Source organism: Caretta caretta, chromosome 1 (assembly GCF_965140235.1).
Source record: "Caretta caretta isolate rCarCar2 chromosome 1, rCarCar1.hap1, whole genome shotgun sequence".
NCBI classification, from domain to species: Eukaryota; Metazoa; Chordata; order Testudines; family Cheloniidae; genus Caretta; species Caretta caretta.
Window position 1 is genome coordinate 85,036,916 of NC_134206.1, and position 72,089 is coordinate 85,109,004.

The window sequence follows — 72,089 nt, forward strand, 5'->3', positions numbered from 1 at the left end:
TTATGAATATGTTGAATAGGACTGTCCCAGTACAGACTCCTGGGGGACACCACTATGTAGCTCGCTCCGTTCTGAAAACTAACTATTTATTCTTACCCTTTGTTTCCTATCTTTTAACCAGTTACCAATCCATGAGAGGACCTTCCCGCTTACCTCATCACTGCTTACTTTGCTTAAGAAGCTTTGGTGAGGGACCTTGTCAAAGGCTTTCTGAAAATCTAAATACATTATATCCACTGGATCCCCCTTGTCCACCTGCTTGTTGACCCCTCAAAGAATTCTAGTAGATTAGTGAGGCATGATTTCTGTTTACAGAAACCATGTTAACTCTTCCCCAACAAATTCTGTTCATCTATATGTCTGACAATATTGTTCTTTATTATAGTTTCAACCAGTTTGCCCAATACTGAAGTCAGGCTTACTAGCCTGTAATTGACGGGGTCACCTCTTGAAGCTACTCAAAGAAGTAGTCATTTAAGGTGTCAAGAAACTTTATCTCCGCATCCTCTCCTGAGGCGATATGTATTCAGTCAATATGGGGATAGTTGAAATCCCCCATTATTGTTAAGGTTTTTTTTATTTTAATAGCCTCTCTAGTCTCCCTGAGCATTTCATAGTCATTGTCACCAACCTTGTCAGGTGGTCAGTAATATATCCCTATTGTTATATTCTTATTATTCAAGCATGTTATATTAAGAAGGGACTAACTATAGATTAATATCTAATAAAGTTTCCTTTCCTGTGCCAACTCAGCACCCAGTTAACACTTGGGTTCTATTCCTAACTCTATAATTCACAGACTATTTTTATTAAGTCCAGCAGTATGTTTTCCTTCTGGGTATTTTTCCTCCCCTAAAATTCATGCTTTCCAAGAATCCTAGAGACTGCAGTCACGTCAGCTGTGGGTGAAATTCACCCCTGGGCAGTGACATGCACCCTCTAAAGTCCACTTAGACCACATTTGTGACTGAAAGTAAAACTTAAATGTTTATAAGCCTTCTGCTCACTCTCTGTCCAAGGGTAAATTTAATTTACCCTGTTGTTGCAATAACTACCAACTAAATATGGCTGAGAAAAGGAAAAAAGAAATTAAAAGAAATTGAATGACTTACTGGCTATATTAGATTAACATATTTGAGGAAAGATGACCCAAGTTGGATGAAATAACATCTAGATCTTCTATACTAATTTTCATTCATAGATCTAATCTCCCCGCCACTGATATAACTTTTATAATACGTATAATACATATTTATGCTGTTCTAAGTTTGATGCATTCCTTATTTTGTACATTTGACATTCTTTCTAATACTCTTGTAACAAAAACTATCTTGTACTATCAATAATTTATTTTTATCCATAATAAAAATAAGAGTTTAATATTAGCATAGAGAAAAATTGGTAGACAGACAGAAATGTATATTTAACCTAGAGAATTCCCTAACATATGACACCTGAAAGGCTTAGATTATCATATTTTAATGTATTTTTTGGATTTACATGCAGTTACATCATACCCTCCAGATTCCCTTGACATTAAAGAATACAGTAAAAAAACCCAGCAGGACATTGCACTTCCTCCCTTCTCCTGAAACCAATCACTTCTCAGTCTTCAGTTGTCTCAGTCATGCCTAAATACCACTTACTAATGCTATCCATATAAATGGATAATGAAAACCTCTGCAGTTACATTATACTGGATAATTCTATTTCTCCTAAGGGATGTTGTAACTTGGGTACCTCTTGGCACTGACTGACATAGGGCACAGGGTTACATAAAGGTAGAGCCCTGTGTGTATACAAAATTTGTATGTGCATCCGATTCGTGATCTGCAAAAATGGTCTGAGGATATGTGCATCTGCATCTTCATCAGATAAAATTATTCTATATATTATTCCCAAAGTCTGTGACTTGGGACTGGTCAACAGAAGGTGATAAACATCTCTTGCCTGAAAATCTTGTTTATCTACTTGTCTGGCTACATGTAAGTTATGTATTGCATGGCTTCCAATGGCTGTCCATTTACAGTCTGAGCCAAATGCAAATGAAGGGACTGTGAAATCTTCAGGAGAGGAAATTTACAGGAAGAAATAAAACAGCAGGAGGGAGTCCAATTTTCACGTGAAGACAATGTATGTTTTGGACTATAACTGTGGGGATACAGACACAGTAAAAAACCTTCACCTAGGAAGAAAGCTGACAGTGGGTTTGCTTCCTAAAAAAAGGATAACAGCAAAGTCTGAAAAATGCTGGAAAGACTTTGGGGGTGAGCTAAACTTTGTTTGAGAAGAGGGTATTTTGTTAATTAAGTCTAAGTTCTAGAATGCACATTTGACTTTGAAAATGGGCATTTTAAGCAACCAGACAGATGTCCAGGCCACTGCAGATTCTTGAGATGGACTATCAATTATTCTGCTTGTTTCATTTAGCCATTTAATAGGCCTTTTCAGGAACTTAGCATAACTAAGACAAGCTGAGAAGGGTAGGCAACTATCATAAGAAATGCACTTGACTCAAAGCCCTCTCTGATATGCTGGGGTAAACATCTTTGGAAAAAAAGGAAGTCTGGCTATATCTTAGGATTGTCATTATGGGGAAATACAACTGCCAGACTAATGGCTCAAACCTCTTGCTTAACAATGTGTTTTTTTAGTGACATGTTTTTTTGTAATTCCTGCTTTTGCCTAATGGTTGATTTTGTTTGGTCAGCTATGTAACAGTTTTGATTGACCTGTCTTTGTACCTTCTGGGTTGTAAGAGGGGAATTGTCGGTCTGGGTCAAGTGGATCACTTTGTGGACACATTGGAAAGATCTCCAGCCACAGATCGAAGGCTGGCCATCAGAAATCTGCTGCTGAATCACCTGAAGACTGCTCCAGACTTGTGGTATAACTAATTGTTTGAGGTACTCTGTAACCGATTGTGTTTGAATGTGCTTGAGACTAAATAAAACAGAGACTTTGAGTAAAGGCATTCTGATGAGAGTGCTGGAGACTAATAAAGTGCTGGCTTTACGTGAAAGCACTTGGTTTTGATGTGTTTTTCTCAGCTATATAGAAGACAGAGGCATTAGCCTAAAATATGCAGATCGAGTCTAGGAAGAAAATTCCCCTATGGACAGTTTTTATCTATAGTTGTCTTTTATGGCATTTCTTGCACCTTCCACTGAAGCAAGTGCTTGAGTCAGACACAGGATGCTGGCCTAGTCTGATCTGGGATGGCAAAAAAAAAAAAAAAGTATCAGGCCCTAGATGGGTAGGTGCAAAATTCAGCCCCAAGCCTAGGACCCAAGTGTAGGGCTGCTTATTAGCACGCCTTCCCCCTGTTTTTAGCTGCTATTTCTGGATATGTAAAAATATGATTCCCGTGGCCCACATCTAATGCAGCTTTCTTTCTAGCTTATACGGACCAGTGTGGATAACCCTTTCCTCAAGCAGCCCCTAAATGGTCATTCCACCTACAATCTCCCTACACTGCATTTGTATTGGATTCTCTGAATGATTAAATGAATTTCACCCCAAAAAGGCAGGGGTTCTGCAGAAATAATAATTGGTGGTTATGTTATTAAAGGCAATCATAATGCATATGAACATTAGTGAACATGCAACTTTAGCACTGATGTTTCTTCACTTTTCAGAGCTTCATTTTGAAGTCTTAATGCTCTCTTTTGTATCGAATATATTATCCAAGTCAGTGAGGTAAATCCACTGTGAACTAAAGTCCCTGCACACATCTGCCCCCACGTTTTTTCTTCTCTTATTTCTTAACATGCATCTCCTCTCTTGCACAACAAATCCAGACTCACCTCTCCCTTCATGTTTTCTTTCAGCTTACATTTTATGCCTCCAACTCCCCCTATCCCCATGTACAAAGTCTCCTCCCTATTTCCTCTAAAATCTCACATCTAAATTCACTGCTACCATACTTCCACAAAAGCTGACCCACATCACTAAAAATACTGTTACTCAACCATTAACAAATAAAGCAAGTCTCTAAAATGGGATCTCCAGGTCTTCTTTTTACATTTTGTGTTGTTCCTTTCTATGTAGCTGGCTGTGAGAGGGTCAGTGCTTTCTTGTGGGTCTTGTTAAACCCCAGTTGCCCACTGGAGCTGGGCAAATAACTGATGTTTCTAGTTTGCTGGCAGTTCTGAAAAATTTAAAAATAATGGTTCAGCTCAAACCAAAACTGAATTTTTTGGTGAAGCAAGAAATGTCAGAAAATTTCATTTTGAGTATGTTTAACCTTTTTGATGAAAGCAAGAAAATGAAGTTAATGAAAAAAGGTAGTTCTGGTGCCCCCTCCCCACCTCTAACCAATGGCCACATGGTTAGGGCACCTGAGTTTCAGGTTTGAACGCCTATTCTAGAGTAGGAGCTTGAACCTAGGGGAGTGCCCTGATCACCAGGCTCCTAGCTATTCTGCTGTACATCTCTTTCAGTCTCACCTATTGAAGCTATTCCACTTTGTATAAAATATTTGGATAGTCACTGGGCCAGAAAGACAGTATGAGAGTTAATCTATAACCTGGGGGTTAGGGCACTCATGTGGAATGGGGTGGATACCCGGGTTTCACTCCCTGCTTCAATAACATTTGTAACCCTTTTGGAGATGATGTTCCTGAAATACCACACTATGCCTCTAGGGGATTCGCCCCTGGATTACAGCAGCAACGATGGCACAGTTATAACCTTTATTTCACTGCCCTTCTCCAGTGCCTAAAAACCCAAACTCCCATAGAAAAGCACATATACACTCAGAATTCAATCACTGAGGATTTTCAGCAAAGACTGCACAGGGTCAGCCTTCCCACAGCCACATCCAAAAAGAACAAAAGGAATGAACTTAAGAATTAAGTACCAATTTATAGAATATGATGATTAAACATAACGAACAACTTTTTTACAACATAACCTAGATACTTTATAATCCGCATGTATTATCTTCAGTTATACATAGGCATAAATGAAGAAAAAATATATATCTAAACAGGTCACTCCCACAGAAACACAGTGAGATGTAACTCAGAGTTCCCAAAAGCTTAGGCTGAGTTACAGTCTTCTATCACCAAAAGCTATATAGTCTGCTGAGTCAAAAGCACTGTAACAATATCTTCTTTCCTCTTGCTTGTAGAAACCTCCAACTGGAATCCATGCAGACTCTTCCTCCTCCTCTGCTGAAATCACTCACTTAGCTAGTCAGCTAACTAATTAACCAACCACTCAGTTTAAAAAAGAAACCTGTTACAAGAAAAATACAAAAATGAGAATAGCCAATTATAAATGACTCTTTCCTTATCACCACATTCAAATAAGAGAAAAAATTGATTAATGTTAGTAGTTGAGACAATGTTGCTTAAACATTTTCGTTAAAATCAAACATTCAAAGTATACAATTAAAATAAAAGAAATGAGTTTTCCCTACCAATTTCCCCTTTCTGTAATTAACACTGCCAGGGCTTCCCTACTTGAAAGTTAACAATATCACTAATGTGCTGCAAAATGCTTCAGTTAGGAAAAAACAACCTGCTGACTGCTCCTGTGGTTCAGCTTCTCCCAACCCACACAGGTCACATGGCCTTTTGCAAAGCAGCTTTTCTGACTACTTGCCCTCATGGAGTATGAATCGAGCTACAGGAAACCTGGCTCAGCACTCAGTTTCCCAGGCTGGCTAGGGTCCTGGGTAAAGGTAGAACTGGCTAGCAATACTACAAGAATCAATCATAAGCAGTGCACTCAGAGACAAACGGTTTGGTGTTGGCTGTGTTTTGGAGTATATCAGGGAGAGAAACATTGCAGCCGGGCAGGACCCTTCAACCCTCCACATTCTTACCCAAGGGGAGACTGAGTTCTTTTTGAATTTCTGGGACATTGAACAGTGTCAGCTCAGCACAGACCAGAAACTCAGAAGCTCAGGAGAGTCAAAGTCACGCTACCAAGAGCCAGCCTAACTGCGCATTGGGATTCAGACCAAACAGCCACATGGACCATCTTACCATCCTTGGTGTGGATACTTTGTAAGATCACCCTGGTATATTGATTTTGTTTTAAGCCATCCACTGACATCAGTCATGCACAACCCATCAAAGACTGAGCCTAAAACTCACTAATTGCATAGGCAGGTGCTGGGAGAGAGCACAGAATGGTTTGTATGGACTGTACTTTTAGGAGGGGTAGAGTTTATGAATTGTTGTTTTTGCCTTTTATTATCCTGATCCCTTTTTCCATTGTCCCCAGAGCTCTCTATACGTGTCAAAGCCATAGTTACTGTTTTATTACTCTGGGAATTGTGAGAACTATTTTATTATTTGTATTCTGAGTGGTACTTCTCTGTAACAGATTGTTTGTGAAATGTTTTCCCAAGAGACAGGCCCTTTGTTTTCTCTTAAATGCGGGGGGAGGGGAGGCTTCCTTTGGGATGAGGGGGAGGTTCCGCGGGGGGGGGGGGGGGGAGGCTGGCTTCCTTGGGTGGAGGCACCAGGTGTCAGGTGCCGTTATAAAATGTACCCAGGACCCATAACCCTGAAGAGAGAAGGCTGAAGACACACCTCAGGGCTGAGTTACACATTGAATAAGTTATACAAAATAGAATAGTTTCTACAAGAGAGACTGAGAGACCCACAGCATCATACCCAATAGGCTGGCAGTTAGGGCACTTATCTTGGAGGGGGATTCAATTAGATTCAAGTCCCTGCACCAGAATGGGGAGTCAAACAAGGTAAGCATCCTAACCACTCAGCTATAGGGTAGAAGGGTGAGCTCCTCCTCCCCGTCAGTTTCATGAATGGCACTTAAAGTCTGTGTAAATCTAGCCTGAAAAATCTACAAATATTTTGTTTTGGTAATGTCAATTATTCCTTTTGACCTTGTTTGTTTGTTTTCAGTTGAAGCAATTCACCAAAATCAACATTTTTCAGTGGGATAAAAAATGTTCTGGGCAAAACACTTCACCCAGCTCTACTCAGCACTGAACAAATGATGACATAATATACCATAATAAGACATACAAAATATAGACAGGCATCAGGAGCCTTTATGCTTCTTTGAATGGCTCATTCTATTATTCTAAATCTTTCAGGAAAATGAACATCCCCATTATTGTCAATGAGAAGATGGTTCAGCTTGAAAGAGAAGCTGCAATACCAGAATGACTCATGTTTAAATTCCGCAATCTTTTCTTAAAGAATTTTTGTAAGTTTTTTTTTTTTTTTTAATCTTAAAACATGTGTCTTTTTGTCTAATGGAGAAATCTTATTTTTATCAAGAGACAGTTTATAATTCCATTTCCAGCCTCCTAATAAAATGTCTGTCTCGTGAAGAAACAAAATGAAAATATTTCCTGGTGTTTTTGTCTAAGTAAATTTACATTGAACAATGGGTTTTTGATTGAGGTGTGTATATTTCCCTGGAGAGGTGGTTGAAAAAATTAATTTCCCCCTATAATGAAGGTGCTAAAGGCTATTTATAGTCCTTCCTAAAGCACTCATCACTATAGTGCAGGCCTGATCCAAACTCATTTAAGTCAATGAGTGTCTTGTCAACTCATAAGTGGTAGTATGCTTCTCCCTACTGCTCCCTTATGAGGTAGGAACAATTTACTACCCACTTTTCAGACAGGAAACTAAATCACACGGATGTTTAGTGATTTGGCTGAGGTCACATGAGATAGGAGACTAATTGTGTTCCATGACCAGTCCTGATTCCCTTTCCTGTGCCTTGTCAATGAGACCATGTTCTGTCTCAAATCAGATCTAATTAAAACTTTTCACTGTCTCTAAGTTTGATTTCTCTTTTAACCATGAAAATCTTCTATACTCATCAAATTTTCTGATGTTTACTATTTTCACAGTTCTATTTAATCTTTTTATATATTTATATTTATATTATATATATATATATAAGCAGAGACAGGGTAGGCTCCACCCTGACATCTGGTGGTGAGGTGTGGCAAGTTGTGGAAAAGAACTTCAGGGGCTGATCTCATTTGCATAGGCACACCCACCCCACCTAGAATGAGGCCATAACTGCCCAAATGGTCACTTTGGCTGCTGTGGGATCCCCAGTGTCTCTGTTATTGGGGCGGGAAGAATAAAGTGTTAGTACCCTGATTATGGGAACTGTGCTTGGAACTGTACTTGGCCTTTTTGTTATGATGGAGGACTCACCATCAACTGAGTAGCACTCACTAGGCAAGGGACATGGGTTCCAAAACTCTGTGAATTGAGAGAGACTTGAGACAGGTATTAGTGCCTGGTGGTGTAGGCCCCTTTGTGAGGGCCTGAAGCACCAATTGCACCTCTGTCTCTCTCCACTGTGGAATGTCAGAGCTAATTTTGGGTCTATTAAGAGTTTTGTTACTGGTACTGTGCTGAATTCACTTCAGCCTCATGGTGCACCAGCTAAGGCTCCTACTACTATGAGCTGAAATCACTGAGAGCTGAAATCACTGAGAGCTGAAATCACTGAGCACTGTGTCAAGTAGTGGGGAGCCGGAAGATCTAGTGTGCAGCGGAGCTATTTGTGAGACGGCAGGGTGAGCAGAGCTGTTTGTGAGACAGCGGTTTGTTCGTGAGACGGCGAGCTGAGCGGAGCCGGTCGTGAGACAGCGGTGTGTTCGTGAGACGGCGAGCTGAGCGGAGCCGGTCGTGAGACGGCGGTGTTTTCGTGGACGGCGAGCTGAGCGGAGCCGGTCGTGAGACAGTGGTGTGTTCGTGAGACGGCGAGCTGAGCGGAGCCGGTCGTGAGACGGCGGTGTGTTCGTGAGACGGCGAGCTGAGCGGAGCCGGTCGTGAGACGGCGGTGTGTTCGTGAGACGGCGAGCTGAGCGGAGCCGGTCGTGAGACGGCGGTGTGTTCGTGAGACGGCGAGCTGAGCGGAGCCGGTCATGAGACGGCGGTGTTTTCGTGGACGGTGAGCTGAGCGGAGCCGGTCGTGAGACGGCGGTGTGTTCGTGAGACGGCGAGCTGAGCGGAGCCGGTCGTGAGACGGCAAGCTGTGCAGAGCGAAACCGGTCGTGGTGGAGCGGAGCAGAGCCCTGTGAGGCAGTCAGCTTCAGGACACGTAAGGTGCCCCTTACCTCTTTCCCCCACACCCAGGCACATTTTAGCCAGACTGGGGAGTAACACTCTGCAGATGAACTTTTGAACTCCGGGGCTGGACTTTTTTTTGGACTTTGGGAGATTTGTGGATTGCTGGACTCAAGAGACGTTTGGGTTCTGGGACTCAAGAGCCTGAGGGAAAGGATGTGGCCCAATTTTTCTGGGGTGGGTCGGTGTTCATGGTTTGGTTAATGAACACTAGTTGTGGTGTTTCCCCAATTTAATGCTGATGTTGTTTACCTCATGTTATTAAAGATTCTCTACTACACCGAGACGCCGTGCTTGCGAGAGGGGAAGTATTGCCTCCTTGAGGCGCCCAGGGGGTGTGTAAGATTTTCCCAGGTCACTGGGTGGGGGCTCGAGCCAGTTTTGCATTTGCTTTAATGAGAGGGAACCCCTGTGTACTGAACCCGGCCCTTGCTGCTATCAACTTGGCCTGGCAGAAGGGTTACATATATATATATATATATAGTTATAGAAGTCCACATAAGATAGTAAGTTCTAGTGTGAGGGGGAAAATCCACTAGTGCTATAGCTGCACTACTGCTTGTGGTTTTAACAGTGTCATCAAATTTGAGTTCAAAAATATCTTACAAAAGCTAAAGTGTTTTGAGCTGATAATATGCTACATAATCTTCCTTCAAAGAGCTACATTATTTATAATGTAAAACTAGAAACGGGGTTCCTGTTTCAATATTTATAACCAGAGATCAATGAGACATACAATGCGGTACTATTACTTGCTGAAACCTCTACTACGTGTAAATCCTGATTAGACTAATTTTAACCAAAGAAAAAAACCTCAGAAATTACTTTACAAATAAATAATTGCCATAAATGCCCAGTCTTCTCAAGATTCCATAGAATATCCAGGAGATGCCAAAGATTTGTAATCCCTAAAATGATCATCTCAATCCTTTTAAAAGTAATTTTAAAACAATACTCAGCCCCGCCTTATCAGAAATAATATTTCAATGCTATATTTGCAGGTCCAATCCTACAGTGCATTTGTTGTCCTCAGCCCACATTGATGTCAGCAGGAGTGAAGGGCTCAGCACCTCGCAGAACAACGGCTCTGGTTTGCAAGCAATAGAGCACGATAGGCAAAATAATCAAGATCCTAGACATTGAGGTGTCTAGCTGGAGAATTAGTGTGTGGCAAGCTGGGGTGTACGTCTACAGCACATGAACGTGTTGTTCATCGTCTGGTTGGATGCCGTTACCATACATTAAAAGTTTTATAATGCTGTGCTAAAGAATGCTCATCTTCAAAATGGATTCAAATAAGTAAATGTTTCATTTTCATCATCTTCTGGTGTGGTCTTCTGAGAGGTCTCTGTTTCTCCTGATTGGACCTCCTAAGTTTGTTCTCAGTCAGGTCAGTTCCTGGATTCTCACTGCCAATTAAGTCTATCAGCCCTTCCATTTTAAAACTTGCAATTTCCTCCTCAGCTGTTTTCTTCGTGGTATCCTGGTGCAGGGTTCTCACTCCTTTGCTATCCCAGGCCCTTCTACCTCCCCTTCCATCTCTGTACTGTCCCCTTCACAGCAGACCTTGTTCTTGTTACGTTGCAGCTGTGGGTGTCTGCCTCCATAATTGGCAGCTGAGTGGGGGGTGGTGATCAAGCTGTTTGCTCATAAACAGGCGAGACTCTGCTCCCACCTCTGTCTCTGCTCAGCCTGGGGTTTGTAGACCCCATTACACTCATGCTTTTATAAATAAAATATTCTAGAGTTCAGAAATGTCTGACTTTTAAAACTGAAGTTAAGAGCACACAGGAAATCTAAGAAACCATTAAAAACCATTTGCTATTTGAATGTATGAACTAAAAAACATACAAAAATCACCTTTGAATCTCAGGAAGCTGATAAAAACATTTGTGTTATACAATTAAATTCTGTATTATTCAAAAACTCTGTCACTGAACTATGTCAATATCAGACATTAAAATTGCTATGCTCTTGCAGAATGAAATGAAATTTGACTTAATAAACCAGGTATTCTATAGTGCTTGACAACAGTTAAAAAGAAATTGGTGGCTCAGGAGGGAGTAGGTTCCTGATGAGTTAATGCATTCACCTCTGGAAACTTGAGTGCATGTTCTTACCTTATTCCTGTTGTGCATAATTTCTGAACATCAGATTTCAGCATATAATCAGTTGCTAATCAAAAGAGATCCAAAAACCCTTGGTGCTGAGCAGCAGGTCAAGGCTGAGTAGCATTTCTAGGGCTCTGTAGGATAGAGTAGTTTGATCAGCACCCGCACCTGCCCAAGAAAACTCAGTTCTATTCCCACATCTTTCAGACTCTTTCCTCAGGGCATGTTTATTGATTCAGACACAAACTCAGAAAACAGGCTACATAGGCCTTTCCCTTTGCAATTCTCTCTCCTCCACTGGAAGAGGGACACATCCATCCCTTTAACTCCTTGCTGAATCACATGACAGGCAGGTAACTGATCCCTTTCCAGGCTGTTCTAACCTGTCATAGGTAGTTTCAATATTACTTGCATTATTCCAGTTTTTAACTTGTTCTATGAGTTCTTAACTAACATGAGAGCTAAATTCAGCTAAGGGTCCAACTGAGAATTTTTTATACATCCCAAACTCTTAGACTTCAGTAGAAATCAACCTTTATGATTTCAGTCAGAAATCATCTGCAAAAGGTTTGTTCTCATGGCAGTAAAACCCCCATTGGGCCAACCGTGAGGAATCATTATCTGCATTGTCACTGAAGTCTTTCAAGACAGTACACTTGGATGAGTCCCACAGCTGAGTTGTCACATATTCAGTTCATTGAGAAAGTTTGAGGTGTAGCAGAGTGGGCTATGAATTATGACCGTTCTCACTTTACTCCTGTCACAAGTTATGCAGGAAGTGAACACAGTCAAAGGAATCAGCTAAGAGACAAACTGAATTTGTCACGTTTCAGAGTAACAGCCGTGTTAGTCTGTATCGCAAAAAGAAAAGGAGTACTTGTGGCACCTTAGAGACTAACCAATTTATTTGAGCATAAGCTTTCGTGAGCTACAGCTCACTTCATCGGATGCTCAAATAAATTGGTTAGTCTCTAAGGTGCCATATGAATTTGACATCTCTTTGATCCTCCTGTGGCCTATGGAGGTCCAAGTGCACTGACATATGATTATTGTGCAAAGGAAGCTCCTGGTGTATCAGTTGCAATCCCAGAATTTCTATCCATGGTCAAATTATAAATGATAACTTTATTAGCAACTGACCTTGAATTCAGCTTCAGGAACTGAAGAACAGTTTCCTTGTTGCATAATGCCCTATGGAGGAATGGCTCCAATGTTTCCTTTGTGTTGGATGACAGTATGCTGGAAAGGGAATACATATTATCCAAGGAAGAATGAGGAAATTAATGTTAGGTTTCAGAGTAACAGCCATGTTAGTCTGTATTCGCAAAAAGAAAAGGAGTACTTGTGGCACCTTAGAGACTAACCAATTTATTTGAGCATGAGCTTTCATGAGCTACAGCTCACTTATATTCTGTCTTGGCCGGGGATAGACCAGGAATGGAGTCTTAGAACTTTTAGTAAGTAATCTAGCTAGGTATGTGTTAGATTATGATTTCTTTAAATGGCTGAGAAAAGAACTGTGCTGAATAGAATAACTATTTCTGTCTGTGTACCTTTTTTGTAACTTAAGGTTTTGCCTAGAGGGGTTCTCTATGTTTTGAATCTAATTACCCTGTAAGGTATCTACCATCCTGATTTTACAGGGGGGATTTCTTTATTTCTATTTACTTCTCTTTTTTTTAAAAGTCTTCTTGTAAGAAAACTGAATGCTTTTTCATTGTTCTCAGATCCAAGGGTTTGGGTCTGTGGTCACCTATGCAAATTGGTGAGGCTTTTTATCCAACATTTCCCAGGAAAGGGGGGGTGCAAGTTTTGGGAGGATTGTTCATTGTTCTAGTGAGCTGTAGCTCACAAAAGCTCATGCTCAAATAAATTGGTTAGTCTCTAAGGTGCCACAAGTACTACTTTTCTTTTTGCGAAATTAATGTTTATTCTTCTCAAAGAAGATGTCTTCAGTTACTACATTATACTCTATAGGTTCACAAAGAGAAGATTTAATCCCATATATTCAGGTAGCTCCATCTCCTCCAGGACTTTTCTGCAAAAGTTGATTATCATGTAGTGAAAACAATGCATCATAAGAATTAATATCACTCCTCTACAGGAAATTGGGCAGACGCTGTGCTTAGAAACTGGCAAGCTTATATTTTTTGATTAAATATGAACTTGTTTCCTTCCCTATAAAATCAATACAGTAACAATCCCCATTTCTTTTCATTTTCTTCAATGAAAACCGTCTCAAAGGAAGACTGCCTCAGAGGAAGACCAGGAACTAATGAGCAGCAAGCCTTTTTCTTAATCACTGTGTCTTTAGGGTCCTATTTAGTCTTTGGAGGCTCTTAAGCTGTTTTGTTCTTTAAATTAAAGTTATTTTCTTGTACAGCATTTTGATTTTTGCTCTCCCTGTAGGAGGTTTCTATAGGGATAAGTTGCTTTATTTGTTAATGACCTTTACTCTTTTGCTTTTGAAGTCTCAATTTGTTAGAGGACCTATTTCTTGTCATTATTTATGATTTTTTTTTTTTTTTTTACTGTTTGACACCTGGAGGATAAATCAATGTCAAATACTGACACTGTTGATTGTTTATGAGCAATTGGAAAGGCTTGGAAAAACACACACATTGGGGGCCTCATCCTGTTCCCTTGGAAGTCATTGGTAAACTTCCTTTAACTTCAGTTGGGGGAGGGGATAGAGCGACTGCATTCTGCCCCCAGTCAGGCCTGGGAGAAAATGTGTGTGGAGAGAAACCCAGCCGACACTACCAGTCAGGCTTTGGTGAAGGTAAAAAGACTCACTCGCTCTCAGTTGCCTGTGCCAGGCCAGTTAGTAGTGAAGAAACCTCTAGCTCCCCCACCCCCTATGTCATGCCTGGCATAAAGACTTCCACCTAGCCTCCCTCCCCAAGATTTGGGGGTGAAAGAGCTGAAGTAATTGCTGACTGGTACTTCCTGCAGGCCTGGGGGGAAGATATGAAGAACTTCCATATCCTTCCCCGCAACCCTTCTCAATCTAAACAAGCAGTTGCAGGAAAATAAAGTGGCAGAGCAGTAGGATTACGCCTTCTTTTACAGGAGGGGAAAGAGAGTAAAAAGAGCTTGGCTGGAGATGCCAGCTTCTCTTAAAGATGCAGTTGTACAGCTGCCTGGGAAATAGTTTCCCCATCCTGTGAAAATTTTTCCAGACCAGAAAAAAAAAAAAAAGAATATCTGTCCCAAATTAGGATTAAAAAGTCAATCTCAAACTTTCATGAACCAAAAATCTGAAAAAAAAAAATCATCAATTGATTCAATCAAAACATTTTGGTTCAGTAATTTCTAAATTTTTCATTTAGATTTCAACCATCTTTTATTCTTTTAAATGTGTAACTATAATTAGCTTACAATTCAAACCAAAAAGTCATTTTGTACTAGGAAATTAGGTTGTTGGTTTTTTTTTCATTTTGAAAATGTCTAAGTGAACTGTTTAGGCAATTCTGACATTTTTTCAAGTAAAAAAAAAAATCAAAATCAACCATTTCATGTAAAAAGTTCAGTTTTGACAATTTAGCATTTTCTGATTGGGGAGGGAGAAGCTTCGTAAAAATTTCCTGATCTGTTCTAAACAATTAATAAACCCTTGCTAAAGAGTTTCCTCATTATACTTCAAATCTCTTTTCACCTTCCCTCAAATCTTCCTTTTTCAGGGTAGTGTTATTAAGAAGCTCATGGTGAAGCAATTCCAGAAATATCTGCAGTCCTCAGATCTCTTTAACCCAAGATAATTTGCTTTTAGGACTGGATATTTAATGTACACTGTGTTAGTTATTTTGAGTGATTTTCTTCTTTGAGTGATGGATTAAATTCAGTTGTCCATGCTGACTGTCATCTAATAAATTTTGATAAAGTTCACCATAAATAGTTGACCTATCTGCAGACACTAGCAGGACAGTTGTGCTAGATCTTGAATTATTCACCGTTTTTTCTTTCTTTCTGATGGATGCCAGAGGGCAATATTCAATTATTGTCCATCTGAAGTATGTTTCCTCATGGTATACTTCTGTTACTCCTGTTCAAAATGTGTACAGGACCATTAAGAATGTTAGTGAGTTGGTATGGTCTGAAGTATTCTTGATAGGTGGATCACACCAAGCTCACTACATCCATTTTATCTGACCAGTCTACTATTTATGTGAAACTACCTAATGCTGGAGAGATTGGGCACTGTGGAGAACTATTTGATTGACACTCACCATAGATAAATCTGGGAGAGGCTGTATAGCTGCTGTTCGCTACTTAGGTTTGCATCCTAGGGTCTTTGTGCATTCCTATCTTGCCGTGTTTGCTAAATGTGGATTGTTTTAACATAATTATTTTGTTGGGAGGACAGGGAAGCTTGCACCTTTTCATTCAGCTGAAGACTGGACCACAGCTATATATGTAATATTACTGGGAGTTACCAACTGAGACCATTACAGATAACCTTATAAGTTCTGAACGGTTGAATATATAGACAGATCTTGGAGAATGTTATCTTAGTTGTGATCCAGTTCTTTTGGGAACCTGAACATGTTAGCAATGCAAGTTTGATTACTGCCTAAATCTGTCTGACTGAAATCCTTTTTTCAAATGCAGAACTGCTGCTTACACATAGAGCAAATCAGGAATTGCATCTAGTGCAGAATAAGTTTTAATGAAGTATCTGTGTTCCATTATCTGCACTGGTGATTAAGTGATTTACAGATGGACTTCAAGGTATTGGCTTTGTTTTATTATACAAAACCCAAAGTGGTTTGGTCCCATTCTCCATCTCAGTTATGAATAGCTGAAGCTGATCACATATCTCTTAACAGAAATTAGACATGAAGTGAGAGGAAATAGACTCTTTCATGAACTACTAAAAGTAAAACTTCAGACCAAACACTATTCAATACGATGCAATCAACAGCAGTTTTGCAAACAGATAATATAAAGGCACACTGTCATAAATTTGAGAGTTCTAAATTGTTGATTTGTTTCATTTGATAGAATCCTGTTAATTTCCTTCATACCATTTTAATAGTAGTCCCCTCCTCCCCAAACACTTACATGATTTTTGCAGTCCTGATTGACATGAACCTTTCAGAACCCATAATAACTACATAATTGTGCAAAAAGAACAGGAGTACTTGTGGCACCTTAGCGACTAACAAATGTATTTGAGCATAAGCTTTCATGGGCTACAGCCCACTTCATTGGATGCATGCAGTGGAAAAAACAGTAGGACAATTTTATATACACAGAGAACATGAAGCAATGGGTGTTACTGTGCACACTGTGAGGAAAGTGATCAGTTAAGGTGAGCTATTACCAGCAGGAGAGAAAAAAACACACACAAAAAAACCCCTTTTGTAATGATAATCAAGATGGGCCATTGCTAGCAGTTGACAAGAATGTGTGAGGAACAGTGGGGGGGGGGAAATAAACATGGGGAAATAGTTTTACCTTTTGTAATGACACATCCACTCCCAGTCTTTATTCAAGCCTAATTTAATGGTGTCCAGTTTGCAAATTAATTCCAATTCAGCAGTCTCTCGTTGGAGTCTGTTTTTGAAGTTTTTTTTGTTGTAATATTGTGACTTTTAGGTCTGTAATCAAGTGACCAAACAGATTGAAGTGTTCTCAAACTGGTTTTTGAATGTTATAATTCTTGACTTCTGATTTGGGTCCATTTATTCTTTTACGTAGAGACTGTCTGGTTTGGCCAATGTACATGGCAGAGGGGCATTGCTGGCACATGATGGCATATATCACATTGGTAGATGTGCAGGTGAACGAGCCTCTGATAGTGTGGACACAGTTGGCAACGGGCTTTGTTGCAAGGATAGGTTCCTGGGTTAAGGGTTCTGTTGTGTGGTGTGTGGTTGCTGGTGAGTATTTGCTTCAGGTTGGGGGGCTGTCTGTAAGCAAGGACTGGCCTGTCTCCCAAGATCTGTGAGAGTGATGGGTCGTCCTTCAGGATAGGTTGTAGATCCTTGATGATGTGCTGGAGAGGTTTTAGTTGGGGGCTGAAAGTGACAGCTACTGGCGTTCTGCTACTTTCTTTGTTAGGCCTGTCTTGTAGTCGATGACTTCTGGGTACTCTTCTGGCTCTGTCAATCTGTTTCTTCACTTCAGCAGGTGGGTATTGTAGCTGTAAGAATGCTTGATAGAGATCTTGTAGGTGTTTGTCTCTGTCTGAGGGGTTGGAGCAAATACAGTTGTGTCTTAGAGCTTGGCTGTAGACAATGCATCGTGTGGTGTGGTCTGGATGAAAGCTGGAGGCATGTAGGTAAGTATAGCATTCAGTAGGTTTCCGGTATAGGGTGGTGTTTATGTGACCATCGCTTATTAGCACTCTAGTGTCCAGGAAGTGGATCTCTTGTGAGGACTGGTCCAGGATGAGGTTGATGGTGGGATGGAAGTTGTTGAAATCATGGTGGAATTCCCCCCTACTGTTCCTCACACATTCTTGTCAACTGCTGGAAATGGCCCATCCTGATTATCACTACAAAAGGTTTTTGTTTTTGTTTTATTTTGTTTTTCTCTCCTGCTGGTAATAGCTCACCTTAACTGATCACTCTCATTATAGTGTGTGTGGTAACATGTTTCATGTTCTTTGTGCATATAAAATTGTCCTAATGTATTTTCCACTGCATGCATCCGATGAAGTGGGCTGTAGCCCACGAAATCTTATGCTCAAATAAATTTGTTAGTCTCAAAGGTGCCACAAGTACTCCTGTTCTTTTTGCAGATACAGACTAACAAGGCTGCTACTCTGAAACCTGTCATTATAATAATTATGAAAACCTGTTCTGTGTGTCCTTAAATAGTGCTCTTGAATTCTCCCACATTGCTGCTGCCTCAGGGGTGGTTGGGTTGCTCATTGATGCACAGAGGAGAGTCTCTGGATTCAAAAGGTAATTGGGTAGGTTGTCAGACACAAAAATCAACCACCTGCAAATACAGTCATGCTAGAACAGGAACAAGCAGCAGGTATTGTAGTTGTAGAGCTTGTTTTTGTAAGATAAATTTTAGAACTTGTGAAAGGTACCTGGTTACAGTTACTATTGCTGTCTGTCTTGTATTAAAAACCAAACCAAACTACAGTAGCAGCATTGCAAGCTTACCAGCCAGCTTACCTTGCTAGTGGACTTTTTCTTTGACCAGGAAAGATCATTGGGGAATGTTACTGGGGAATGTAATTTGATCTCTGTGTACAAGCAGCAGTTCAATTAACACCAACTGTTGTACGGGCACAGATGCATTAAGTAATGGACTAGAGCAGCAGCTCCTGTCACAGAGACACCAACATGCCAGGAAGTATAATAAGTTTGGGTCATGCATCCAATTACCAGTTCATTAAACAATCCAGCCCCCTTAACAAAAGAGTGGTTTTTCATTCTATAGAAGTAAACCTCTTCCTACATTCATCGAGAGCCACATTGTGCCTGGGTCTACCCAAAAATGCAGACAGAATATTGAGAATAAGGAAACTTCCTTACTCTTGCTAAGGGCTGGTAGTGGTGCAGTCATGTGCTCAAGGGAGGACTGGACACAGGCACATATCACCACAAAGTGAGAAGGCGGAAGAGGAGGAGGCATGGCTGTGTCCAGTGTCTTCTTGGCTGTGTCTTCTTATCTCCTGGCAGGATGGGGACTCTATCCTGGAAATCAGGGACTCTGAAAAAGATTTTGGGGATTGTGGTGAATAATCAGCTTAACAGGAGCTTCTAGTGTGACGCTGTGGCCAAAAGAGCTAATGCAATCCTTGGTTCCATAAATACGGGAATCTCAAGTAGGAGTAGAGAGGGTACTTTACCTCTGTGTTTGGCACTGGTGCGATCACTGCTGGAATACTGTGTCCAGTTCTGGTGTCCACAATTCAAGAAGGGTGTTGGTAAATTGGAGAGGATTCTGAGAACAGTCATGAAAATCATTAAAGGATTAAAAAAACTGGCCTTATAGTGAAAGACTCAAGGAGCTCAATCTATTGTGCATTACAAAGAGAAGGTTAGATGGCGACTTGATTATGGACTAAGTACCTACATGGGGAAGAAATATTTAATAATGGGCTATTCAATCTAGCAGAGAAAGTTATAACATGATCCAATAGCTGGATGTTGAAGCTAGACAAATTCAAAACTACAGCTAGCTCACGAAAGCTTATGCTCAAATAAATTGGTTAGTCTCTAAGGTGCCACAAGTACTCCTTTTCTTTTTGCGAATACAGACTAACACGGCTGTTACTCTGAAACCTGTCATTTTTAAGAGTGAGTTATTAACCTTTGGACTATTTACCAAGGATCATGGTGGATTCTCCATTACTGACAATTTTAAAATCAAGAAAGGATTTTTTTTCTAAAAACTGTGCTCTAGGAATTATTTCAAGAAAGTCCTCTTGCCTGTGTTATACAGGCGGTCAGGCTAGATGATCAGAATTATCCCTTTCTGGCCTTGGAATCTAGGAATCATACCAACCAGCTCACAAAGCTCAGTGGACATGCAGGAGGGGAGGGAAGGCTGCCTCATCTCAAAGGATGTACCTTTTGAATTTCTCCTTAAGCTCTCCTTAGGAAGGTGCAGCTTCCTGCCAGTCCCAGTGTGGGTCTGTGCCTTTTAAGGCACAGTTTGTCCCTTTAGAGTAAATACATAGGGTTAATTCTGTTTCAATGTTCCTTCTTCAACATTAGTCCCCTTCCAATTGAGCATACATTGTTTTCTATGTGGACAGTAGAATTCAATGCTAAGCACTTCCCAATTAAAACAAACCAACCAACTGACCCATAGAACTTAAATTTGACTGTTTTCTTCACTCTGAATGACTGTCCAGTTGTCTTAGGTATTATAGGAGTGATTCATAATGTAGTGGGAGAAATGCTTCTTGACTGCTGCACAACCCTTTAAACTTACAAAATCTACATATTATAAAGATACTTGACCTTCTCTGAAGGCTTGCTCTTTAATATTTGAAAATCCAGACATCACAATTACTGAAAGCATGACTCTCACTTAACAGTGTTATCTCTTTCCTGTCACACGGCCGCACACACTACACAGGAACTAAACATTTATTCAGCAATGATTTTTTAAAAGACTTGCAGCACAGTAGCAATGACAGAAGGGCTATAGTTTTACAAGGTAGTAATAATTCAGCTCCCTAACTAAGATTATGGCCTGTGGCCTCATAATTTGTCCTCTCAGGTGAGAGATTGCAGGCTTTCAGAACAGTGTAATGGTTCTATGTGATGAGGTATACAAACCCCATTCTGGGACTTAGGTTGCCAGGTGTCCGGTTTTTAACTGGAACGCACGGTCTGGTTGGCAGTGAAGCAGGACTAAGGCAGGCTCCGTGTGGCTCCCAGAAGCAGCAGCATGTCCCCTCCTCCGGCTCCTATACATAGGGGCCAGAGGAGGGGAACCAATTGAAGCTGCAGGGGCAGCACCTGCGGATGGGGCAGCACGGAGAGCCACCTGGCTGTGTCTCCGTGTAGGAACCAGAAAAGGGACATGCTGCTGTTTCTGGGAGCTGCCTGAGGTAAGTGCCGCCTCGAGCCTGCATCCCTCACCCCTCCCATGCCCCAAACCCCTGCCCCAGCCCTGATCCGCTTCCCACCCTACAAACCCGTCAGTCCAAGCCTGGAGTCCCCTGCTGTACCCCAAATCTCTCATCCCTGGCCCCACATCAAAGCCTGCACCCCCAGTTGGAGCCCTCAGAGACCCCCGCACCCCAACCCTCTGCCCCCTCCTGCACCCTGAACCCCTCATTTCTGGCCCCACCTCATAACCCACATCCCCAACCCAGATCCTGTACCCCCTCCCATACCTCAACCCTCTAATTCAGCCCAGACCCCCTCCCATACTCCAAACCCCTCCACTCCACCCCCAGCCTGGAACCCCCTCCCGCACCCTGAACTCCTCATTTCTGGCACCATCCCAAAGCCTGCACCCCAGCTGGAGCCCTCACCCCCTCCCACACTCCAGCCCAGTGAAAATGAGTGAGTGAGGGTGGGGCAGGCGAGTGACAGAGGGAGTGGGGATGGAGTGAGCAGGGGTGGGTTCTTGGAGAAGGGGCAGGTGGTCAGAGCAGGCGGCAGAGCAAAGGGGTTTGGTTTTGTGTGAGTAGAAAGTTGGCAACCCTATCTGGGACAGAAGGGAGTAAAGGATAGTTCTGGGCCTAGGTAGCCCAGCCCCACCAACCCTGCAGAGCTTGCTCCATCTGGAGACAGGGTTGAAAATGTAGCAACCAGCTCAGAAGACTGAAGAGGAGTACAGACTTATCCTGAATGCTCCTGCCAAAAGGGGCTAGAGGTACCTCCCTGAAGTACAAGAACTGTATTCTAAGCCTGGTTGGGGCTGACAATTTGGTTACTTCTTGTTTTTATTTTTCCTCATATGGGACTAGAAGCAGAGGGAAACAGTGGTAGGAAGTGACACACTGGTCATCAAACAGTGCTGACACTATTAAGGCCCTGGGTTGGGGCCTGGTGGAGTCGGTGGGCCAGTGCTCTCCTACTACTGCTCCAAGACTGAGTGGATGCTAACCACTAGGCCTCCCAGCCTCTGAGGACCCTATTACATCCTATCAATATCAAGAATATCAATAGTGATCATTATGCTTCACCTGAACTGTCTTCCTGCATTCTTATTTCATTTGCAAGACACATTAAAGGTAAGGTGCATTAAATTTCTTCCTTACACAATCTTGTCTCAAAACCACTGGGAAAGGCTTTGGTAAAACAATGCACAGTAAGATAAAACCTCACTTTTGTATATATAATTTCTACACCCATATAAGCAGCATTTCTACACCCATATAAGTAGATATACTAGTTGTTAGATTCAATGTACACTGACAATGAGCTGCATTCTTCTGTAGTCTGTCCATAGTTTGGTTAAACCAATGGCATTTGGCTTCATTCCGGTCAAGTAGAATCTACATTCCTTACATTAATTCATCTGAATTATGATAGGTGACATTAAAATTTGATCAGTGAATGTGAGTGATTGCAACATAAAACTGATGATAAAAAAAAAGAAGCAAACCTTGCTACATTGGTTTACACTTTCAATATGAAAGCAGTGTCTCTGGCTGTAAGCAAGTGTTATTGCTAATGATATTGTGTATGCTACTATGGACATTCCACCAGGGGACATCTGCACAAATCTTGCTAGGGACAGAAAATTGCACATGTTTCTTTATGACAAAATGAAGGGAGACTTAAAATCTAATTTAAAATATGCACCCTGAAAGACATTATTTTTAATTAACGAGATATGTTTTTATTAACGCTAGCTGATGTGTATTTTTAATACAGTTCATGGTCAAAAATAGTCATTTTAATAGGTTAGGGAGAATAATGCTATCATTTTTTTTCTATTTCTATTTTATTTTTCTAGATGTAACAGATAGGAAAGAACTATTATTAGCTAGTCTATCCTTCTGCAATTTCAGGAATGTTACCTATCGTATTTTGTCATGTTATATTTTAAATGAAATTAAAAGTCTTCCAGCACTTCCCTTAATTAAACTGTTCCATAGTCTCTTGGTGAAGCTGTTCTTGTTTCCATGAGGGAACAGATCAGGGAGGCAAGAAGGTTGCTGAGCCATAAAAATCATCAGCTGTTGTAGCCTCAGAGGGTATGTCTACACTGCAATTAGACACCTATGGCTTGCCCATGCCAGCTCACTTTGGCTCCTGGGACTTGGGATAAGAAGATGTTTAACTGCAATTTAGAGTTTTGGGCTGCACCCCAAGCTTTGGGACCCTCCCACCTCACAGGGTCCTAGAGCACGGGCTCCAGCCCAGGCTTGAATGTCTACATCATAATTAAACAGCCACTTACCCCGAGACCTGTGAGGCCAAGTCAGCAGGCACAGGCCAGCCACTGTTTTTTAATTACAGTGCAGACATACCCTGAGAGTTCCTCGGAAATAGACAGGTCTACACCAGGACTCACAATCATAGAATTGTAGAAGATTAGGTTTGGAAGAGACCTCAGGAGGTCATCTAGTCCAACCCCTTGCTCAAAGCAGGACCAGCACCAACTAAATCATCCCAACCAGGGCTTTGTCAATCAGGGCCTTAAAAACCTCTAAGGATGGAGATTCCACCACCTCCCTAGGTAACCCATTCCAGTGCTTCACCACCCTCCTAATGAAACAGTGTTTCCTAATATCCTAATAGACCTCCCCCACTGCAACTTGAAGCCATTGCTCCCTGTTCTGCCATCTGCTACCACTAAGTACAGCCTAGCTCCATCCTCTTTGGAACCCCCCTTCAGGTAGTTGAAGGCTGCTCTCAAATCCCCCCTCACTCTTCTCTTCTGCAGACTGAACAAGCCAGTTCCCTCGCCTCTCCTTGTAAGTCATATGCCCCAGCCCCCTGATCATTTTTGTTGTCCTCTGCCAGACTCTCTCCAATTTGTCCACATGCCTTCTGCAGTGGGGGGCCCAAAACTGGATGCAATACTCCAAATGTGGCCTCACCAGTGCCAAATTGAGGGGAATAATCACTTCCCTCAATCAGCTTGCAATGCTCCTACGAATGCAGCCCAATATGCCATTAGCCTTCTTGGCAACAAGAGCACACTGCTGACTCGTATCCAACTTCTCATCCACTGTAATCCCCACAAGCACTGGCTGGGAGGTGAAAGGGGCCAAGGTCAGCAGTATGTTATGTGGGTAAACTCCTGCAGGTTTGAAAGGGCTGCTGCTGCTCAAGAGAGTAACACTCCTTGAGGTCTACTCAGTATTTTCCCAGCCATGCCCCCCCAAACCATGCCTTAAACACTGTATCTGACTAAACACACTGTTGTTGGCTATCCCTGCTAACTATTACTGCTTGGTTCCTTAAATAGGAGTTGTGATTACTGATTCACATTGTATTTAATGATGTCAAAATATTGATAGGCACTCGGCACTGACAAAATAAAGCTGTCAAATGCTTGCCTCTACTCATTTCCAGAGTGTAGCATGTTGATCTTGGAGCCATGTTTACAATTGCTGCAGCCCTTGTTTTTAATTACTTTTTATCATCTACATGACAGAACATCATTCACAGCAAATTTGTTTATTATTTCTTCATTTTTATGAGGAGTAGAGACATTTTACCGGTTATATTTTTATCAAACTGCCTAAAAAGTGAAAGTTTACTGTGAAGGAAGTCATTGACTGGAGATAGAAAACTGTAATAGCAGCATCTGGGTATGACAAAGAATTCTTAGAAATCTTTGGGCATGAAACAAGTGAGAGTGATTTTCAGAGGGTTTTAAAATTAAACATATCTTCAGTCCTCACACTTGCTGAATTCTTGAGTTAAAAATCTACATGCTTCATAGGTCCCAATCCTACAATTAAAGTCACTTTGCCTGGGCAACCCGCTGTGTCCATGTAGAATCTCACTGAAATGAGGGGTCTGCCGATGCATGATCAGAGCATTAGACATTTAAGACCCAAAACAACTCTTGAAGTCAAAACATCTTCACTGATTTCAATGGGTGCTGGATCAGACCCCATATGAGAAAAGTCAGAGGCTATCTCTCTTAAGCATTAATATGGCTCCCATCAACACAGTATCTGAACACCTCACAATTTAATGCATTTGTTCCCACAACAGCGCTGTGGGGTTGTTAACTGGGGTTCTTTCAACCCAAAGCTCTCGGTAACTTTTACTCTGTGTGAGGTGGTGTCCGGAAATAAATCAGGGGAGACATGGCAGTCCGACCGGTAGATGGCTGGCACAAACAGGGCAACACAAGAGTGCTTTCACTTAAAGCTAAACTTTACTTAGTCTCAAGCACTTACACACATCTGCAACAGGTTAGTAAAACACGCCCAACCCTTGATAATTACCGAAGCTGAATATGGCTCTCGAGTGGCACCGTGACAGGCTTCCACTGGCCAAACTTCCGTCTGCCAGTGGGGACCCCAAGATGTGTCCAGAGGGAGCATCCCTGAAGAGCCCCTTCTGAGAAATCCAGCTACCTCAACCTTTTTTCCCCTTATTTATATATTGGTAATACAATGACATATCCCTTAAAGAAAACTTGCTAAGCAAGCAGTTTTTAAAGGTCAAGCAAAAAGTTTCCTTATGATCTTCAATTAACCAGATATGTTTCTTTTTTTCAGAGTGTCTAGGCCTTGGAACCCTGACAGACACATTCCTCAGGGTACATTACAGACAAGTTTCCTGTTTTTCTAAAATACATATATCAGCAATTTCAACATTCTTAGCAGGAAGGACATGGGGTCAAGCCGCCTTGTCTGTGGCAGCTAAAACCTCCTTCCCTTATGCTTTGGTTACGCTAAGGCCGCTGCATGACCAATTGATGGCCTGCTGACTTGACTAATTTTAGCAATAAGCAATAGTGGTCTCAGACACTTTATTGGTTTGCCAAAATCTCCCCATACAGGGTAGGTATTATATCTCCATTTTACAGATGGGGAACTAAGTTACAGAGAGACTTTGTGATTTGCACAGTGTCACACATGAAGTCTATGACAGGGTAGGGAATGGAATCTGGGTCTCCTGATTGTCTTTCCTCTATAAAGGACTGCAATACACATGACTCTTGTTCAAAAATTACTATTCTCTGTTTGAACACACTGGAACTGGAATGTCCCACAACTTTAATGACATGGCCACTCACATTTCAGAGCTCTCGACATTTGGGTAGATCAGATTCTTCAGTTAATCATATTGAAAAGCTCATGGAAACTTTTGTTTTAAAAATATCTTGGTTACAATTAGTAAAATATCAAAAATAATTTTTAAAATATTTTAATGAACATGAGATGGCAATAAGTTGAAATAGGAAACCATAAGGAAATACTTGTATTTAAAAGTCTATTGTATTTCTTAAAATAGTCTACTAAGCAAGACTGAGACAAACTTTTAGATGTATTAAAGAAACAAGTACCATTCTGTAGTACTGTGGAGATAAGAGGTGTATACTGAACATCTGACTGAATGTTTTACTCCTGTTAAAAAGATAATGTACTCATATGGTGTGATCCTGCTCCCACTGCAGTCAATGACAAACTCCATTTGACTCCAGTGGAGCATTATAAGGCATTATACAACAGAACTTATATGAAGTCATGATACAGTACATACTATACACACTTGCTGAAACTCATTAAGCAAAAATATACGTTAGCTCAGGAGAATTCCATTAAACTCAGCATACACAAGGAGTTGAGTTTGAAAATACATATATTTTGAGCTATTCTTTTATAAAAGACCTGAGGGAGTTAACAGTCTTTGACGTTCTGTGAAGGAATGTAAATGCCTAAAGCTGTAAGATTGGCTTTTATGAAACTTCCAGTTCTCAACGAGGCCCTTGGCTAGTAAAAAAGGTAATAATGCACAGCATATTCTGATAAAGGGCTGTTGATTGTTTCTCCTAGGGGCTCCCTTTCCCAACTGGGTTCTACTGACCTTAGTCAAGATGAGCCCTTAAAATCCCAGAAGCAGATCTGAAATGTTACATACAGATTATTTTTAGGAGCATTCTTGACAAAATATGCAATTTGTTAAGCATACTCTAATGTCATAATCTTAATTTACATCTGTAACAGATGGTAATTATTGTGCCTAGAGGAAAATAAAAGGAAGAGATGATGATCTGGTGAAAGACATGATTAGTGAAGACTCACTAGAGGCTGAGACACAAGAGCCAAGAAAAGCAAGTTTTCTGTTTCTTTTTTTATTATTATTCTCCTTGTATTTGAAAAGTGGCTGGCTTCCTCTGACTCCATCAGTCATTTTGATCTTATATTTCAATTGACAGGAAAATTTAGCATACATTATACAAGATTGTATGTTACCCTCCACTGTAAAGATAAGAAGAACAAATTTTCCTAAGTTAGAACCAAACTGTACTGTGGGAAAGAGCTGTGCAAGGCATTCTTCTCCTCGGACATCATAGGGGCCTCTCACAAGCGTAAGTCTCTGTAGTTCTCAGCGTGGACTCAGGGACAGAGAGGAGCTCCTGAGAACTCCTGGGGCTGTATTACTTTCTTGTGAAGCTCCCTCTGTAATAAGAAATCATCCTTTAAATGGGGGTTGCTGGGGCAGCCAAAATGTGATTGTTCCTGGTGGGAGTTATATCACCATGTAGTTAGAAGTACTTGCCAGAGACACAGAGCTGGCATGGAGACTCTTTCTCTCTGTGGGTGGTTCTGGCTCCATGCAGATCAATGGGAATCTTCCAAGTTTGTAGGTTCCTGATTCCACAGAGGTGCATAATCTCCCCCCACGCAATGATGGAATGTGGAAATCCATAAGGGGATACTTACAGAGATCATTTAGCTCTTATTCCCTTCTTTTCCTAGTGGCTAAAGTAAATTAAACTATGACAGAAGTTCACTACTATTAATGGTTGTACGTTCAGGGGTATTGATTATGGCTGGTTGAAAATCTTGCATCGGAACTGTTTTGTGATGGAAAATTGGGGTTTCAATTAAGCAATTATTTTTAAAAAATTGATAGAAGTGTCTGCTTTCCATGGGAAATTTGGTAAAAACTGAACCAAAAGTGTTATCTCTTTGGCTGGAAAAACAAACAAACAAAAAATTGATTTGAAAATGAGCCATTGTGCCATCTGGGAGCTGTAGTTTAATTGCGTCATGCCACCATTCTCCTCTGTAGCCTCGGCTCCTCAGCCAGACTACATCCCCCATGATGCACTATGGTAGCTCAGCAAGACAGGAGACTTGTTGCATTATGGGAGATGTAGTTTGGCTATGAAGCACCATAGCAACATTTCTAAATCAATATTTTCAGTTTGGGGACAATATTTTTTGGTGGCAAAAAACAAACGCTGAATTCTTGATCTTTTGCCCAAAAGAAATTAAAGGTTTCTAGAAAAATCAAGCTCACTTTCTGACCATCTCTAGTGTTGATATCATGTAGTGAAGTGACACCAAATCATTTTGTGTGATGGTATATGGCACCGGAGAGACAAAAGGAGCAAGGGAATAAATATACCTAAAAGGAGTCCATGCCCACAAATAGGCACAAAATCAGCCAAACAAATTGTATGTGCACACATGGATCATACAGCTGTGTAGTGGGACAATGATTGTGGTCCCAACTGTCTTTCTCACTCTGGAGAGCCAGGAAAGCAGAGGGAACTGATTGGGTTTTTCTGTTGCTCATGGATTCTAGCTAGCTAAAAGAAAGCTGGAGGCAAGATCTCCGGTCTTCCTTGGAAGGGAGGGAACTGCCTCGTTCCCTTTTTGTCTTTCTGGAGAATCCAGCAAGGGGACAGAACTTCTGATACAAGAAAGTAGGCTGATGCGGGACTCCCAGCTAGATAATCAATTTTCTTCCATTGGGAGCTGCTGTTTTTTCACCTACTGAAGATGGGGAAGGCTTGGGTGCCCTATAAACCTCTCAACCAAGTACCAGCTTCCTTCTGCTGCTCTGACTTAATATTATTTTGCCTGATGAGTCCTCATTTCAGCAGACAGTGAAAGGGTTGGGGGGAGGTCTACAAATACCATACAGAGAGATTGGATCTCAGAAAAATAGTCAGTCAACATTTACTAACATTTACTCTGCTATCTATATCAAAACAATAAATTAATTTCCTAAACTTAGAATCGGAGAATTGCCGTTTCTCAAAATCTTCTCTTCTTTGAGCATTGGTAGATGCTGACTTTTTAGGAGCAAACACTGCGCAATAACAATGCATAAATAAGAATGGTTCAATCTGTGTATGCTCTGTGTTCTTATTGTTTTGGAATGCAAACAGATCTGTGAATTTTTCTTCTAAGTGGAAGAGCTCCATCAATAAAATATATTTTCCTGTTTAAATGTTATACTTATTAGGGGGAATATGCTACTGGCAGAGAACCCTCTACTTCTTCTAACTCATTTTGTAAAACTGATATAAAAGGTTTCCTTTTTCCAAAGCACAAACTATTGATTTCTGCATATGTATCTCTAAAACTTCAAACAATCTGTGCCTTTTTTGTGTATGTGCTTTTTTTTTTTCCAATGGTGAAGGTTTCTGAAGATAAAGAAAGGTACTTCAGTATTTAACTGTGAAACTGTATGTTTTGATACAGTATTCAGACAATAATGGAGATACTAATTTCAGGTTAATATTATTACCTTTGTTTTTAATTATTGCCATGTTCTCTGAAATATTGTAGGCACCTCACTTTTGACTTGCTCCTATTCTACAGAGCCTATCAATTACATTTGAGATGATACACAAAGTGAGGTTATAAAACATAAAAAGAAAAGAGATGGGGAATGGAAGTACAGGGCTACACAAAACGTTTTTCAGTAGTGTAAACCCAATAATGCATAGAGCTACAGTCACTATCATGTACGTATGAATTTGTAGTCCCCTGTATCTTTTCTACTTGAGTACATGGAGATTGAGGAAATATACAGTGATAGGATGTTGGGGTATGTTTCTATGCCTTATATATTTTGTGGAAACAGTTAGTTTCAACTCCAATTCTGCAATATTTGCTTACACAGAATTACACTTTATGTCACATATAACTCATTGATCTCAAACATATTCTATTTATTCTATTTTATTTAGATCTTTATGTTGCACCCCTCAACAGTGCATGTGGCATTTGTAAGAGACAGAGTAATTTCTGGTTTGTACACAACAGAAGGCCAAGGAATTCTCAATAGAAAACAACTGATTTCTATGAAACTTCAGTGTGGACTACGGTACTGTGTAATGTAAGGGTGATAGAATGGGGCCCTGATGTATGATTTTTCATGATTATATCATGCCAGCACAGACATCTCTCACAAATAACCTTTTTTTGGTAATAAAATTAATAACTTTCATTTTTATGTGAGATATGAAACACATCACACCATCAAACGGCCCTATGTTACTTCACTAGTTCAATATCGAAATGCTTGCCTGTACAGAAAAGATTTGATAAGATATTGAAAGATGAATGAAAAAGCAACTTCTATTTTCATTTAGATTTATCTTGTTTGGAAAGTAAGTGTGAAAGGTTTTCCCTAAGTTGGACTTGTAAACAGTTGTTCAGCAGAGAAAGAAAAAGAAAATCTTACTTCCTAAGTTAACTACTGTGGCATGTTTTAAAAAAATGCAGTCTGCAGGTTAGATCCTGAGCTGGTATAGCTCTACTAAAATGAAACTACTCCCGTTTGCACAAATTGAGGATCTGGTCCTATATGCTCTCTGAAGTGGCATTAATTTGTCATTAGAAACAAACATATTATTATATTATGGAAAACAATGCGCCTCCTGTTAGGAGGGACTTCAGAGACATTAATTTACTAGATTTCTTCCATTTTCTATTAAAAACAACTTTAAAAGAAGGGTAATATCCACCACTCTCCAGAGGCCAAGGGACAAGATCCTGTGGAATTCAATGGGAACTACATCAGGTCCCATTTCTCTGAAGAACCACGCATTATCATGACTAAAAATGCTACTTCCAGAAGTATATGATTTTGGTATGGTAAAGGACATGGCAGATGCATACCTAAATATTCCATTATAGAGGTACTGGAATCTTCCCAGTTACACCTATAATAGCTAACCTTAGTCCTTAACATATGCAAGTACACAATGCCCTACTGTAAATTATACAGACTGGACACCCCCACATAATGTATTTCAGGTAGGTCTAGATTCTGTTGTTGTCTGAAGCAATTATTTGCTAGCTTATTGATCCACTCCGACAAGTAATTCAGAAAAGCCCTTATAAATGATTTTCTTTTCTCCAATGCAAAGCTGTCATGTAAGAAATATTACAGCCAATGACAGTGACACAGTTTGGAGATGATTAGTTCAATTTATGCTGTAAACAGGCAATCAGTCATAGATCCCAAGAGAGACAACTATTAACAAAGTTGCATTTGAAACTGGAAGAGAATACTTGGTTAGAGCATGTCAGAAATTGTATTTACTAGTCTACAGTTACAAATAATATAACCATTTGGGTCAGTTGAACATATTTACATACTCCTTTCTAATCTTTACAGATGTTTTGGGTCCTCCTGAGTGCTACATTACAACATAATCCCCTGTAATATAGAAATGCTATTGTAATTTTTCAATTAGGAGGAATATTAAAACATTCTGTCATTTAACAGGTAACCAAACAAATAAACAAAGGCTGCTACTTGTACTCTTGGTCTTGTATTAGCATTAACATGAAAACATTCCCCTGATTGCAGATCAGTGAAAACTTGCCATGTTTTTAATCCGCCAAACAATTTAAGTATTGGATTTTCACTCAATTAACTTTGTCTTAGATCAGTGTGACTTTTTATGCCTGGGTGGCTTAAGAATTATTCTCTTCGGTGATGACTATGGATTTTTTCTGTAATGCTTAAATCAGTGACTCAGTGTATTCTGTATGCATACTAAGACACAGTTATTAGCATAAGAGAAATTGCAGTTCTTCAAGTACACAAGGCACAGAAACTCAAACACAAGAACTAAAACTGAAAGATCATTAAAGTCCACTAAAATAAATATTATTTACTGTAAGCCTCTTCAGTTTACTAAGTTTTATTTAAGATAATGCACTGAGTGCACTAATAGTCTATTATAGCTGTGTAAAACTTGCATGTTTATAATGTTATAAATAGCACAATACTAGAGAGATTTTTCTATAGAGATTATTAATAGTTGTCCTGATTCTGTTACTCATACTCCTGTTAACTACTACTTTGGTACACAATCAGTGTCATCAGTTTGTAGTGTCATCAAATTGGATTACACCATGATAAAATAGATATCATGGAAGGGAGCATCAGGCCCTTTGTGTACTAAGTTAGTACTTAATGGGTGAAATCCTGGCCACACTAAAGTCAGTAGGAGACTTTATTGAGTTAAACAGGGTCATGTTTTTAACAGGATATATGTATGTAAGGGTGGAAGAATTGAGACCAGTGAGGTTAGTTAGTTATAGACTACACATGTTACACTAGACAGAAGTTACTTATAGTTTTATAAATAACAACAAACAAATGTCAACGCTGATAAATAAGACAAACACTAGCCAATGGGGTCTCCTATAGAAAATTATGAGGTTTCTTGCATCTTTTTCTGAAGCTTCTATTATTGTCCACAATCAGAGACAAGAGATTGTAGTATATGAATCAGTAATCACGGCAATTCCTATGTAAGCATTTTTAAAACATTTAATAACTTTGTTTCCCTTTGAGGTTTGTAGTGCATATTTATTTATTTATTTTTTTATTTTTTGGAGGGGAGGATAGTTGTTCAAGGCACATTTAATAAAAGAAACATGTATTTTTAGCCAAATAGAAGCCAGTGAGTTACTAAGTGTTGTATCTGAAATGATTGTCCTGCTTCTAAACCCACCTAGGAATCGATTGAATACGTAAATAAACCCGCAATAATCACTGAATTGATATGAGATTGTGATCCAGTGCTAGCTGTAGCACCCTGATCATGGACATTACTGCAGCCCAGAAAAGCCCAGCCCAGCTATGAGCAAATATACACTTTCTGTTGGGGGATTATGAACACCTGGGTGGTAACTGCAGCACCAATGATATAATTAGCAGTAATTGGGAGGATATAATGGGGAGGAAGGAATATACAGTAGGAGGGAAAGCTGCGCAGAGAAGACAAAGGGTGAAGAATTTTTTCCCTGCATTATATCTGTGTCATGGGCTGCAGTATACCGGTGTCATGATCAGTTTGGTGGAGACCTGAGGAATAAAGTTATATGCGGAGGAAGGGAAACAGCCTCAGTATGTTTGTCACTGAGGGACCATGGAAACAGACTAGGCAGCCAGGAATACTGGGGAGCTGAAGAATCACCATGACAGAGAGAAACCAAAAAATATTACTGTTTTTCAAGAACCATTTTTATATTATCACTGAATATACATTACACATCACTTTTGTTTATGCCCTCTATTTATGTAACCTGGATCAAAATGAAATTAGATGATGTAAAATAGGATTATTCACCCAATTTGTTGTTGCTGAGATAGCTAACATTTTCTAATGAGTTAAGCAATTAGTTAGTTGCAAAAGTTTCCCAATGATCATCTCAGTGCAGCTTGCCAAATGAGACCATTCAGGCAGTAACCATTAAGAACAGAATATAGAACCTAAAGCATACCACACAGAAAAAAAGATTGAATCATTAGTAATAAATTCTCCCTCTCCTGCCCACAGGATACCCTCTGAAGACTCTCTGTAACACTGTGAATAGTAGCTGATATTTGCAACAACCATTTGCCACTTAGATTTCAGATGAATTACATAAAACGATGAGAGCTTCATGCACAACAAGAATTGCATTAGAAGTGTCTTTTTTTTCCCTTCTGAATTTTCTCTTTGAAGATCTTGGAATCTATGTTGCTTGGGAGCATTGCTAATATTTCTGTGTATGTTTTACCTTTGTATTTTGAAACCCAGTAAACTATATCTAATTTGCATTTTAATTTGATGTTATCATGATTAAAACCAGAATTCATGAATTGCACCTGTGTACCCACTCCTAGTAGCATTTAACATTATTTTGCACTGAAAATTCATCATGGTAATTTTGCAAAATGTGCAAAGTACATTGGTGCTTCATATATTATAGAGTACACCATATCCACACAAAATAACTCATTCTCTTTAAATTACCTGACATTATTTATAAAGTTTTGCAAAGTGTTGTATATGATTAATTATTTTTCATAAGCATAATGAAATGATCTACATTACAAACCTGCATATTGTCTCCAATACTTCCCATTCACAGTGCCAGTTATCAAATTAAATTAAATTAAACATGACAGTTCTACAGAAAAGCCGACTGCACACACGCACACAAGAATAATAAATCAGTATGATAGAGCATGCAAGAATGCATTTGATTTTCGGGGGGAGGGACTATATATTTCCTTTTGTTGTACAGTGTGTACTGTCTGTGTCCTTACCCTGTCAAAATTTACAGCAGCTGCTATTTCTTCTCATTGCCAGATTGTCTACTGCTTTGCACCTTGTGCACTTTGTACACCAATGCCAAGTATATGGGAAATGATACCTTTCTGTTCTGACAGGTGTTATGCATACTTTGCTCAAGTGTCAATGACTGCACAGTTTGCAACATAGTGGTGAATCAGGTGTTTGATATACACTCAAATTCAAGATACAAAATCTGCAACAATCAACTCTTGTCTTTGTGCATTTCCATCTATGTTCATCTATTGAATCTATCTGTCAATGTCCTAACAGAATATAGATAAACCACACTTGTGAATGAACAGAAATCATGTCTTGGGTATGTCGATGGAGTATGGTTTCATCATACATTGCTTCCTTCCTTCCATAGAAAATTAGTTTTGCCATCTAGATGGGTCCTGCTCTAATCAGAACTGGGAGGATGGTAGAATAGAGGTTCCATTTTAATCTTTTCTTGCAATCTTTTTCTCTTTTTCATCATTGAATATATTTCAAGCAATTTTTAAAAAAAAAAACCCTATAATAATTTCTAACATGAAAGTTGTAGGGTCAAGAAATTCTTTCCCTCATTTGTTAGAATTTTTTAAAGAAGTTTCATCGTAAGCTGTATTTACCTTGTCTTTCCATGTTTTCTAGCACTGTGAATTATGGTAGTTTTGAAGATTTTGATTTCAGGAGGATGTCGTACCACTTGATGCTTATGCAAAATAAAAGAATAAGTGAAGTAGAAGTAACTAAGCTGCATCTTTCACTGGCATCTGAGAAACTGATAAAGGTATATAAAACTGGTAGTGATTTTCAAAATGTTTTCTGTGCATCCAGAGTGGTCCACCAACCCCCGGTTGTCCACGGAATGAAACATATAGAGAATGATGGGATTAGAAAGGGAGATGATTCTATGGTAAAGGATCTTGCTCTTATGCCTTGGACCAGAGGATGAAAAAAGTTGCAGAACTAACATGGTATTGTGTCCAAAGGTAGTGCTGTGGCATATAATGTGATTTGGTGATCAAATTAGTCATAAGGTCCAACAGGCAACATATTCACTAGCCCGTTTCTAGAGAATTCCCTTATCCCCACTCTCCTAGAAGTGGAGAAATTGACTCAGCACATTTTATTTTAAATCAAGTTTTCTAGGTGCTTTGCAAATGTAAAAGAAGATTTGGTCTTCTTTATAACTGTCCTGAAGTGTTTACAGTCTAAAAGCTTGTTATGTTCTACATAACTAAGCACCTTTGGCTCTTTATGCAGGGTCAACAATTTTCAAGAACATCACTCTTACAGAGAGTTGGCTAGATCTCTTTTAGGTGGTCTATGTCAACAGTGGGTTTAAGTATTGTATCTTAAATAAAATCTATATGAGCTTAGAAAATCTAAACGTGAGGGTAAAATTGTGGTCCTAATGAAGTCAATGGGAGTTTGCCATTGACTTGGATGGAGACAGGATTTCACCATTATTAGTTCTTGCCTTGGATGATCAGCAGGGACATGCAGGTGACTTAAAAATGCAGTCACATATGCTATCACAAAAATGTTCTTCTTGAATTTATCTAAAAATCATCAAAGAACACACTAATGATGATAGAGAGCTGATGATCCACAATTTCAAGTCCTATGCAGTCTTGCTAAATCTTTTTATTTTTCCCTGTAGCAGCAGTAACAATCTCTGCATCCCTTCACCAGCCATGATGTTGGTGTAGAGCAGTAGTTTTCAACCTGTGGGCCATACACCCCTGCAGTTCTGCAGACTATGTCTAAGATTTCCAAAGGGGTCTGCAACTCCATTCTAAATTTTTTAGTAGTCTGCAAATGAAAAAAAAAGGTTGAAAAACCACTGTTATAGAGGCAGCAAAAAGCTAGAGTCAAATTCTGGCCACTATAAAACTCCCATTAACTTCAGCAAGGCCAAAATTTCACCCTTAGTCCTTTCAGTAGCTATAAACCTTTGCAATTAATCCTGGATTGATCCAGTCCAAATGAGTTATCATATACTCTATTCAGTCTTCTTTTTGATGGCTACAGCTGACATTTCATCTTCCATGAATTGCTTACAAGTCTTAATAAGACATTGGCATTGACCAAAATATCCCTACTCTTCTTCCATGAATAGCTCATATTCTCTTCACTAGCTAATTATTTTTCATTGGGAAAGGAAGGTCAGTGGGAGCAATTGAGCTTCAACTCCTTTAATTCTCCTTCAGATCTTCTGTGACTTTGCCTTTCCACTTTCTTTCTCTTAATCTTTACAGACAGCAGCCCATTTGCTCAATCATTTTGTCCTTGAGAGCCATATAATATTGGAGACCTGCTAACCACAAAAAAAAAAAAAAAAAAAAAGAAAGAAAAAGAAAAAAAGCAGCAGCCTTGGCTTAAAATACTTCTCTTCTTTAGTATTTTGAAGTAAAGCTTTTATCTCCAAAATGATTGATATTGGGAATCTGATATTCATGATTAGTGATGGAGAGAAAAATCTTCCTTCCAACACACTAACAAAAACTTTTTCACTGTCCCCTTTTATTAAGGGTGCCTTGAATTCCTGATAAGCTGTTAATCATTTCTACAATTAACCAGAGATACAGTGTTTGCCACAAAATCACTACAGCTTTTACCTCTTTCACATTATATAGTAGTAATGGTATTCTCTATTGGTAAAATAAGAATACCACAGTAACATTAATTAATTCATTACAAATGGTAAAGATTGTAAAGAATGAACCCTGTATACTCTTAAAAAGAGCATATGGTTTAAAAAAGAGTGAGACCACATTAAAATACCAACAGTGTTAAATTGAGTGGAGAATAGCAGTCCAAGTAACTATTTCTAGCTGATTTCAGATGACAGGATTGGTGCGCCTAAGTGGAAATGAAAGAAATAAATTCAGAATAGACTTTAAGAAGTACTTTTTCACCTGAAGAATAATAAATGTGCAGAAGTGCCTAGCACACGTGGAGTTAGAAATGCCAGCATCATTCAAGGAATAATAATCCCACTCTGAGAAATAAAATATATAAGTAATGTGCATTGAGGGGCCATGAACTTTTCTGTCTTTCTAATGTTTCTCCTGTTTTTATGCATTCCCATCACCATACTATTTTCATTCCTGCCACATTTGTGATTTAAAGAAGATAAATTAGGTGATGGATGGGAGGTGTTCTCTTGGAAAAAATGTCCAATCAGTGTGCATCCAATGGAAAATTTCACTGTGGGTTGATGCTTCTTGCTTCCTGTTGAGGCCAGGAATCTAATTTTTGGGGGAGAGTGGAGGGAAAATCAGCTTTACTGTGCAGTTTATTTCTACTGTTAAAACATTTTAAAACAACTTTCTGGTGAGTTTAGACTCAAAATTAGGTGAAGCTTTCTAACCAGCAGAGGAGTGAAGTTCTGGAACAACCTTCCAAGGGGAAGAGTGGGGGCAAAAAACCTAACTGGCTTCAAGACTGAGCTTAATACATTTATGGTTGGTATGGTATGACTGGACTGCCTACAATGGCATGTGGCCCATCAATGACTGCCAGTAGCAAAAATCCCCAACTGCTGGAGACAGGACACTAGTTGAGGAAAGCTCTGAGTTACTACAGAGAATTCTTTCCCAGGTATCTGCCTAGTGAATCTTGCCCATATCCTCAAGGTGTAACTGATCATCATATTTGGGGTCAGGAAGGAATTTTTCTCCAGGTCAGATTGGCAGAGAACCTTGGGGGTTTTCATTTTCCTCTGCAATGCAGGGGAACAGGTCACTTGCAGGTTTAAACTAGTGTAAATGGTCAATTCTCTGTAACTTGAAGTCTTTAAACCATGATTTGAGGATTTCAGTAACTCAGCCAGAGGATAGGGTCAGCGAGTGGGTGATATTCTGTGGCCTGCAATGTGCAGGAGGTCAGACTCTATGATCACAATGGTCCTTTCTGACCTTAAAGTCTATGAGAAAAAGATGCATTTGATGTCAATGTCTGGACAGTTTAAGTGTCAAACTGAAGTATGTCAGTGTTCCACTATACCCTTGATACATGTGCATAATTCCTACTGTAACTAATAATGTCAAGTATACATATTAAAAAGGGAACTTTTTAGGGTCTAGCATCCTCCTGTATATTATCAGATATATTGTAATGCTTCCAAGTCGTTCTTTTTGAACAGCTTTGCTCTGATTTAATACAACCTAACTTTATATACTGCCAAATTCTTTTAATACAACAAATTTGTAAACAGCATTATGTTATAGCTAGGGTGGTAGGCACAGTTAATGCTACATGAAGGTTTCATTATAATTTTCTATCTTAATTGAATTCAACTTTTGAATTACCTTGTGGAATTTTCCATTCTTAGGGCCAGATTCTGAGCTCTAGGTATGTCTCTTTTGTCCTGCTCCAGCAATTCAAAGGGAATACAGAGCTTTCCTAAAAGGGCAACTGATAATTCCCCTGATATAGGGAGAATCCTGGGGTGATGTGACTTGAGGCTTGTCTCCACTTACCAGGGGATCAACACAGAGTGATCGATCCACTGGGGGTTGGTTTAGCAGGTCTAGTGAAGATCCATTAAATCGACCGCCGATCGCTCTCCCATTGACTCCGATACTCCATCGGAATGAGAAGCATAAGGCAAGTCGAAGGGAGAGTTTCTCCCATTGACACAGTGCAGTGTAGACACTGCAATATGTCAACCTAAGATACATTGTCTCCAGCTGGCGTTGCGTAACTTAGGTCGACTTAGCCCCGTAGTGTAGACCTGTCCTTGGTGTCCCTCACTTGTTATAGGGATCATCTGTTGGTGTACCCGAGGGGCAGAGCCACAGTGTGATGCACACTAGTGATCCCTGGCAGTGGTGGTGGAGCAGTTCATAAGAGACTGTGCTCTGCTTCAGACTACAGAGTTTCAGGGGATTTTTTGGCTCCCACACTGATTCCAGGATCAAGGGAGTGGGAAGATGTTTTTTGTGCAGACATTTAAATGGCAAGAATAGCTGGCTATTTTCAAAATTTTTCCTCAGTAAAGATAAAAAATAGTCCAGTCTACTGCTTTGCTGGTGACATTTATAAGGTAAATATGCAGACACCTACCCTAGCTCACTGATGTTGGCCAGTGCCTAGAAGAAACAAAGTGTACTACTGAGAGTTACATGTCTACAGTGTTAAGCATCACCGCTACATAAATAAATAAATAAATAAATCATGTCTACTAGCTCTCAAGTTTTTACCTCTGTATATGCGCTCATACAGTCATATTGTTATCTCATAACATTTCCTAATGGTCCTACTCCAAGGAACACTGCTGGACCTGCTGCCCTGCCTTCTTTCCCAGTCATTGCTGCATAAAGGATAAGAAAGAGTAGCATTAACATTGTAGAAAAGAACAATGCAGCAGGAGAGCTCAGCGGCAAGCTTTGCATAAATAGTTCTAAATAGCGTCCTCCCCATCTATAATTGGGCCTGTGTCTCTGACTAGTGGGTCAAATGCGTGCAGGAATTGCTCCTGAATATACAGTACAGGCCAGGCCAGGCCCCAAGTAGATGCTAGATACTATAGGTTGAATGCCAACAGCATATCTCTTCTGTTTAAAAGCTGATGGTGACTACTGCGTTCCACTCACCTACATAGATGTTACTATTGGTTCCATTCTGATAACTTTCAGTGCTGCTCTGAAGTTTAAAGAAATCTGCCTGAACCATTTCGGTTGGAAAATCAGGCTACAAATCTCATGACTATGTACATTTTCAGGAGATTTTTAATACTTGCTGGTTTCAACCAGGTCAGGGGGAATATCTCAGAATAGTTGTTGTTCTGGTACTCAGGTGCTCTCTCATTTTGATTTTTGCAAAAATCAAAAAGAAAAAAAGATATTTTACTTTTCTGAGGTTCTGATTCATAAAACTTTTGGAATTTGGCTGAATGATTGGATTGCTATTATTTTATCTACATTAATTTTCTTATCCTCCATGTCAGTGACATTATACTGGAAAAAACAAACAAACAAAACCCCCACTTCAGGTCTTTTGTAACACCAGGTAAATTAATTTTGTCTTTGCAAGTAGGATAGTCACAGCTGTCTAGTGATGAATCCTAAATAGCATCTTTGAAAACCTTTCTAAAATGTGCATATCTCTCCACACACATTTCTCCTGTGAAATATACATCTATGTATATTTTATAACTGTATTTTATAAATTAAATCAACTTCAGAGCAGCAGTAATCATTCTTCAAAACTGATGAGAATATAGGGTTTGGATTCCCCAGATTCAGTACAGTTGCTGTAACCTAGTATGAGAGGGAATGATACCTGGAATCACTTTTGAAAGAAATTGCTTAACTGAAGCAAATAGCCAGTTACAGTTCTGCAACTACAAAGAGAATAAAAAAAGAAAAGCAGAAGAAAATATCTAGTGGCCAAAGTGAATAGCTGATTACAGACCATTGAAATTCAAGACAGTATCTTGGTCAACTGAAGTGAATACCCTTCCTTTTGAAGATGCAATTCCTGTTTTCTAATTCTTGGTTAGTTAGGAAACAGTTGTAATTTTAAACAATTATTATTTGGCGACTGGAAAGGGGGGAGCTCAGTAGGCCTGATTTTGTTCTCATTTACAAAACTGTACCTGATGAGTAACTCTGTAGGTAGTCAATGGTGTAAAACTAGTGTAAGTAAGAAGAAAATTGAGCCCAGTATCTGTCCAGACAGGGAAATTCTAAACCCAACAACAGATAAGGTTGAAAATTCAGAGATAGAAAAATATCCCATAAACTGAAATCTGGTAAAATGTAAACCCAATCACTTATGGTAGCTAAAGAACCTTTGGCACTTTTCTAAAGAGTAAAGACATTCACCTCCATATTCTGCCTAAATTACAATTTGAGTATTCTTAATTTAGAATCATAGAATCATAGAATATCAGGGTTGGAAGGGACCTCAGGAGGTCATCTAGTCCAACCCCCTGTTCAAAGCAGGACCTAATCCTCAATTAAATCATCCCAGCCAGGGCTTTGTTGAGTTTGACCTTAAAAACCTCTAAGGAAGGAGATTCAACCACCTCCCTAGATAACCAGTGCTTCACCACCCCCCTAGTGAAAAAGTTTTTCCTAATATCCAACCTAAACCTCCCCCACTGCAACTTGAGACCACTGCTCCCTGTTCTGTCATCTGCCACCACTGAGAACAGCCGAGCTCCATCCTCTTTGGAACCCCCTTTCAGGTAGTTGAAAGCAGCTATCAAATCCCCACTCATTCTTCTCTTCTGCAAACTAAGCAATCCCAGTTCCCTCAGCCTCTCCTCATAAGTCATGTGTTCCAGCCCCCTACTCATTTTTGTTGCCCTCCGCTGGACTCTTTCTAATTTTTTCACTTCCTTCTTGTAGCATGGGGCCCAAAACTGGACACAGTACTCCAGATGAGGCCTCACCAATGCCGAACAGAGGGGAATGATCACATCCCTCGATCTGCTGGCAATGCTCCTACTTATACAGCCCAAAATGCCATCAGCCTTCTTGGCAAGAAGGGCATACTGTTGACTCATATCCAGATTCTCGTCCACCATAACCCCTAGGTCCTTTTCTCCTTTTAGCTTCCTTTTCTCAGGAGTGATGCTCATAGAATTGTAGGACTGGAAGGGACCTCGAGAGGTCTTCTAGTCCAGTCCCCTGCACTCATACTAGGACTAAGTATTATCTAGACCAGGGATCGGCAACTTTTGGCATGCAGCCTACCAGGGAAGCCCCCTGGCGGGCTAGGCCAGTTGGTTTACCTGCCACATCTGCAGGTTTGGCCGATCGCAGCTCCCACTGGACGCAGTTCACCGCTCCATGCCAATGGGAGCTGTTGGAAGCGGTGGCCAGCACATTCCTCGGCCCGTGCCGCTTCCCGCAGCCCCCATTGGAATAAGAGGAACTAGTAGCGCAACAGAAACAGGTGACAAATAGATGGGAACCAGGTTGTCTAGGACCTTGAAGGGGAGGACCAAGGACTAAATTACTAAAAATACTTAGATACCTAAAGATGCAGATATTCATCTAAGAGCTCTTGGAAACCCCATTGATATTAATAGGAATTATTGCCCAAATCATCACAGGTATTTAGGGGACCTACCTCCCATTGAGTTAGGCATCTAAATATCTTTGGTTATCTAGTCCTTTGTGCCAAGACAATGTTGAAAATCCCACTCTGCACCCATCTGTATCTCTAGGTGCTTAAACACCTTTAAAAATATAAACCTGATCCAACAGTCAGGGAAGCAGATTCCAGTGAGGGGATTCCAGCAGCGGAAAACTTGGTCAAGACAGCAGGCAAGGTAGATTATTTTCGTGACAGCATTTTGGACATACTAAACAGGGACAAGTTGGCTCTTTGGGAAATCAGAGAGGAGACAGCTGCAGTATAGATATAAGCAAGATATAGCCTGATTAGGCCAAGGGATTTTGGAAGTGGAGGTGGAAAGGAGTGGCTTCTAACACTGTTTTGTTCATAAATATCCCATTGTTCTGTTTATGTTGTCAAATCCCTTGAAGAAATGGAGAAGCAGTCTATTTTATCAGTCTACTCCCCATTTTACCCAGCCTTCACCTCTGCCTGACTCCCTGATGAATAATTCAGCAATATACAACTTCCTGAATGCACTAAAAGATGAGTCCACCTCTTCTCCATCTTGATATTTGTTCAGCTGACCTCCCATTTGAAGTTAATATCTCATATTGGGATCATAATCGTTCACTTGCTATATAGGAGCATACTGTTACCACAGGCATCACTGACTACCCACTTTCTTTTGAGGAGGAAAATTTTGGTGGAGTATAAAGGTCTTGAAACTCACTTTTCTTTTTCGTTGTCTATTCCTTTTGAAGGGCGTATGCCTTTTCAGCAAAGATTCTGTGAACCCAGAAATTAGCATGCTTCATCCTCAAGCTCCTTCTTACCATATTCCACAATCTGATATTCTAGCTTCATTTAAAAGTTGAGTGAGATTTTGAACCTGGTCAGTTTAAAGAACATTGACTTTGAAAAAAACAATGCCCCCCTCAAAAAATTAGAGTATTATACTCTGACTCCTCTCCCCAGAGTTTACAAAAATCAATATTTACTTTCATTTCTGAGATTTTTTTCAACCTTTACAAGTTGAAACTCTGCAGGAGTGGCTGTCTCCAAAATTGCTCAAGTGGACTGTTCCTCAGGATGGGATGGGATGGGAAATCCACTGGCGGGCCAGGACGGTTTGTTTACCTGCAGCGTCCGCAGGTTACCGATCCCTGCCCTGTCGAGAGCTCAAGGCATGGCCAGGTCAATTTAAGCACCACCACCCTTTCAGAACAGAGTAAAAAAAGCCAGGAACACCTTCAGGAGCTTAAATACAGTCTGGAAATCATCAAAATACAACACCAAAACCAAACTCAAGATGTATCAGAGCTGCATACTTTCAATACTACTTTGTAGTGCAGAATGCTGGGGAATGAGAAAGTAGGACATGTCCAAACTGTCATCATTCCATATAACCTGCCTCAGAAAAATCCTCCATATCTTTTGGCCCAGAAGAATCTCAAACCAAGATCTATTGACACAGTGCAGTCAAGAGGATATGAGCACCATCATTACTAGCAGCCACTAGAGATGGATTGGCCATGTGCGTCAGATAGAAAATGATATCACCAGAGTAGCAATAAGATGGACACCTGAAGGCAAATGAAAATGAGGCCGCCTGAAAACAACATGGTGAAGAGCTGTGGAAGCTGAGCTGAAAAACCTAGGGCACAGCTAGGGAACCATTGAAAGGCTTGCCAGAAATAGACAGGAGTGGAGAACTTCATCATTTCCCTCCCATTTTATTTGTGAAAATAAAATATATTAATAGTAATAATATCAATAAAAAAAAGATATTACCTCATCTTCCTTGTTGCAGCAACTAAATAGAACACTTTAAGAGCTCAGCAGGCTTTCCCTTACACAAACGGTATACACCTTTTCAAAAATAGAGGGGATGCACAACGACTAATGGATGGCTAATGGATGTTAACTAACTAGCCCTCTCCCTTCTGAGGGCTTGGGACATAGGGCACCTACCCTTACCCATGGGACTCAGGGCTCTATGGGTCTGCGGGACCTTTTCCCAGTGAAAGAATCTTAAAGAGCTGTGCTCTAAACATCTATTTATTAGCAACACACAGAGAATACATACACCAAGCAAATATCTTATGCTCACCGCTGCCAGTATACAGACAAATTTCACCCAATGGCCAGTCAGGATCCACTTGTCTGGGGTTCCCAGCGATGCCTCTGCACGTCACGGTCATGCAGAGGGGTAAGAATTCTAGCAGCTTGATGTTGAACTGCATTCGGTGATCGTTACCAAAGAGTTTTGTTTTTCATTTATATTATATAGGTAAAAACTACCTACCTCCTTCAAATTTACTAAATCTATCACATTATCCTACACCCCTAAATAACAAAAAAATTAACCAAACACATGCTGACACCTATGTATTCTCCTTCCAAATTTTTTTTAATATATATATTTGATCGTTCATGCCCAAATTGTAACTTATTTGTACATACGGTCAGCAAAAATTCCCTGGTCAGAGCTTATCTTACAGTTTGCTTATCTCTCTGTATCCACCCTAAAATTTCACAGCGCCTGGGTGTCTCTACTTTACAATCCTTGGTGATAATAACTCTTGTTAGGGACATTTGTGAGGTGGGGGTGCTTTATCAGCAGCAGAACGTTCTTTTTTTTTTTTTTTCTTCAATTTTAGTGGCAGGCACAGTTGCTTTTATTCTCCCTGCACGTTTTCCGTAGTTGGAAGGAGAAGCAGGAACAGCCTGGGCAGCTGCTGCAGCTGCTCACACCCAACTCAGAAAGATGGAGGAATGGTCTGAAAGAGCTGGGCAGCAAGAGTGTGTCTCATGAGGTTTAAGCTCTCTGAACATCCTGGTCCTGCTACCAAGTTGCCTGCTACCTATCTCCCCACCTTAAAGCATACCTACGTACGTGAGTGAGTGCAAGTGAGGTACAGAGGCTGCGATTTAAAAATAGGGCTTCTCCAGCTGATAGGGAGAGGAAGGGGTTCAATAGACATTGGAAGAAATAGGCCCTAATGCAGGAAAGCACTTAAGCAGATGCTTAACTTTAAGCATGAAAGTAGTCCCATTGACTTTAGTAGGACTACCCACCTGTTTAAAGTTAAGCATGTGTTTAATTGTGTTGCTGGACAGGGGCCTTAATGGGGATCTGGCCAACTCACTATAGCAGCAGTTAAATTATGTGTTATAGTCAGCCTAGATTCTTGGAAGTGGTAACTTTCTAATGTGAGTGTAATATGTATGTGCATATATATTAAATTGCATACCACTATACATACTACATTTTCACTCTTTAGATAATGATCATCCATGTCGTTGTGCATCCCCTCTATTTTTGAAAAGGTGTATACCGTTTGTGTAAGGGAAAGCCTGCTGAGCTCTTAAAGTGCTCTATTTAGTTGCTGCAACAAGGAAGATGAGGTAATATCTTTTTTTTATTGATATTATTACTATTAATATATTTTATTTTCACAAAGCAATCACTCCATGTCTGACCTATCAGTCCTCATCCTCAAAGGAAATCTGCACACACCACTTTAAAAAGATGAGCCTCAGAACTTAAATTCATAACTCTGCTAGACACTAAAAATCATGGACTAGACAAACACTGGATGTATGGCTTATTACAACAACCTGTAAGTCACGAACCCCCACTTCCAGTCTTATGACTGAAGAGGCATTAATGGGCCTCTCTACCTTGGCTAAAGAGTCTGTTCCACCTTGTATTTAGCTGTGAAGCTCAGAGTACCTTTCTAGTCCTGAAGAAGAGCTGTGTGGCTAGAAAGCTTGTCTCTCTCACCAAGAAAAGTTGGACCAATAAAAGATATTATCTCACCCACCCGGTCCCTCAAATATCCTGGGAAGGACATGGCTACAACTACACTATTTTGTTGCTGATATTTTTACTTTTGCTGACAGTATTTTATACACAGGGGTACTTTTCAATATCTTGTTATGACTGTGTTTTATCCTCTTTCTGTGCCCTCTCTCCTCTAAAGGGTTCTTTTCTAATGTAATAGCTTTTCCTCCTCATTTCTAGCTATTTATTTTCTTTGTTTATGTCTTTTCATGGCTTAGTGCTGATGAGATGTAAGCTCATAAATATGCTAACTACAAATACCTGGGGATATTAAAGACTATCTCGTAAACTTCAGTTCTTTGAACTCGGATCTTCTGCAGCTATACATTTCACAATGCGGCACTCATCTTTGAAAAAAAAAAAAACAGCAGCTACCTCATTAATGTTAATACTGTTTAAAAAGTTAATAATTAGAAGCAGATGCAACTACATTTTTAATGTCCAAACTTGTGCTGCCTTCATAACGATCAATGTAACACAACATGTATTTTGTTATATTTTCATTTTAATATGTCTCTATAATCAGCTGCTCTTACAGTAGACAAAAAAGGTGGGATTAATCTCTAATATATGTGATTTATCAGAGGAACACATGACTTCCTCTTGCTGTCTTTTTTTTGGGGGGGGGTCCCCCAATATCCAAGGAAATCTTTCAGGTTTGGCCTACTGCCAAACATTCCCTTGCAAACATACCCTTTCTAAAGAGTCTTTTCCAGCGAAGGGCAACGAAAATGATTAGGGGTCTGGAACACATGAGTTATGAGGAGAGGCTGAGGGAGCTGGGATTGTTTAGCCTGCAGAAGAGAAGAATGAGGGGGGATTTGATAGCTGCTTTCAACTACCTGAAAGGGGGTTCCAAAGAGGATGGCTCTAGACTGTTCTCAATGGTAGCAGATGACAGAACGAGGAGTAATGGTCTCAAGCTGCAGTGGGGGAGGTTTAGATTGGATATTAGGAAAAACTTTTTCACTAAGAGGGTGGTGAAACACTGGAATGCGTTACCTAGGGAGGTGGTAGAATCTCCTTCCTTAGAGGTTTTTAAGGTCAGGCTTGACAAAGCCCTGGCTGGGATGATTTAACTGGGAATTGGTCCTGCTTCGAGCAGGGGGTTGGACTAGATGACCTTCTGGGGTCCCTTCCAACCCTTATATTCTATGATTCTATGATTCTATTGTCTCAATAACTTGTTTCTATTGTCTCAATAACTTAGGGTCATTACATAGCCCTCATTACTATAGTATTTGAGCATTTGACAATATTTTAGTGTATTTATCTTCACAGAACCCCTGTGAAATGAAGGAACTGAGGCACAGACTTGCCTAAGGTCACACAAGAACTCTGGTGGTGAAGGGCATTGGACTGGGTCTCCCCAGTGCTAGGCTATCACCCTGGGCCATCTGTCCCCTTTATCCAGCACTAGCTGGTGAATGTAGGGTTCATTCACCCTGAGTCCACTGTGTTTTCTGATAATTGTATGGGATGATATCACAAGGTGATGCACAACTGATGTACCAGATATTTCACTGGTAAGCAATATTTTTGTACTTGAGTTCACTCTCAAGATTTAGCAGAAAGAGCACTTTGAGCTCTCAGCCTCTGATTATATCAATGCCTGCTGAAAAGCTTGTTTCTAATGTGTATATTTTCTGGGGTGCTGCTGCTGAAAACATACCAGCTGCCAAGTTGCCCTGTGTGGTCCCCGCACTACTGTTATCTAACACATGGTTTTGTAGAGCACTTTGGCATATACGGAGTATGAAATCCCCCACACGTCTTCTGTTTCCTTCCCCATCCCCGTGCCCCCGGCCACTCAGAAGTCTTCCAAGCCCTGTTTTAGAGCTCTGAGGATTCCCCAATTTTTACCTCTCAAAGGCCCTCTGTCATGGTGAACTTTCCACCTGTGTGTCCCAGAAGCTCAGGACTGCAAGTCGGATCTCTGAATGTCAAATTGTTGCCTATGAACACTGGTCTGGGCTCTTTAAAAAATATACTTTCAAACTGGAGGCTGGTGTTGGGGTTTGTGGTGTTAGGAATCAAAGGAAAAAAAAAACTACTTCCTTCCTTCTTCTTTCTTTACCAGCATCCTTGCAAGTAGAGCTGGCCAAAACTCAGGGGGTTCGGTTCAGGCAACATTTCAGTATTTCTGAATTTGCTTTTGTTCCGATTCAGCAGGGACAGTGGAAACTCTGAGAGCCCCTGCCCAAGTGGGAAGTCCAGTAACCCTGAGAACTCCAGCTGGGGCTCAGAGGTGTAGCAGGCTCCCTGCCATGGAATGGGAGGGGCTATCAGCCCACAGAGACCCAGCTTCAGCTGGGACTCTGAAGGCTGGCAGGGTCTCTGTTGCAGAGCTGTTGACCTTGGAACACCAGGGACTATGTTTTGGTAAAAGGTTTTGTTGAATCTGCAGTACATTTGGTGAAAAGTTGTGCTCCAGCGAATCAGCATTTTCCAGTTAAGCTTACTTTTGTCAGAAAATTTTCAGCCAGCTCTCCTCACAAGAACTTCCTTGTAGTGAGGAGGAGCTGGGTGAAGTTCATTGGAGAGCCTCACACTGATGGGCCAGAAAGTAACAACCAAATAATGCAAGGAACACAATCCCTAAATAGTCTTTCCAAATGTTTATATCATACTGGATCAGTCCCTATTCATCCTGGGTCCTATCCTCAGCTGATGTAAATTGACATAGCCTCATTAGATTCAGTGGAGCTACACACATTTATACCAGCCAAGAATGTGGCTCCAGATTTGTGTGTGCTTGGCTTGCCTTCAGGATACTAAAAGGAAAAGCCTAATAGCTCCTGAGTATATTAGAGTCACAATTTATCCTAATTAGTTACTGTGAAGTCCATATCCACAAATCCCTGATATGAGAGTCAGTTTATTCAAACTGAATGATGACCTGTACAAGAGTAGTACACACTGTACAATATTTTTAAAATTAAAGGTATTAAAACTCTTATTAGTGGGGATAAACCTCTTTAATATATATGACTCCATCACAGAAAATGATTAATAATTTTATATATTTTTAAATATTAAATGGCACTTTGCACTGATTAATAACATTTCAGTGTACCCAGGGCCGTCCTTAGGCATACCCAGCACATGTGAAAATTTGGAGCACCCCTGGGACTTGACCTGGTCTACACTGGGGGGGGGGGGGGGAGGGGAGGGAATTGATCTAAGTTACGCAACTTCAGCTACAAGAATCTTACATTGACTTAGAATCACTTACTTCACGTCCTCGCGGCGCGGGATCGATGGCCGCCGCTCCCCCATCAACTCTGCTTCCGCCTCTCGCCGTGGTGGAGTTCCGGAGTCAACGGCAGAGCGATCGGGGATCGATTTATCACTTCTACACTAGATGCGATAAATCAATCCCCGATAGATCGATCACTACCCATGTAGATGTACCCTAAGTGTCCACCCTCCTGCCTCTTCCTATCCCTGTTCTGATCGTCCCGCCACAACTGGCTGCTGCAGCCTGGTGAGTATTCCTCTAGAGTGGATCTAATACTTAAAAGTGAAAAAGCCTTCCAGCCTGCTAGACCTATTAGCACAACACTGAAACTGTTAAAGAGCCATTCAACAGGCATTTACCAACCCCCAGGTACATACTGTCAGTTTCTAAATTTACTGACAAAAACAGTTTGTGCATTACTGTGATAAGAAAAGGAGTACTTGTGGCACCTTAGAGATTAACAAATTTATTTGAGCATAAGCTTTTGTGAGCTACAGCTCACTTCATCGGCTGCATTCAGTGGAAAATACAGTGGGGAGATTTATATAAATCTGTGTATATATATCTTCCCACTGTATTTTCCACTTAATGCATCTGATGAAGTGAGCTGTAGCTCACGAAAGCTTATGCTCAAATAAATTTGTTAGTCTCTAAGGTGCCGCAAGTACTCCTTTTCTTTTTGTGAATACAGACTAACACGGCTGCTACTCTGAAACCTGTCATTACTGTGATATTTAGTCAGAACATGTTAGTCTACAGGACCCTAGTTTAAAATTTGCTTTAAAATATTTCATTATTGTGTTGCCAAAGATTATAAAATCCCATATCTAAAAAGTCCTTGCATAGATTTTTAGATGCACAATCTGAGTATTCATTGTTAGCCTTAAATGCTTAGATCTTCAGACATACAGGTTTTTTTTAAATAAATCCTTCAAAAGACCACCCTTATCTAAAATACACATGGAATCTCCGGCAGCCATCAGGTATAGGGGCACCAATTTAATAATACTGCATAGGGCCCCATAAATCCTAAGGATGGCCCTGCGTGTACCCAGTTAAATTAACAACTTGTAAAAGAAGAAAGAGCTGTAAAAACAATGTGTACCACAAAAAGCCACAGTTTGTATCTCCACATTTGCACTCTGTTGGTAACAGGTGGAGGATAAATAGGTCATAATGGGAGAAAAAGAGACCTGTTATATTTGGACCCAGCAGAAAAAGGAGCTACAGACACAGAGGAGCTCATTGAATCACAGCTAGCTGCCACGGAGACTTTTATTGTTCAGACTGAAAAACTAAAAGCAACATGAAACTGAGGAGGTGAAGAGTGCTCAAACATTTAAAGAGACAGGGCATCAAATTCCTCCAGCCTACTTAAAGAAAAAAACTAAAACTTGACATACACGCATATTATCACTTACATGACTAACGTAAAACACTATATAACCTGAAAGTTTCAGGTGCACTACTGCAGAGTCTCAAATTGCAAGGGATTATTCTGGCCTGAAATAGCACCTCACTAACTAAACAATGTAAGTCTGAGTGCACCACTGGTTTGTCATTCTCTTGAGATAATGTAATGATGACAGTGCAGCAGTGTCCCAACAACAGAAACAGTCAGTGGTAAGGAGTCAACTGGATCTGGTATCAGCAAGTCATTGAAATTAGGAGTTGTAACAAAAGGAGGTTTGATCGGAGGATCAGAAAGTGCTACTGGACATTCCTGGACTCCAGCACTAGTCGAGGCTGCAACTGGTCCATATTTTGTTTCCAAAAATAGCATTGGATATTTTTACCACAGATGAAACGGTCCCATGCATTTTACAAGTTCTGCAAGTACCCATTTCACTCCACAGCCATAGTCGGAAGTTCTCACTAAGTGTCCCAGTTGAAAAGAATTATTGTCAGGGTTCCCTCCCCACTCTGAACTCTGGGGTACATATGTGGGGACCTGCATGAAAGACCCTCTACGCTTATTTCTTAGCTTAAGTTAAAAACTTCCCCAAGTCACAAATTCCTCCTTGTCCTTGGATGGTATTGCTGCCACCACCAAGTGAGTTAGACAGAGGTTCAGGAAAAGGACCACTTGGAATTCCTGTGTTCCCCAAAATATCCCCCAAGCCCCTTCACCCGCTTTCCTGGGGAGGCTTAAGAATAATATACCAACCAGATAGGTAAACAAGGTGAGCACAGACCAGACCCTTGGGTTTTTAGGACACTAAAGAACAATCAGGTTCTTAAAAGAAGAACTTTACTATAAAGAAAAAAGTAAAAGTAGCACCTCTGTAAAATCAGGATGGAAGGTAATTTTACAGGGTAATAAGATTTAAAACACAGAGGATTCCCCTGTAGGCAAAAGTTTAAAGTTACAAAACACAGAAATAAACCTCCCTCTTAGCAAGCTAAAACAAAAGATAATCTAACACATTTCCTTGCTTTACTTACAATTTTTGTAATCTTAGATGCTTATATCAGGTAGGGTTTTAGGAGAGGTTTTTTTTATCCTGCCTGGTCCCTCCCTCTGTCCCGAGAGAGCACAACAAAAAGAGCACAAACAAAACCTCCCCCCACAGATTTGAAAGTATCTTCTTCTCTTATTGGTCCTTTTGGTCAGGTGCCAACCAGGTTATTTGAGCTTTTTAACCCCTTACAGGTAAAGGAGGTATTTTATGCTACCCTTAGGTGTATGTTTATGACACTTATGGTTCTCATGTCATCAATCACTTTGCATAGTTTGGGATTTGGCTACATATGAGGCAATATCATGAGTATGTGGCAGGTCCCAACAGGTATGCAAAGATCACTTCAAGAAAAGAGTAGCAGGTGATTCCTGGGAAGTAGCATGAGGTGTGTTCCTGTAGACAAGCAAGAAAGTGTCCAATTTCTGTTGATTTAAGATAGACTTGTTAGCTTGTAAGGCATGCTTAAGTACTTGTACAAAACATTCTGCTAGTTCATTTGTAGTTTGTAGTTGTTGACGGTATGGAGCAAAGTATATGTGCAGAATTACTTTTGAAGGTAGGAACTTCAGAACAGAACTGAGGTCCATTGTCACTCACCAACTGTAAGAGAAAACCAAATTGGCTAAACAGGTTACAAAGATGTCCAGTGGTCTTGGTAGTTGCAGTAGAAGTTGTTCTGTAAACTTCTGGCCATTTAGAGTGGACATCAACTCTGCACAAAAATATATAAACTTCTATGGTCCAGCAAAGTTCACATGACTATGTGTCCAAGGAGTCTAAAGCCATGACCAAGAGTGTAGACAAGCTGGGCCAGGATCATGCTAAATTTGCTGACACGTAGTACAGCACTTCACCTTCCTCTCAATACCATTCTTGATTCCTGGCCACCAGACATGACTCCAGTCTATGGTCTTCATCTTTAGAATGCCAAAATGTTCTTCATGAAGAACTTCTAGAATCTGAGATTGAAGTGATTTGGTAATGATCACTAACATTCCCCATAAGATGTAGTTGTGATTCACTGATAACTCATGTTGACATGACATGAATTTTGTAAACTTAGGATTCTTTTGATCCAATGCTATACCTTGTGATACCATTCCCTTCACAAAAGAGAAAGCACATCATCCTTAGGGGTTTCTTTGTTGATGTCTGTGCTATTAATGGATAACTTATCCATCAAGCTGAGATAAAATGTTTTGTCTGAAGTTGCTTTGGGAAGACAGGAGCTTGTGAATGGCAGGAGTGGCATCTGAATCCTTTTATGGAATTGAATAGTATAGGAATGAGCTGAACATATCAATGCCTATCATTGCATATAAGCAGCAGCGAATGACAGAATTCCCTGTTCTTAAACTGAAACTAATGTGGGATGATTCAACAGCAAGGAAAAATGTCTACCACATAGATAAGTATGGAATGTCAGAATTCTGAAGATAATACTGAGAGCTTCTCACTCTATTTGTGCATAGTTCTTCACAGGAATAGAGAGTGTTCATGATGCAAATGCATTTTTTTCTCCATGCCATTAGGAAAAAAGGTGGGAAAAGGTACACACAGGCTATATAGTGAAGCATCACAAGCCAATTGCTGTGGTAGTGAAGCATCAAAGCCTGTAAGAACTCCGGCTGATGTCAAATTTCTTTGCTTTCTTAAATGCACATTCACACTCTTTAGTCCATTTCCATTTTTTCTTTGCTTGTAAATTCACGTAAAGGTTCCAGTATTGTTGCCAGATTAGGCAGAAATTTACCATAGGTGTTAAGCACTCCTAAGAATGAATATAAAAGTGTGACATGTTCTCTGGCAGTGGCACTTCAAGAACCGCCATATTTTTTCCTGGTGATTTTCTTAAGCTCATGGAATCAGTTACATGACCAAGGTATTCAAGTGAAAGTTTAAAAAACTCACATTTTCTTGATATATTCTTAATCCTGCATCTTCATAATGTTATAAAACAGCGTCCAAATTTTGAAGTTGATCGTCTTGCTTCTTTCCTGTAAAAGGCTGTCATCCAAATAGCATTAATCTACATTCAGAACTGGATCCCATTCATGACTGTCTGGAACACGGCAGGTGCCAATGTGATACTGAAAGGAAATGTGTTGTAATAAAATAAACCTTTTTGTGTGTTGATTTGGCATCTCAAAAATATCTCACAATCTTTATCTGTAGGTATGCATCGAGCAAATGCAATTTATTGAAACACTGTCTCCACTATAAGTAGCAAACAAATCTTCAATCCGAGGTAGTGGATAATGGTAGTAGATAAGTAGTGGTCACCACATAAAACTGGATTCAGTGTCACTTTGAAATCTCCACAAATTCAGATGGAGCCATCCTTCTTGATCACTGGTATGATGGGTGTTTGAAACTAGTGGCAGAGCTCCAATGTTCACTAAACAGTCCAAATCAGTTTCCGTCAGAGGCTTCAGAAGTAAAGCACAACTGTGGGCATGCAATCATTCATCTGACTGTCAGACTGATCAGCGAGCTTCCCTGACATGTTGCTCGTCTGTCTCAGCTTTTTTGGAAAAAAACTTTGATGCATCTGTCCAGTATTTCTTGTAGATCTCAAGGTGTTTTCATGATCCTTTTGATCTCAGTCCAATTTACCTTGAGCTTCTCAAACCAAGATCTGCCAAATAATGATGGATACTTCCCTTCAATCAAATACAAGGATAAAAATAACTGTATGTCCATATAATTGAACTTTCATCTGGAGTATCCCTTTTGGGACTAACTTACTCCAGTATAAAACTTCAAAACCATGAAGGTTTCTTCCAGAGGAAATTGTGACAGAGTCTGGTGATAGGTAGATGTAGAATTCAGTGAAATGGCAAGTGCAGTATCAAGCTCTATTCTTACAAAGACTCCTTCAATCAAGGAACCTCATGCCATCTCTTACTCTAGCTTCTGCTAATACGTGTAGAGCTAGATCTTGCTCAGTGTCACTAGAGCTTTTCTTTTTTTCCCACATTATTCTGACTTCCAGCCTTTGTTAGATTCAGTCTTAATGGGTATCTCCTTGGATGGTCAGTTCCTGTGTATTGCTGGTTGTTGAACAGTGCTACTGGTGATGTGTCCTTTCTTTTGACATTTTCTGCAAATAAGTTGATGTGCCCAGCAGTCCTTCTCAGTTTGTGCACAACAGCCACACACAAATTTCCCTGGGTCTTCTGCCTCACCAATTCAGGAGATGAACGTTTTGTTCATATTAAATTCTAGGCATCCTTCTCTGTGGATTCCATTTCAATTGCTACGTCAACAGCCTTTTTGAATATAACCACTTATACTGCAATAACTTTTTCTAGATCTAGTCAGTGCATAATCCAGAGACAAATTCGTCATGCAGGGCGTCCTTTAAATTTTGTCCAAACTAACAATGCTCTCGCTACTTCTGTATAGCAACAACTAGCCTTGCTGCTGATTCTCCACTTCTCTGATGTCATTGATGAAACTGATATTATTCTCCTATCATTCATAGGGTAGGAGAAAAATGTTCCTGCCTTGCTACAGTAGTTGTACAATAATTTCAGACACAGTTGGAGACAATAAGTCCTTCAGCAGTCCATGTGCCTTCAGACCCATAACTGTCATCAAGGTTGAACTCATTCATTTGGAATGGTGTTTCAGGTCACAAGTTGTTCCAAACGTTTGAGCTATACTGCCCATTATTTGCGGTTGTCCTGTTGGACTTCACCATCTTCTCTGTCACAGGGAAACTGCCTTTTTTGTTACAGCACTTGACCTGCCTCTTCTGGCTAAGTGCCAACACTGGAGACTGGAGAATTCTTCCTTTGGCTGGCTGTACTTGGGCTCCCTCTCCTCACTATAGACCCACAGTACAGGCTAAACTGTTTCTCTGTCTGCCTGGATGGGGTCCCATCAGTTTTGTTTGCAATAGCTCTGGGCATCAGCCCCCTCTCCATCTGGTCTATTCATGCTGTCCCAGCAGCAAAAGCAGTAGTCTGTCACCTTGTACATCTAGGTGAAGGTCATCCTTTTTTATAGTATTTGCTTACTCTTTCTTCTTATTCAGGAAGAGGCAGCACTGGACACCATTGGGGTGTATAAATCCCTAGTCACCAAATGATATATTTGGACCCAGCAGAGAAGGTGATACAGACATGAGGAGCTCCTTTAAGTACAGCTAGCTGCTGTGGCAATTTTTATTGTTCTGGCTGTAAAACTGAAACCAAAACACAACTGAGATTTTTTTCACTGGGTTGGGGGAGTGTTCAAATATTTAAAGTGACAGGACATCCCATTGACTTAGAACTAAGGCACACAGCTTGCAATCCAGCCCTCCATGGCTGCTACGCCAGGCTATTGCACAGTATATTAGAACAGTGTGCCTCCTCATAAACAGAAAACACTAGGCCTGCCTCAGAAGTGCCAACCACCCCTGCTTGAGTCAAGGTGGAATCCATTAAAGATGGTTAGGAATTTTCCAACAATGTTTTTTCAATGGAAAATTCCGATTTGTCCAAACCAGAACTTTTTATGAGAAAGGGTCAGTTTTGAAAAATCTCCATTTGAATTTAACAAAAAAATCAAAATTGTCAAAATGTACCATTTCCTGCCTAACTTTAAAATCCATTTCCCTAGCATGCAGGATGCTCAATTCACCTCTACGGCTACTATGCCCCAGTCCCACGCTACCGCAACATAAGGTTTTGGAACATATAAACCTGTGTTTGAGCAATAAGAAAAAATGGTTCTGCATAGTTGTTCCAGCCTAACTACATCTTACAAAACAAGCGCTTTGGAGGAAAAGATTGCCTTGGGACTGTTTTCATCAGAGATGCTCAGTGAAAGACTTTGTTCTGTATTTCAGGCAAGCTGTGCCTTTCTATCACATTATTTCCTTGCCCATTAAGGAAGAATCCAGTGCTGGACTAATAGCTTTAGAACTCAAACATGTAAGATTCCACAACAAAACAATTCTTGAAAGGATTTTTTTACATACTGAGGGGGAAAACAGGACTTTTTTCCTCTAAAACCAGCAAGTTGCTTAGCAACTGAAAAACCCTGCAACATTTTTAAAAATCTAGCAAAGTCTCTATAAATCAAGTTAATCCCTGATGTAACTCTGCTGAAGACAACTGAACAACACAAAGGAATAAACTGGCCATCACGAACTGATTTCAATGGAATTACATGGGTGTAACTAAGTGCAGATTTTTGCTGAATATTTTCTAGGAAATACCACTCAAATTAACCACACTGACCCACATTATGGCAAAGAATGAGGTTCAATCGATATGCTTTGACAACTATGTTAGCATTGAAACGTAAAAATTGTAACCCTAGCTGAACTCCCAAATGGGATAAAACTACCCATATCTAGAGTGGATTATGGGAGGGAAGGTGTCTACTATGGAACCATTATTCCCTTTCTCATCCATATGGGTGAGGGGTAGGCAGGCAGGAGTGGGAAGTGGGCAAAGCTTTGGCTCCATCCGCAAACATGCTACCCACAGCAAGTAGTCTATCCCAGGTCGGGAGATTGTAAATGTCTCATGTCTGAGAAACAACTACTACCCACCATATCAAACTAATATATTAAATAACTAATTCATCCTCATGTTTTTGAATATCCTAAAAGACCTAGGTACACTATATAGAATCTGATTCCCTCTGGCCTTGTGTAGTAATTTAAACTTGTTCAAAGTGGGTATAAAATATTACCAGATCAGAAAGGTGGAAATGAGAAGTTTCAAGGCCGTGGAGAATCAGGCCCGGTAATGTTCTCTCAGTATGTCTGTAAGATATATTGGAGTTACCTAATATATACCACAAACTGTACAAGTACTTTAAATTAGAAAAGACAAAATCTTTTTTTTCTGGAAGGGCAAGTACCTCAGCTAATGGAACATCCATTCTTCAAATTCATCCAAAAAAAAGCTGGCATCCTCATTGCCTAATGCTTGGAGTTGAATGATTCTTAGTTGTTGATGGACTAAAGTGGAAGGGACTTGTCTATGGAATTTTGAAATAAAGTCTCTAGAGATATCATTTTATGAACTGAACTGTAAGAACATCTCAGATAGTAAGTTTTGAGTTTGCCCTATTATGGAGCGATGATAGTTAATGTTGCAGACCGGTACGCCGTAAGTACTGTATTTAGCCTCACTATGACTTTGGCTCACAAAACTGGTTTGGCCTGAAAATTGCTGGGTTCATTCTGAAAGCTAAACACTTTAAAAAAATAAAAGAAAATTGCACAAAGAGTTTGAGTTGTAGGTCATAAAAACTATTCTAATTTGCATCTAAAATTTCTTTGGGGCCTTCTAACTCAAAAGCAGTTAATTTCTACCCTTTCACATTTTCCTGTGGCTTCTAGCTCTCCACCTATTCCAGGGGAAAAGGGAAACTCTGACAGCACAACCTGAAAGCTGGGGAATGGGGTTGGGGTGCCTAACTTACAGAGATGGGGAGTTGGGAGGGGTTCCAGCACTGGTGCTGAGAACAGCTGTGGAAGGGTGAGGAGCTCTCCACCAGGTGGAAACAATTAAGGAAGGAATCATGACCTGCACTGTATTATCATTGCCAAATTATTTTCCAGATGAGTTAAGTTCATAAAGTTGTGCCTTAACTAAACCCCATTCCTTATATCTTTTTTCCCCTATGTGTTCTGGACAATGGCTTCTCTTTCCCTAACGAGGATCCAGAGAAAACTGGAAATCCATTTCCATTCCCAGCACACCACAGTGAGAAAGGTGTGTGGGAAGACAAGTGTTGTCCCCCTACACAACACCATATGCTGTGCGTGTATATACACACACACACACTTTTGATTAGCAGGCTGTGGGCCTCCTTTTTTATACATTTATGTCCTTGTTACCATTCTCTTCCTTTCATTTCACATCCCATAACAGATGATGATGGAAAGTCAGTTCACTGTTTTTTTTTCAATACCTTTAAAGACATAAAGCCACCTAATTTGGTGAGTTCCCCCTGTTATTTTGATTTGTTTTAGCCACTGATTGTTAATTATATGAGAATTAATAGAATTGTAGTCCATCATGCCACTTTTATTCTAATATTCTGTGCTATGACCATAAGAAAAAGAAAAGATTTAAAATATTCCCTCTGGTATATTGCAGTTGCAGCTTCTTATCAGATCTGTATTTATAGTTACTGTATTTCTTTTTTACCAAATCAACAAAGTGATAATTTAATGTGAGTGGCAACTTGATCACCTCCACAGGGAGTTAAAAGCTGGAGCATTTGAGTAATTACCTGGTATTTCTGCATGTATAACAGTGATTGAATGGTCACATTCCAAGGTGTAATCCAGACCAGTGAGACGTTGTGTCATCAACTGCCCACAACCTTGTGAGCCTCACAATGCTTTGCTCTTGTATCTCCAAATCAGGGACTCTCACAAATAGCCTAAAAAGATGTAGGTCACACCCTAAGCATTTGTGAATAGCTGCCTGGTCCAGCAACTGTGATCCCAGCAGTCTGTCAGCAACACTTCAGTCACAGTCTGGCTTCCACCAGCCTTGGTTGCTAATTGCAGGGTGACCCCACACACACTCCCAGTGCTATTTTTTCCCCAAAACATGCATTCTGCACTGTCCAGCTCTTACTGAAGGGTTCCAACCTGGTCTTTAGTTGGGAAGCAGAAATCTGGGTTGTAATCTCAGTTCCGGCAGGCAGAATGAAAAATGTCTTTCTCTCCTGCACCAAAAGGAAGTTCAGTCTTCATTCAATGACCATTCTTCATCAACCTTACCCTCAGTAGCATTGCTATTATAGTCCCAAATCATGTGGTGGCTATTAAAATTACCTACGTATATAGCCAGGTGATAAAGTTGTGGTAGTGGTAGAAAATGCCAATCTGTATTCAGTGGTTTTAACACATTAACTACTATTATGTTCCCAATTCTTATTGTGATGGTAAATGTTCCGGAATTACTCCTGGCATCCAGCATGCCATAATTCTTAGTGCCCTGTTTGATGCATGTGGCAAGTGAGTGTTTCGGATAATGGAGGGAAGAGATGAGATTGTAGCTGGCAATCCAGCTACATGATTGCTGAGTGTCATCTTTCATATGGGTTCCTTGCAGGGCAACGACTTTGATCATTGTCCACACAATAAGAGCTAGGTGGTCACTTTTAGATCAGGACACACCTTTAACGATCAACTGGGAAATTCATAGAGCTGGGCCTGTGGTTCTCTGACAGTGACTGTGGAAGGAGTCACTTTTTGTAGAGGAGTTATTTCCATTGTTTTCAATCTGGGACTTGGCTGAGAGATGTTTGAATGCCAATTCCATGACATTGCTTGTGCCTTAACATGTCATAGAGCATTTTGATCATTTCACCTGGATCATCCAAAGAACCAAAAGAAAAAAAAAACAACATTGCTGGTGGCTATTGTAAAAGATACACACCATGTTGAAATCCAGAAACAGAGAGGCTGCTAAAGGAGTACTAAACATCAGGTTACCCAAAAACTGCAACATTCCCACTAGAGTCACTGAATTTAGTGTTCTGTCAAAGGTAAATTGAGATGGTGAAGTTCGTGACTTTACTCACTCCAGAAGAAAAACTCGTCTATTATTGTGTCAGCTTGGGACTAAAAACCCAGTGAAACTTCAAAACACTGAACCCTCAGCTGATTCAATCACAAGAACACATCTTATGATTTCAAAAGCACTAGCAGACAAGTCTATTAAATACAAAGTGTGCCGAGAGCTTTGACAAATACCTCACTACATGCTTATCCCCCTCTACCCCCCATCATACCTCTTCACTATTGAGGAGGTAATTGAGGCCCTGTTACTCATAAAAGCCAGGAAGGGTGCAAGACCTGATAGTGTCTTTCCAGAACCTCTTAAAAACCTAGGAGACAACAAATGGAAATGACTTGCAGCTCTGTTCTCTAATATCTATTCCTCAGGGTTCATCCCAAGAATCTGGTACAAGGTTATGGTTATTCCATACCCAAGCCTGGGAAGTCATTGTATCAGCCCATATCATTCCTCTGCACATGATAGGAGTTCATGAAGAGAATACTGCTGGTAGGGATGGTGCTGCTTGTAGAAGAATGTTCCAAATGAACAAGTGGATTTTTGGCCAGACTGCAGCTGAACTGCCCATGTATTAGCCTCAACAACACACACTGCAGGCAGGATTCCAATAAAATCTGTCTTCAAGATAAGACAGATGAGACATGATCCCACCCTGAAATATCTTGATATGACATTAGTATACAGTCTTACTAACAGCACCTGAGAAATATCTATGACAAAATAAAGAAGCTTGTAAATCTCATCTAGAAATTGACAGGAATGGCCAGCTCCAGGCAAATTGAACCAAGCTCATCCTCACTGCTCCAGCATGGCCGAGACATTGCTGATTTTCAGCTTCTCAGACCTCCTTGCTCTGTCAGTTCAGTCTCCCATACTACTTCCTCTCCATCCCGACCTGTTCACTCAGAACCCAGCCACACCCTCCATCCTGTGATCAGCTCCCTGCATCTTATGGCGTGGCTGCTGCATGGCGGAATGAAGTGGAAGAACAGTGCTCAGTGGTGGTCAAAAATGTCATATTCAACAGGTAGGAAGTCCTCCACTAGGGCGGCCTACTTAGCTGAGTGGAAGAAGTTTTTGGTGTGGTCCTTGGCCTGTGACACTCAACCGACAGGGGCTTCCATCCAGGACATCGTGGAGTCCTTGCTACATCTTCAGAAATCGGGTCTTGCAGTCAGTTCACTCCATGGAGGAACAAGCAATGTTGATAGTGTTCCTCAGTGACATACTGGGCATTTGCAGGGTTGCCATGTAGTCATCCATCCATACATTTACAGACCATTATACTATTACCGCATCCTCCAATGCAGATGCAGGCCTCAGAAGGGCAGTCCTGCAATCTCTATTTCAGTAGACTCTGAGCTCCGCCTCTGGATTGGGATACTGTTTGTGAGTCACCTAAATAGAATCCATGTCTGCATCTACTCAAAAAAGTAGAAATGGTTACTTACCGTAACTGTGGTTCTTCTAGATGTGATGCAGATGTTTATTCTACAATTCACCCTCCATTCCCTGGGCATCAGAGAGTTTCCTCTCATGAGCTTTTGGTGCTAAGGAACTGAGAGGGGTTTGGGCAACACTGCCTCATGTAGCCAGAGGAGAGGCCACAGCCACAAAGTGCAAGTGCTGGCCCTCTATGGGTACTGCTAAGAAAAAGTTTCCAGCTCTAGAATCCTGGGTGCACGTACACCTAAGTGAAATACACAGCTGCATCACATCTTGAAGAACAATTACCCTAAGTAACCATTTCACATCACTTCTCAACTCTCAGTTTAACACTGTCATGTGGATTTTATAGGCACAGTAAAAATAATGCCTCAGATGGGTTTTCCCCTATTGCCACATATTCTCCCACCCCAAATCCACTGTGACATGAGAATACTTTCCCTTCATATTTGTGGGATGAAGGATCTTCCAATACGTGAGGACCTAAATGACATACCAAGATTCCAACTCAAATACCTTTGGGGCTTGCAGTGCAAGAGCTTCAGGGCTTGGGTTCACCCCCAAAGATCAATGGCTAGCAATGCCACTTTCCTAAACACCTCATTGAGGATCCAGTCGAAGAATTCAGTGGCTTTTCACTCCCTCAGAAAATGTGGTCCTATTTGATGCACCTACCGTCCTTCTCCATAAATGGGAACTTTAGCCAAAGCTTATGTGTGTCTGAAGAAATTGACTTCAAACTATGGAACACGTCATACATCAGTATCCTAAATGATCATATTCTGGTGGTATCTCTGCCATCAATTTTGCATCACCTATGGAATTAATTGGATTGCCAATCTATACTTGGACATCTAACATTGCTCTTTCTGAGTCCATGCAAAAGAAATACCATAATATTTGACAATACCCATTTATTTTCTGAATGAGTCAATATATTTAAGTAGACATTTCCAGTGTTTCAGTTTAGATTACAAATACATTTTTCTTATATGATTAAAAATTCTAGCTATAAGATAATCAAAAGTAATTTTGTAGCTGCTATTTTTCCAAAGTTATTTAACCAATAGTTAATCCTTTCTCTGTTCCTTTATTGTACTACAATAATTAATTGTTACACTAACTAATTATATATTTTGTACAAATAATTCTAGTATTGTGTGTTCTGACAAAATGTTTTCCCACAAACTAAAAAAGAAAAATAAATACAGAGATCTAATTTTGTAAGCAGAATATGTATATTGGAGTAATCAGCGTCTCTTTAAACTTTTCAGTGAGGAATACTAAAATCTTGAGATATTAGGGATTACATGTAAGCATCTGAATATGAGAAAAGAAGCTGGTTAAAATGCAACTGTTAACTGGAGACTGAAATATGAATTCATTGCAATTCATGTGGTAAATCTTCTCTCCATACAATTAAAAAGAGCATTATTGCTGCATCAAATATCTAACAAACATAAACAGCATTTTACAAAGAAGCTTTCCAATTGAGAATTCCATTTTTTTTTCCTTTTTATTAACAAAGCACATAATGTTCTGTAATTATCCAATGCCTGTTTTAGGTTTTTGTCTTTGCACAATTCATTTTTAATAACTGGAGCAATATTCAAATTGGCTTCAGCCTGTATATTTTAAATTTTCCCATGACACTATTTCAAAATGTTATCTTGCTGAAAATAGGGTGGGATGTTTGTGTTTTTTTTTGAGGGGGGGATTGGAGTGGAGATAGACATTGGTAAATTAAGGTGTAAATCATAAACACATGTGACTGATTTATCAACTCAATAAACCCTAAGCCTCAGCTAGGATACATCAGCAAAATACCTTTATGTAGGGTGGAGTAAGTCTTGGCCAAGGCAAATAACTCCCCCCCCGCACCATGCTAGAGTCTCTTTCCCCGCCTATAATTATTCATCTGAATTGCTAATAACCTCAGCAACCATTTTTCCATTCAATGCTTTCTTATAACTATAATCCCCAAGAAGCTTACCTTCGTTCCTGTTCTCTCTATGCTAGTAAGTCAAGGAGAGGTGCACTGTCCCTGGGAATAAGGGGAGCCAAGTGCAGACACAGAGACTGCTAGAGAAACAAGAGGGAGCGAGACTATTTCAAGGAATAGGGGCCCTGGTTGGTTAGGAGAGGATAGTAGGAATACCTGAATGGCTATCAATATGCCTTTTCTCAGGAGGTGCAGAGTCTGAGAGAAAGGAGGGATTAGAGTCAAATGATTGATAATAAAAGCACAGGAAGAAGAGCTAGCCTGACTGATAAGAAAGGTCCTCAGTGAGATGCCCTACCCATGGAAGAGGGAAGAAGCCATTTTGGAGGAGTATGGAGCCAGCCACTGAAAGGGAAGGACTTGCTCTTTGGTGAGCTCATGAGTTGCAGGGTGCATGAAAGTTTCCCCCTGAGAACTAGCTTTGGGTACCTGGAAGCAAGATCCCTCAGCTTGATCCTTTCCCTGATCAAGCTAACTCCCAGTTTAAAAAGTTTTGTTGGGAAAACTTCCTACTCAGCCAGTGTGAGTTAGTCCTTCAGCTCCCTATATAAATCAGTTACCAAGTGGCAAGTGCTATGCTGGCTGTTAGTTCAGGTTGCCCACTTGCTGTGATTGTATCTGAGTGCTAGGAAAGGAAGTTAGAGTTAGGATTTTTAGGATAGTTATTACAATCTGCATCTGATCTCTGCATCCCTTCATGATCTGGGGAAATCTTGGGAACAGAAGGAGACTGAGTCCTGCATGAAGAGAACCCCTGCCAACTGCGATTGTCAAATCCTCTGCATTTGCAGAAATTCATATCTGCACCTGAGGCTCATTTATGGACTTGTGAGTGCACCATCTTAAAGGCGTATAGTCAGGAAAATTGTTTGTGAGACCCCCTATTCTCTGAACTGTGTCTTTAAGCCAAGAGGGTAAGGGCTAAGGGATTTTATTAATTGCTGCCTATTAAACCTATTGAGGGACTTACAGTCGTATCCCCCATGTGAGTTGCTTATTGCTGCTACAGAAGATATAATTGCCCTGGAGGCACCTACAAAGTTTGCATACCAACCTCTTACTATATCAGGTCACGTGACTAGGGAAATGAATGGGCATCGATGACCCTGTGTTTTATTCTGTTGTTATATTTACTTCCTCTGTAATACAATTACTCTATTAAATATATTGTGTGTGTTTGTGATATTTCTTGGGAGCCCACCACTATGAGGCAAGTAAGTAGGGGTTATACAATGGTTAGAATTTCCCTTCCAAGCTGCCTAGTAACCCTTCCAGGAAGGAGTGATGGGGGTGGAGGTACTGCCAAGTAAATTAATATGAGAAGGAAATAAGGAAATTACTCCCTGATGAGCTGCAGGTGGAATCCAGATGAAGCCTGTCTTGTCCATCAAAACCCATAAGGAAACTGGCATTAAAGTAGGTAATCGGGTGGAAAAGGGTGCTCCATAATAATAGCAAACATTAGAGGAGCTGGCCAATCAAGGCCACTAAGGATTGAGGGCATGAGGGATTTCTAACCCCATTTTATAGATTTTTCTTCTTATCCAGCCATTCTATTTATACTACTATGAGGAATTGTGGGCTTTTAGCTTCTCTCTATGTGAGAAATATTTTTGCATCCAAGCCACACTATTTTAAGTGTATCCAGAGTATATAGTGATAGGCAGCATGTTAATGCTTTTAATAATAAAATACATTTTGAACATCATAGGGATAAAACTTGGCAGAATCAAAAAGGGCATTTTTGAGGTTTCTGAGCATGAACAAAAATTTTCATCTATTTCTTGGGCGGGTTGTTCCCTCCCCCCACCTCACCATCCCCCGTTGATCTTTTTGCTATTGCACAAATTCTCCAATGAAGTGTGGTGTTTTGCTGAATTAGTAAAACATCTGAAGGTTGAATATGCCATGTATGACTATTGTGCCCATATTTTTATATGTACAGGTGGAAATAAACACTCACATTCATCTTATTGATTATGTTCAAATGAACGTATGACATGTTTATTCAAATGTGAGATATTACTGTGAGAATATATGCATTTGTTTTTGGGCACCTCCATGTGAATTTCAGGCCATACACTGAGTTATAATATGTAGGGCCATACTATGAATTCCTGGCCTGCTTGAATCAAGTTAGGGTTTCAGGGCAGGAATACAGAACTGGGCTTCTAAATTACATCTACATTAAGATCATTCTTATTCACTTTTGGCAGCAATGCATCACCAACTATGTAAGCTCTAGTTTAGACTTGCACATGTCATCAAACTTTGCTTTGGGTAGGTAAGAAACTTTTGAGTGTAAACAAGGCGGTAGTCTGTTTTTCAATACGATGTCATTATTTTCTCTTTTATATATTTGAAATAAATGTTTTCAAACTCCCTACAATATATATATATTTTCATGCATCTTTTCTTGTTTAAAAAAATATTATTAGAAATATCTAAGGACGTTGAAAGACAAGTACATTAATACACCACTGTAACTGAGATGCGACATATACATACATCAGGAAATTCCACATTTTTGGAGCCACTGATTTCAATTATATTATGCTAATTTATACTAGCTGAAGATCTGGTTCATGGTTCTTCAGCATCCATAATTCAATCATATTGCTCTGTTATATACAACAACAGATTATATTACAGAAAGATTTTCACAGACTTCTGAGCATGGGACTAGGAGCCAGGAATTCACAAATATAATTCCATCTCATGCAATGATTACCACCATGCCTTGAGCACATCTGTCATAAATATTAAGGGAAGGGTAAACACCTTTAAATCCCTCCTGGCCAGAGGAAAAACCCTTTCACCTGTAAAGGGTTAAGAAGCTAAAATAACCTCGCTGGTACCTGACCAAAATGACCAATGAGGAGACAAGATACTTTCAAAGTGGGGGGAGAAACAAAGGTTTTCTCTGTCTGTGTGATGCTTTTTCCGGGACCAGAGCAGGAATGCAGGTCGGAACTCCTGTAAAGAGTTAGTAAGTAATCTAGTTAGATATGCATTAGATTCTGTTTTGTTTTTAAATGGCTCATAAAATAGGTTTGCTGAATGGAATGTATATTCCTGTTTTTGTGTCTTTTTGTAACTTAAGGTTTTGCCTAGAGGGATTCTCTATGTTTTGAATCTGATTAACCTGTAAGGTATTTACCTTCCTGATTTTACAGACTTTTTCTCTTTTAAGAACCTGATTGCTTTTTCATTGTTCTTAAGATCCAAGGGTTTGGGTCTGTGTTCACCTATGCAAATTGGTGAGGATTTTTATCAAGCCTTCCCCTGGAAAGGGGATATAGTGTTTGGGAGGATTTTGGGGGGGACAAGTTTCCAAGTGGGCACTTCCCCTCTTCTTTGTGTAACACTTTGGTGGTGGCAGCTTTTAACCTAAGCTGGTAAGAATAAGTGTAGGGGGTCTTTCATGCAGGTCCCCACATCTGTACCCTAGAGTTCAGAGTGGGGAAGGAACCTTGACAACATCACTTAGGGATTTTTTTTAAATGGCCTATCATTTTAGGTGTCTCACTTTTGGGATGTCCCGCTTGAGACACCTGGGCCTTAATTTTCAGATGTTGATCATCTGCACCTCCCGTTGACTCCAACTGGAATTGTGAGTGCTTTGTAACTCTGTGAATCAGGTCTTAGAAATCTTATATTGTGCACCTAAAACAAAGGGACCTAAAATAGAATCTGCTTTTGAAAATGTGGGCCTTAACCTTTCTGGCACGTTTTCTTGATAGGTTAAATGTGGACAATAATTCCTACCTCAAGGACTATTAGTAACTGAGTATCAGTTAACTGAGTCGGCCAAGCCCATTTATCTTCCTCACATACAAAGTCCCACTGAACTTTTGTGAGCAAGGCAATGCATCCATCGGTCAAGTGTCTATTATGCACTTTGGAAATTGAAAATGCAATGCAGGACTGATCCAAAACCCTTTGAAGACAATGTGAGTCTTTCCAATGACTTCAGTGGGGTTCGGATTATGATCTTTGAAGTTAAATATTACAACATGCAAAAAGGAAAAAAGAAAAAAAAAAGATATTACCCTTGCCCAGGGAACAATAAACCAGTGCCTTCATTTTGGTATATTGTAAAATCCTAATTATAAAATTAAAATAGTATATTGCTTCTGATAAATATTTAATTTAGTCATTTTATTTGTCCATATTGTTTTTCCTCTCTCATTAATAGTAAAACTACAAAAAAAATTAAAAAGATTTCCATGTACTTTTTTTGCTTTGCAAATTATGGCCTTATATCTTCTCCTCCTCCTGATGAATTTAATCAAATGAGAAATGGGCAACATTGAGTAATTTACAGCCAAAACCATGAGTGAAATTGATTATGCTAGCAGTCATATAACTTGCATTAACATCTCTTGTCTTCCCTGCAAGTTCATCAAATGAACAATTCCCCCATAAACAAATGGAGATGGTTTATATACCTTTCAACAGAAGATATTCAGTTTTACATCCTTCTTAAATCAAGTAGTTCTAGTAATTAAATATATTACACGTAGTTCTGAACTACATGTCACATCCCAAGGAGCCTGATTCTCAGTTACACTAAGAACACGTTACACTACTCTGACAGCTGTAGTGAAGGGGCCATAAAGTGAGCTACACCGGCACCCAAGAACATCCACTGCACAGGGGCCTCCCTGCTCAGTGTAAACTGATGTAAGAATTGCCAGCCCCAGTAGAGGGGTGAATCAGAGGTGGGGCAGGAGCCTGGTTAGATTTATTGCACCATAGCTACTCTCTGCTTCCCAAAGCCAACAGAGGTCAGGGAAGCAGAACATAAATTGAGCAGACTTGCAGCTTGGGTTTTACAGTGGGGGGTTGTGCAGCCACAGATCGCAAGTGCAAGAATGCAGTAACTAATAATCAGCCCCCTAGTCCTTTTTTGTGTGGGATTGTTTCTTAAATTGTGACAAAATTGAAGACAAAATCAAAAGTGTACCACCTACCTTAAACAGCCTACCCTTAGCCCTGGTCTACACTAGGACTTTAGGTCGAATTTAGCAGCGTTAAATCGATGTAAACCTGCACCCGTCCACACGATGAAGCCCTTTATTTCGACTTAAAGGGCTCTTAAAATCGATTTCCTTACTCCACCCCTGACAAGTGGATTAGCGCTTAAATCGGCCTTGCTAGGTCGAATTTGGGGTACTGTGGACACAATTCAACGGTATTGGCCTCCGGCAGCTATCCCAGAGTGCTCCATTGTGACCGCTCTGGACAGCACTCTCAACTCAGATGCACTGGCCAGGTAGACAGGAAAAGAACTGCAAACTTTTGAATCTCATTTCCTGTTTGGCCAGCATGGCAAACTGCAGGTGACCATGCAGAGCTCATCAGCAGAGGTGACCATGATGGAGTCCCAGAATCACAAAAGAGCTCCAGCATGGACTGAACGGGAGGTATGGGATCTGATCGCTTGTATGGGGAGAGGAATCCGTGGTATCAGAACTCCGTTCCAGTTTTCGAAATGCCAAAACCTTTGTCAAATTCTCCCAGGGCATGAAGGACAGAGGCCATAACAGGGACCCGAACCAGTGCCGCGTGAAACTTAAAGAGCTGAGGCAAGCCTACCAGAAAACCAGAGAGGCGAATGGCCGCTCTGGGTCAGCCCCAAACATGCCGCTTCTATGATGAGCTGCATGCCATTTTAGGGGGTTCAGCCACCAATACCCCAGTCGTGTTGTTTGACTCCTTCAACGGAGATGGAGGCAACATGGAAGCAGGTTTTGGGGACAAAGAAGATGATGAGGAGGAGGAGGTTGTAGATAGCTCACAGCAAGCAAGCGGAGAAACCGCTTTTCCCGACAGCCAGGAACTGTTTCTCACCCTGGACCTGGATCCAGTACCCCCTGAACCCACCCAAGGCTGCCTCCTGGACCCGGCAGGTGGAGAAGGGACCTCGGGTGAGTGTACCTTATAAATACTATACATGGTTTAAAAGCAAGCATGTGAAAGGATTAATTTGCCCTGGCATTTGCGGCTCTCCTGGATGTACTCCCAAAGCCTTTGCAAAAGGTTTCTGGGGAGGGCAGCCTTATTGCGTCCTTCACGGTAGGACACTTTACCACTCCAGGCCAGTAACACGTACTCGGGAATCATTGTACAACAAAGCATTGCAGTGTATGTTTGCTGGCGTTCAAACAACATCCGTTCTTTAGCTCTCTGTGTTATCCTCAGGAGAGTGAGATATCATTCATGGTCACCTGGTTGAAATAGGGTGCTTTTCTTCAGGGGACATTCAGAGGAGCCCATTCCTGCTGGGCTGTTTGCCTGTGGCTAAACAGAAATGTTCCCCGCTGTTAGCCACAGGGAGGGGGGAGGGTTGAGGGGGTAGCCACGCGGTGGGGGAAGACAAAATGCGACCTTGTAATGAAAGCACATGTGCTATGTATGTAATGTTAACAGCAAGGTTTACCCTGAAAGAGTGTAGCCACTGTTTTATAAAATGTGTCTTTTTAAATACCGCTGTCCCTTTTTTTTTCCTCCACCACCTGCATGTGTTTCAATGATCACAGGATCTTCTCCTTCCCAGAGGTTAGTGAAGATTAGAAAGAAAAAAAGAAAAACCACACTCATGATGAAATGTTCTTTGAGCTCATGCTGTCCTCCCACACTGACAGAGCACAGACAAATGCATGGAGGCAAATAATGTCAGAGTGCAGGAAAGCACAAAATGACCGGGAGGACAGGTGGCGGGCTGAAGAGAGTAAGTGGTGGGCTGAAGAGAGTAAGTGGCGGGCTGAAGAGAGGGCTGAAGCTCAAATGTGGTGGCAGCATGATGAGAGGAGGCAGGATTCAATGCTGAGGCTGCTGCAGGACCAAACCAGTATGCTTCAGTGTATGGTTGAGCTGCAGCAAAGGCAGTTGGAGCACAGACTGCCACTACAGCCCCTGTGTAACCAACCGCCCTCCTCTCCAAGTTCCATAGCCTCCACACCCAGATGCCCAAGAATGTGGTGGGGGGCCCATCAGCCAACCAGCCACTCCTCCACAGAGGATTGCCCAAAGAAAAGAAGGCTGGCATTCAATAAATTTTAAAGTTGTAAACTTTTAAAGTGCTGTGTGGCATTTTCCTTCCCTCCTCCACCACCCCTCCTGAGCTACCTTGGTAGTCATCCCCCTATTTGTGTGATGAATGAATAAAGAATGCATGAATGTGAAGCAACAATGACTTTATTGCCTCTGCAAGCAATGATCGAAGGGAGGAGGGGAGGGTGGTTAGCTTACAGGGAAGTAGAGTGAACCAAGGGGCGGGGGGTTTCATCAAGGAGAAACAAAGAGAACTTTCACACCGTAGCCTGGCCAGTCATGAAACTGGTTTTCAAAGCTTCTCTGATGCGTGCCGTGCCCTCCTGTGCTCTTCTAACTGCCCTGGTATCTGGCTGTGCGTAACCAGCAGCCAGGCGATTTGCCTCAACCTCCCACCCCGCCATAAACGTCTCCCCCTTACTCTCACAGATATTGTGGACCACACAGCAAGCAGTAATAACAGTGGGAATATTGGTTTCGCTGAGGTCTAAGCGAGTCAGTAAACTGCGCCAGTGTGCCTTTAAACGTCCAAATGCACATTCTACCACCATTCTGCACTTGCTCAGCCTGTAGTTGAACAGCTCCTGACTACTGTCCAGGCTGCCTGTGTACGGCTTCATGAGCCATGGCATTAAGAGGTAGGCTGTGTCCCCAAGGATACATATAGGCATTTCAACATCCCCAACAGTTATTTTCTGGTCTGGGAATAAAGTCCCTTCCTGCAGCTTTTGAAACAGACCAGAGTTCCTGAAGATGCGAGCGTCATGTACCTTTCCCGGCCATCCCATGTTGATGTTGGTGAAACATCCCTTGTGATCCACCAGAGCTTGCAGCACTATTGAAAAGTACCCCTTGCAGTTTATGTACTAGCCAGCTTGGTGCTCTGGTGCCAAGATAGGGATATGGATTCCGTCTATGGCCCCACCACAGTTAGGGAATCCCACTGCAGCAAAGCCATCCACTATGACCTGCACATTTCCCAGGGTCACTACCCTTGATATCAGCAGATCTTTGATTGCATGGGCTACTTGCATCACAGCAGCCCCCACAGTAGATTTGCCCACTCCAAATTGATTCCCAACTGACCGGTAGCTATCTGGCATTGCAAGCTTCCACAGGACTGTCGCCACTCGCTTCTCAACCATGAGGGCCGCTCTCATCTTGGTATTCATGCGCTTCAGGGCAGGGGAAAGCAAGTCACAAAGTTCCATGAAAGTGCCCTTACGCATGCAAAAGTTTCGCAGCCACTGGGAATCG

At 40.6% G+C, this 72,089-nt stretch overlaps 1 long non-coding RNA gene across 2 annotated transcripts; it reads right to left on the reverse strand.

Moving 5' to 3' along the window:
• Positions 1-1,463: 1,463 nt before the first annotated feature.
• On the reverse strand, positions 1,464-49,376 carry LOC125637922 (uncharacterized). Of its 2 annotated transcripts, XR_007357106.2 has the most exons (7): positions 49,309-49,376; positions 39,355-39,464; positions 19,014-19,108; positions 18,697-18,874; positions 12,338-12,436; positions 11,207-11,331; positions 1,464-5,241 (listed from the first exon to the last, which is right to left on the reverse strand). It is a non-coding gene; the product is annotated as an uncharacterized LOC125637922 (long non-coding RNA). The 2 variants fall into 2 exon arrangements; XR_007357107.2 differs by lacking the exon at positions 39,355-39,464 and having other exon boundaries at positions 49,309-49,375.
• Between the last annotated feature and the right edge of the window lie 22,713 nt (positions 49,377-72,089).